This window comes from Myotis myotis, unplaced genomic scaffold (genome assembly GCF_014108235.1).
Source record: "Myotis myotis isolate mMyoMyo1 unplaced genomic scaffold, mMyoMyo1.p scaffold_m19_p_8, whole genome shotgun sequence".
Lineage (NCBI taxonomy): Eukaryota > Metazoa > Chordata > Mammalia > Chiroptera > Vespertilionidae > Myotis > Myotis myotis.
This window is the reverse complement of record NW_023416390.1, coordinates 42,776,250-42,843,390: the sequence shown is the minus strand read 5'-3', so window position 1 is coordinate 42,843,390 and position 67,141 is coordinate 42,776,250. Positions and strand designations below refer to the sequence as shown.

The following is a 67,141-nucleotide window of genomic DNA, read 5'->3' as shown; positions in this document are numbered from 1 at the left end:
CCGAGGCGGGAGCCCAGGCCTTGCCTGGGTCCCTAGGCTAGAAATAGGGACGAAGTGGCCACCAGGAGAGTGAGGCCTTGGGGCGAGCAGATGGGGAGGTCCTCAGGGCCGAGGCAAGCAAGGAGGCAAGAGCTGCTGAGAGACACCCCCCAAATCAACAGACTTGGGGAGAGGGTGGTGCAGAGACTGTGTAGGCCCAAGGACAGAAAGGAGACCAGGGGAGATATGGCAGATAAGTAGGCCTTGATGGGGTCCCCACACAGGGACTGGGCTGTATGTGAGGCTGGCTGGTCCCAGTCCAGGCCAGAAAGCAGAGAGGGTGGGAAGGGCCGAGGCCGGGTGGCTTGTCTCTGGTTAGGGGAGAACTAAAGGCTGGGCTCCCTGAGAGAAGAACTCCAGGTCCTTTTGTTCATCAGACCCCCCAGCTTCCAGAGGGGCCATCAGGGTGTCCTCCTTGCTTTAGCGCCGGGAGAGAAAAAGGCAGAGGCGACAGGGATCCGGGCAGAGGCTGTGACACACAGCGAGGGGAAAGGAGGAGAGAATATCAGGAGACAGAGCAGAGAAAAGGAGACAGAAACGTAGGAGAAAAGAAGAAACAAGAGAGGGGAATAGACAATTAGGACAGGAGAGAAAGAAATGGGAAGGCTGCAAGAGAGACGAAAGAAGAGACGGGAACAGAGAGAGGAGAAGAGAGGGCGACAGGACCGAGTGGGCACCGAGGCCCTAGCCTGGGTGAGCGCCTGGTAGGGTTTTGGAGTGGGTTTTTCCGAGGCTGGCACTGGCGCTCCCAAGGTCAGGAGTGATGAGAGCCAAGTTACTCTGCAGCGAAAGCGCTTGGCAGAGAAATATGTAAATCAGACTCCTTGCGCCCCCGAGAGCTGCGCAATCACGCCCCTTGAAGGAGATGCAACAAGCTCCTTGCTGGCACGCTGCAGGGGTGGTGGCGTCGCTGGGGGAGGGATCGGCTGCTGGAAGGGGTGTGGAGAGTGGGAACCTCACACCCTCACACCTAGTCCCCAGTGCCCCGGCCCGGGGCTCCCCCCTCTGCTCTCCGCTTCTTTCCCTTCCCCCTTCCTCCCCCTTCCTCCTCCTCCCTCCTCCTCCCCGTCAGCCTCGGTCCGCGTACTTAAGCGGCGCGGGCGGGCGGCCCAGCCGGGCGGTGGCAGATGCACCCAGCAGTGGCAGCCACCGGCGGCGCACAGGTGACCAGTCTGCGGAGCAGCCTAGTCGGGGGCGCCCAAGGAGATCTGGCTGGAGAGGGAGGTCGATCCGCCCCCAACGCGCGTGTCTCGGCGCCAGGAGCCGTCCCGGGGCGTGTTGGCGAGCGCTGATATAGATATAAGGACATTTCTCTCCATGGCGTCACGTGACATAATTACCACCAGAATCAATCAAGATGAATTGCACGTCAGCGCCCGGTGGGGATTTTTGCTTAGTTGATCCTGGCCCAAGCCTCTTGTGCAATCAATGGCTCAGGTTGGCGGCGCGGGGAGCGGCCCAGGGCTCGCCGGCGCGCACGCCGCGGAGCCATGAACGACTTTGACGAGTGCGGCCCGAGCGCAGCTAGTATGTACCTGCCCGGCTGCGCCTACTATGTGGCCCCGTCGGACTTCGCCAGCAAGCCGTCGTTCCTGTCGCAACCATCGTCCTGCCAGATGACTTTTCCTTACTCTTCCAACCTGGCGCCGCACGTCCAGCCGGTGCGCGAGGTGGCCTTCCGCGACTACGGCCTAGAGCGCGCCAAGTGGCCGTACCGTGGCGGCGGCGGCAGTGGCGCGGGGGCCGGCGGCGGGGGTGGCCCCGGCGGGGGCGGCAGCAGCAGCGCAGGGGGCTACGCTCCCTACTACGCGGCCGCGGCGGCGGCGGCGGCGGCAGCGGCGGCGGCCGAGGAGGCGGCCATGCAACGCGAGCTGCTGCCGCCCGCGGGCCGCCGACCGGACGTGCTCTTCAAGGCGCCGGAGCCGGTGTGCGCCGCGCCGGGGCCGCCACACGGCCCTGCGGGCGCCGCTTCCAACTTCTACAGCGCCGTGGGCCGCAACGGCATCCTGCCGCAGGGCTTCGACCAGTTCTACGAGGCCGCGCCCGGGCCCCCGTTCTCCGGGCCGCAGCCCCCGCCGCCTCCCGCGCCCCCGCAGCCCGAGGGCGCTGCCGATAAGAGCGACCCCAAGACGGGGACCGGTGGCGGTGGGGGCAGTCCCTGCGCCAAGGCCACCCCCGCTTCGGAGCCGAAGGGGGCGGCAGAAGGCAGCGGGGGCGACGGCGAGGGACCCCCGGGGGAGGCGGGGGCTGAGAAGAGCGGCGGCACAGGTAGGCACCGGGGCGCAGGGTGGGCGGCTGGGCCCCAGGGGCCGCGGGCGCGGGGGGTGGGGGGGGCGGGGGCCTCCCTCTGCTTGCGCCGTTTTATGTGCTACTTTATAAGCGTTCGAAGAGGTTTATACATCCTATAAGATTTCCCGGGCCGTTGTAAAGCGTGTTTACGATAGGAAACCAATTTAGGTGGGCTTAAGGTAGACTTGGAGGAGGACCTTAATCGCTGCAGAGAGCGTTTCCCCAGTTTGGGGTGTGTATGTGCTAGAGACCATGGAGGGAGGCGTGAAGGAGGGGAGATTTCAAGCCCATTTGTGAGTGTGGACACTCGCGCCTCCTGCATGAAGGTGGTGGTGGTGGTGGGTGGGGGTGTTGATCCTGGACCTGGACCCTATCCAAGCCCCTGGCTGAAGCGCGCTGCTGGCTGGAGTCAGGCAGATGCCCGGTGCGCTCGCGCTTCTCTCCCTTCGGGCTCCAGCTCAGAGCCGGCCTGCAGCCCTGCTCCCCCACCTCGGTGCCAGGCTGTACGTGTGTCAGGGTGTGAACACCCGTCCTCGCCCGCACTCTCCTGTGCCCGCCCATATGTCATCCCCCGCGACGAAGGCAGGGCCTTTCAGCAGCGGCAGGCAGGGGACGTCCCCAAAGGGCCGAGGCCTGGCCCTCGCGAAGGCCTGGGCGGGAGGGTGGGCGGAGGTTGGCGGGCAGCGGCCTCTCTCACCCCTTGGTCTCTTTGCCTTGCAGTAGCCCCCCAGCGGTCCCGGAAAAAGCGCTGTCCCTACACCAAGTACCAGATCCGCGAACTGGAACGCGAGTTTTTCTTTAACGTGTACATAAACAAAGAGAAAAGACTCCAGCTCTCTCGGATGCTCAACCTCACTGACCGGCAAGTCAAAATCTGGTTCCAGAATCGCAGGATGAAGGAAAAGAAACTGAACAGAGACCGTCTGCAGTATTTCACTGGAAATCCCTTGTTTTGAGAGCTCCAGCAAGCACCCCTGTCCCCCAAGCCCCACTCACTCACCCTCCTCCCCACCAGCCTGCTTTCGGTAGGCCCAATGTCCTTGGGTTTAATGACGCCTCTTCTCTGTGGAACTCCACCATTCCTTCCCACGGTCAACTCGGGACCTCCCAGCGACCACTGCTGCCTGCGGACGAGGCCGGGGACTTGGCCGAATGGATCCTAATATGGGGAAAATGGTAAATGCAAACGTCCCTTTACAATTTTACCGCCAGTGTGCTGTTGTTTACCCTCTCTCTCTCTCCAGGTCCCGGTGCGGACGCTGTGGGATCTGTAGAGAGTTAGGCCTGGGCTGCAAGGCACTTGTTTTTGTTCTGAGTTTAAGGGACCCTGTCCTCCCCCCTTGGTGAATGCAGATTATTTAAACTCTGGGAAATGTACCTTTGGTTTGTCCGATCGAGGCACGAGTCACTGTCTTTTGTGTGAATAAATGGTTTCTAGTAAAATGGAGGTTACAGCTTCAATACACTGTATGGATTTTCCTCTTTGAATAATTTTAGTGTCTGGTTAGGATATTTTAGTGGCCAAAATTTTCTCCCCCATGCAACTGAAATTCAAGTGAAATGCTTTTTAATTCCGTCAAAATAAGAGTTGTCCTCCCCTCTCATTCCCCCCCCCCCCCCCACTGGTATGCGGCATTGGTTTTTAAAATCATTTTAGGGATGGCTTTCTGAATTGAGGATGTGACCCTGGTGCTGATGTCTCCAGAGGATGAGCTGGGGCAGCAGGAACGGAAGTAGCAACACTCCCTTCGCCTTAGTCTAGTGAACTTGGAATTTGGGGGGGGGGGGCCAGGGGAGGGACACAAACAAACAAAACAAAACAAAAAATTTAAAAAAACTGGTTAGAAAATCCAAAGTCACTCGTAACAAAGTGTCAAAGATACAAGGTCCCTTAAAAGAAGAAACCAATATTAGAACACTTTATAGGGGAAAAAAGTTTGCAGAAAGGAAAGTATAAGTAGGCAGAGAGGTCTCAAGGCGCTTGCTGGTGTCACAGCGGGTTTGGAACAAGGAAGATAAGTCATCTTCCTAAAATAGGGCCCAGGGCTGCAGACCCAGTTTTCTCCACATTTATCGCTTCAAGTTAAAGAATGTGTGTGTGTTGGGGTGTGTGTGTGGGGGGGGTGGTACTGCACTTTATGTTGCAGGACCAGGCCAAGCTGTTTACAAAACCTTGAACTGTCTAGACAACACCATAAAAGCCAAAGTTCTAAACAGCTTAATTGGGTTATATTATACACCTTCTGGTGGGCCCAAAAGAGATTTCCGCAATGTGCAATAAACTGGAGGAGTGAGAAAAGCTTCTCTTTCTCTGAAAAGAGTAAAGTGAATCTTGTGACTTTTAACCTCTCATAAGCCCAAAGTAAAAAAAAAAAAAAATCCATAAGATATACAGCACCACATGCCTCTTCTGAGGAAGCATGCATTTCTAAATGCAAAATTTTTTTTTAATTGCCAAAGCTTTAGGGGGCAAGGAAAAACATAAGTGCATAAGTGTACGCCTTTGAACTTCCAAAATGTCAAGGTCATCACCTTTAACCTTTCTGAATAATTAGTCACCTTAAGGTTCTTCTGTGATATTCATCCGCCACCCACTCTCACACACATGCTCACACATCCAGATCCCCACACACATTTATGACCACACAGAATCAAATGGAGGCTCACCATAAATCTAAGCAAATTCCTAATTTCAGAATCAATAATCTTAATTTCCCTTCAAGCATTTGTGTAATTCAATAGCAACTGACTTTAAAAAAAACCACACACTAGTTAGATTAAAATGTCTATCAGCATGCTTTTAATACAGCTACAAAATGGTGGGGGGTTTGAGGGGAGTCATAGATAGTTGTCCCCTTTGCTGTAATAATGAACCTCAGTTTTAAAAGCAGGCATTTGAAAAAGGAAGTTCTAGTTAGACTTACACCTTCGTTAATATTTTTTAAAAATTGTCACCTTGTCAAATAAATTATTGCACTTTCTATAACATGGAACAAAAGAAAATATATTGTTTCAAAAGCATCCTACAACCTTTGGTGAAAGATGCAATAGAAACAAAGTCTACAGTTGAGTAATTTCGTTTGGAAAGGGATTCCTTTGTTTGGAATTATGGGCATACGTTAAAATGTCAGTGCCCTAGTAGTATTAGTATGATCGTTCCAGGAGCTTAAAACTGGTTTATTTCTTTCTCTCTCCATCTATCTTTTCTTTCCTTTTTTTTTTTTTTTTTTTTTTTTTTTTTTTATTGCGGCTAAATGTAGCAAGCTTGTATGTCCACACCTTAGGCAAGAAATAGCGTTTTCCATTTGTATGGCCTTGGAGAGCCACACGGGGGCGTGCTCACGTTCCAGAAGCCGTGGTTGGCGGAGAGGCCGCGGTACCGTATCTGTCCGTTACTGGATGCTAATAGGCAATCTCAGCCCCATTAGAAACAGGCGGCCACTAAGGCATTCGTTTGCTGTTTGTCCGAAGCAGCTATGAGATGCTGGAAGTTGTATAAAGACAGAGAAAAGGGAACTGCCCCTATTTCTGAAAATAGCGATCACCTAATCGTTGTCTCTTTAAAGATAAAGATGTCGCAAGGAGTACCTTGTTATAACCTGGAGGAGTCTAGGAGAGATTTTGAAAAGACTAATATGTGCATTTCAAAATAGGCCATGCCACTGCGAGTCAATTAAATCAGGGAAATCAATATTCCTGTTAGTTTGCGTGCAGAGAGCAATATGAGGACAGGACCACCCCTTTCCCAAAACCGTTTCCGTCTTGAGCGCTCTCAGACCCCCTGAGATGATTAAAAGGCTTTTGTTTAAGGCAGATGGGGCGCTAGCAAAGTAGCTGAGTGTGGTCCCAGAAAAGATGGGACCCGTCGGAACTAAGGAGGGAGGTCGTTCTGGGCGAGGAAGTCCCCCTGCCCCCCAGGTCGAGCCTAGCTTCAGGGGCTGTGGGGCAACAACCGGGAGGCACAACCAGGACTATGAGTTGGGGCGCCGGGGGCGGGCAAAGCGGAGCTGATGCGGCTGCGGGAAGCGGCCGCCTGTCCTGGGTAACATTTATACTCCTGGGTGGCGCGGAGTGGGCAACGCTAGGAAGCAAACGGGGTTTGCGTTTGACAGACTTCTGGTCACCCTTCCTAGCCGCCTGCGGGCCTTGAGCACAGAATTTGATTTTCGTGCCTCCTGCCGTTCTCTACCACCCATCCCGCCCCCTTTGTGAATTCCCTGACGTTGGGAGGGTCTGTGTTACCAGCCTTGGGCCTACAGGGAGTTCACTAAGACGTGGGTTTCTAAGGATGGGTAACTGTCCCTTCGTCGAAGTTCATTGTGAAGCTCATGAAATCCCGGAACTAGTGCCGGCTCCGCTGTCTCTGTCTCCTCCCTCCAGACCCTGGACCAAGGGCCCTGGGTCCACCCCTGGGAGCTGGCATGGGTGGCTCCAGGGTGGCTGGGCCACCATGAGCACCCCCTGAGGCGCCAGCCAGAGGCATGGGTGTTCCCTGCGGACACCCCGGCTCCAGCCTGCCAGACTGTGGGTCCAGCTTAGATATTTTGAAGAGACATTTTGCAGGGCCTAGCCCGGGGCCTCAGTTCACTTGGGGGTGAAAACTCCCCTCCCCAAATGTCGTTGTGTTCTTCTTTAAGTGGCTGGGGGGCGGGGGTTGTGCGTGTGGCTTTGTGGAGGGGTGGCCTGGGCCGGCAGCCTTCCCTAAGATCCCGGGTGCTCATCGGTTTGCAGTTCTTTCCCTCCTGGAGGCTCCCAAGATGGACTTGAAAAAGGCCAGGAGATTGGATCAGGACTTCCCAGGGCTGCGGACCTGACCCTTCCTGATCGGTCAGGGTTATGGGGCTCCTGGAGGGTGGTCATGTGTCTTGAGTCTCTGGGGTCTCAGATCTTGAAGTGGAGGGAAAATGCGCTAAATAAGGAATCTTTGTGTCTGCAAGGGAAAGAGGCTCCCTGGCCCAGTGCCCTTTTACCTGTTTTCACAGATCCCTCATCCAGGTGGTGATGGCTTCCCCAGCCTCCCCATTTGCTCCCTTGATTTCTTTTCACATTGGTTGGGAGGTGCACAGTACAACGACGAGGGGTGCCTTAAGGAAGCAGCCTTTTAAATTTGTCTCCATCTACTCTGCACCCAAAGGTGCAGGCCATGCAGGGCCCAAACTTCAAGGCAAACCTAGGGGCCCCCAAATTCACTCAGGCCCAGGGCCCCTGCTCTTCTCCCCAGTGACAAGAAAGCACAGACGCAAACCATTTCTTGATTACAAATGCTAATTTCCTGACAAAGCGACCCTTTTAATTTTTCTCGGGGAAAGAGCTGTGCCAGGGAGAAGGATGTTTTGGTAGAAGCGTGGATATTCATCTCCTTGATGGTGCAATATTGATTTATTATTAATGGTAACTGCTCCCACTGATCTAAAGATGATCGAGAACAGTGGCAATGCAGCTATATTAAATACTCGTAAGCAAAATAAAGGCTGGCCTTGAAAGCCACTGTCTTTTCACTCCATTTGCTTCATCTCAGCCTTAGGGTCTTAGACAAACTTTGCATCCTCCTCTGCCCAGATGATTCTTTGTATTAAAACTATTTTGCTTGATTTTTATGATAAAATCTCTTTGAAATATTGGCAATCTCTGGCCTCCAGGAGCTGGTCTGAAGGCAGAAATTTGAAAAATAATAAAATTGAATTTTGTGGTAATTCAAAATTATATCTGATATACTTTTTATTTCGGTGAGTGAAGAAGATTTATTTAAAACCAAATCCACTGTGGGGGTGACTTTGAACTCCAAGCCACCGGGAGCTGAAACAGAAAGGCTCTCAAATCGGAAGGCAGATTCCGCCTGCTCTGGTAGACTGCGCTCCATGAGGAATCGTTGTTCTTTAGCTTGGCTGTTTTCTCGTGTAAACAAATATTATGAAAGGGCATTTGATTCCCAGTTAGACTGAACAGTCTTGCCTTCTGCGTGGGATAGGGAGAATTGGACAACCAAGTTCCTGGCTGAGATGGAAAGGGACAGTGTTGGAGCGCCAGGCTGGCGTCAGGGCGCCTGCCGAGAGTGCGTGTAGCGGGCATTTTGTCCAGCCCTGGGCACGTTTTGCAGTGGCTGGGATGATCATCTCCGCCTTTGAAGAAAGCAATTTTCAAGGTGCTGATCAGTGGTGGTTAGCTTGGAATAGGACCTTAGCAGACTAGACTAAAAAGTTGGTGTTTTTTTTTCTGCCTTCTTCATCCTCTCCCTCCCCCCCCCCCCTCCACCCTCTGCTTAAAATCAGACAACCCTGTGAAAAGGTAATGTAATGTTTAACCCTCCGGCTTCCCTGGCAGGGCATCCTGCAGTCTGAGCAGTGAGAGGCTCTAGGCTTTTAACCTGACAATGATGTTGTATTTGAACAGCTGCTTAAAGGTTTAAAAGGTCTGTCTCATTGCCACCGCAGTTTTTTAAAAGGGGTTATTGTTTGGGCGAGGGCAATTCGAGGGGACAGGCGCAGCCGTCCCAAGGCTGAAAATAATGTCCAACCCCTGCTTTTCCACCAGGCCAGGGGACAGTCCTTTTGGGGAGGGGCTGACAAAGGGTTTGTTGGAAAAGGTTTCTGTGATGGAGCAAGTGGGTCCCCCAGAATGGTGATGTGCTTTCTTTAGCATCAGGCGCCAAAGAACTGTTCTGCTGAGATGGAAACCCAAATTGCCCACAAGTTCAGTCTCTGGGCCTGAAATCCAAGGCCAGCCCATAACAAGGCAAAGTGGGGAGAAGAAAACACGGATGCCTTCCTTCGGGACAGAGCACTGGTTCACCATCAGAGCCAGGGGCCCTTTTCTTCTCTCGGATGCAGTGAAGGGGACCCGGAAGCCAGAGGACAGCTCCAGCGACCTGGCCTGGCCAGGGCAAGCCTTTGGGAAGGAATCAAGGTTAAAGCTCTCTGCTTCTGCCCGGAGGCCGGAGCTTCCATAGAGTGGCTCAGCCGCCTGCAACTAGAGAAGGAGAGAGGAAGTTGTTGGAGAAGTTTCTCATAAAACTCCGAGTTTCCATGGCGGTGATGGTGGTGTTCTTTAATGAGTTCAACCACAAGCCCAGACCAAATCCTCTTTATAGAACTTTCCCTCACAAAGGAAACAGAGGATGAAGGTTCTTACCCCACCTCCCTTTCCTCTCCCTCCTCTTACCCAAGCAAAACCGTGTCAAATAATTTGAGGAATTGTCCAAAACTATAAAACTCTACTTTTGACAAAAGTATAGCTTTTAATATTTGACAACTTGTGTTAAAACAAAAATTGACCTTCTTGGTTAGTACCGAAGGGGAAAAATCAATAGTATAATTTTCAATAATTCATAAAGCGAACGCCATTATGCTAAATCCTAACTATTAATCTTATCCTTTACTAAGTCTCGATTGATTTGTTAATAAAATATCTTCCCGTGTGTGGCAACAGCGGGTATAACTCTTTAAAAACCTTCAGAAGCAAGAAAATTACCAAGTAGCCCAAGAATGTAGATGAGAATTTTATTGATCGCCCTGATTCTTCTTAATATGTATTAATAAATTCCACAACCTTTTGTACCTTGCACTTGTCAGAAACCAATGCTTTTACAAAATCCATAAAAGGAAAACATTTTTCTTTGCAGAAGAACCAAATGACACCTTTGCATCTCTCTCTCTCTCTCTTGTTTGGCCCAGTCAGTTTTCTAAAACTTCTAGAGTCTGAGGGCGAGAGTTTTCCTCCGTCTTTGAAAAAATTATTTTCTTTCTTCCTCGTTGCCCTCTGTGATCAGGGTGTGTGGGGAGGGAAACATCGGTTTAGTTCTCCCGATGGGAACGCTTTCGCGGATAACGAACTGCGGCGAGGGATTGCCTTCGGTTTGAAAGCTCCCAGCACCAGCCCTAAAGGTCGGGTGTGGTTCTTCGGCAGGCACGCGGCTCCGCGGAGGAACCTGGAGCCCGGGCGGCCAGGCGGAAGGAGAGGGCAGCGCTGGGGCCGAGCGGTCCTCAGCCTCAGCCTCAGGGGCCGGCCAGCTGCGTGGCTTATCGCCTCTGCTCCACAGGATACCTTGGCCGCGTCTTTGCGCGTGAGATCTTCCCTGTGGACTCCTAGGGTGGAAGGTCTCAGGCCCCAGGGACTCGACTCACCTTCCCAGGCTGCCCGGGACAAAATTAACCAGCCTGGGCCCCCACCCCCCGCCCGCGCCCCGGCCCCGGCCCTCACGGGCGCGTTCTGCCTGGGTGTGTGCGTGGAATGCTTCTATGTGCTGGCGCCACAACGCTCCGGCTTCCCTCCCCGCGCGTGTCCTCCCGAGGCCCCTCCGGCGGAGCCTTTCCTTCCGCCTTCGTGGCCCAGAGGCCGGAGTGGGGGACGCAAATGGGGCGGGCGGGCCGAGCCGAGGCCGGGAGGCTGGCGGGCGGCGGAGAGCGCTGGGCCGGTGGTCTCCAGCGCGCACTATCTCCGGCGCATAGTAGATGTCGCTGTTGTCCGTGCTTAAGCGGCCGGCCGGCCTGGCTCTGGAACACGTGACCTGCGAGGAGGCTGCGGCTCAAGGCCATTTTCAAATCTCATTGGCTTGGTTGTCATGTGGTCGGCAGAGGCATCCACAATTACACGGGGAATGTTTTCCTAGAGATGTCAGCCTACAAAGGACACAATCTCTCTTCTTCAAATTCCTCCCCAAAATGTCCTTTCCCAACAGCTCTCCTGCTGCTAATACTTTTTTAGTAGATTCCTTGATCAGTGCCTGCAGGAGTGACAGTTTTTATTCGAGCAGCGCCAGCATGTACATGCCACCACCTAGCGCAGACATGGGGACCTATGGAATGCAAACCTGTGGACTGCTCCCGTCTCTGGCCAAAAGAGAAGTGAACCACCAAAATATGGGTATGAATGTGCATCCTTATATACCTCAAGTAGACAGTTGGACAGACCCGAACAGATCTTGTCGAATAGAGCAACCTGTTACACAGCAAGTCCCCACTTGCTCCTTCACCACCAACATTAAGGAAGAATCCAATTGCTGCATGTATTCTGATAAGCGCAACAAACTCATTTCTGCCGAGGTCCCTTCGTACCAGAGGCTGGTCCCCGAGTCCTGTCCCGTTGAGAACCCCGAGGTTCCTGTCCCTGGATATTTTAGACTGAGTCAGACCTACGCCACCGGGAAAACCCAAGAGTACAATAACAGCCCCGAAGGCAGCTCCACAGTCATGCTCCAGCTCAACCCTCGCGGCGCGGCCAAGCCACAGCTTTCGGCCGCCCAGCTGCAGATGGAAAAGAAGATGAACGAGCCTGCAAGCGGCCAGGACCCCACCAAAGTCTCCCAGGTGGAGAGCCCTGAGGCCAAGGGTGGCCTTCCGGAAGAAAGGAGCTGCTTGGCTGAGGTCTCCGTGTCCAGTCCCGAAGTGCAGGAGAAGGAGAGCAAAGGTCGGTATGAGCAGGGTTGCCACCCCAGCGGGGCGCGCAGCCCGGGAACCCGGCAAAGAGGGAGCACCTGGGTGCCCGGCGCAGAGCCCTGGCAGCTCAGGCGGGGCGATGGCCGGTGCTGCTCCTCCCAGCTTTTAGAGGGGCATCCTCAGTCCCCAGCTCATCCCCGCTTCTCCCCCGCTGCCCTGGCCCTCCTGGCTAGTCCTGGCTCCACGCTGATGGCGTCTCGCCAGAGGAAGGGCTTGCTGGGTTTATTTTTCCTGAGCTAGATCTGAAATGCAACAAAAGAGCGCAAATGACCTGCAGCTCATAAACACAGCCCCAGAACCTCCTTTCTCTTGCTCAGATTTGCAGCCCCAACTTTGACCCAGTTATGATTTTAAGGTGGTCCAAGACACCGTGTTCGTGTTTAAGTGTATGCACCCCGCATCCTGCGAGCTTGGGGGCGGCCAGGGGAACGAGATGGCTTGGTTGTTTGGCGCTTGAGCGGGGGAAACAAGGGCTCTTTGCCTCTGCGGGGCTAGGTAACCTTGGCTTTGTCTGGGGAAAGTGCCTCGAGCTTTGCAATTCATTTGCAGAGGGGGCAAAGGCGGAAGGGGGGAGAATAGAATCTGCTTGGCCCACCGGCAGAGGCAGCCTTAGGGCTGGGCTAGGGCAGAGAGCCAGGGGCTCTGGGGTTTGTTTGTTTTTTGGAGAAGGAACCCAGCTCCTGTGCCTCTCTTCCAGTGCCTAAAGGTGGGCCACATTAAGGAGCTACATTTCTGGGCAATGCTTTTGTGTGGGGGCGAGAAGGCATGAAAATTCAGGAAATTCTGAATGCCCGGGCAGGGTGGAGAAGGTGTACTCAGCTATGTTTTAAAGGAAAATGGGCACCTATCGGCCTGGCTGTGTGGCTCCCCACCTGCCTAGGGAAAGTGGGGAAGAAGTGGCAGACTTGGAGACCTGAGGCAGCAGTGGGATTGGCAGGCTTGTCCAGGCTGTGGCTTGCTTCTTCCACTCCAGCCCTGTTAGGAGCTGACCACTTGGAATGTTGCTGGGGAGACCCTGAAAGTTTACTATTGTACTAATGTTTGATGCAGGTCAGAAAGCTGAGGGAGAACCCTGACACAGAAGGCCAGGTCCCTGCCCCATCCTATCATTTGGGGCATTTAAACTAATCTGGTATCACTGACTAATCCTTTCCAAGGCCCACCTCATGTGGGTAATGTTTAATACTAGTATTTCCCACAGCAGCCTGGCTGCCTGCAGGGTCATGGCCAAGGGTACATTTGAACAGACTGAGAGACCAAAAAAAAAAAAAAAAAAAAAATTCTTGATTTTTTTCTTCTTCTTCTCCCTTTAATTTTGTTAGAGGAAATCAAGTCTGATACTCCAACCAGCAATTGGCTCACTGCAAAGAGTGGCAGAAAGAAGAGGTGCCCTTACACTAAGCACCAAACGCTGGAATTAGAAAAAGAGTTCTTGTTCAATATGTACCTCACCCGCGAGCGCCGCCTAGAGATCAGTAAGAGCGTTAACCTCACCGACAGGCAGGTCAAGATTTGGTTTCAAAACCGCCGCATGAAACTCAAGAAGATGAGCCGAGAGAACCGGATCCGAGAACTGACCGCCAACCTCACCTTCTCTTAGGTCCGAAGCCCGTGGGAGGCCAGGATCAGAGAGGGGGCACCGAATTCCAGGGCCCAGTGCTGGAAGACTGGGAAGGCGGAAACAAAACCTTCTTTGCTCTTTGTTTTTTTGTTTTGTTTTCCTGCTAGAATGTGACTTTGGGGTTATTCTGTTTGTGCTGCAAGTGATCTGTAATCCCGATGAGTATATATATACATATATATATTAAAAACTAGCACGTGTAATTTATTATTTTGTTCATCGTAATGCAGGGTAACTATTACTGCGCGTTTTCATTTGGGTCTTAACTTATTGGAACTGTAGAGCATTTATCAATCAATTCATCTATCCAGCAATGTGACTTTTTTCATGTTTTTCCTAACACAAAAGGTCTGTGTGTGGTTAGTCCATGAGCCCATGGCGTTTTGAATACATCAGTACTTAAAGTACTTAAATTACATATATATTTAAAAAAGATTAAGAAAATTCACAAGCTTTGGGGGGAGGGGGACTAAAAAGCACATTACAATGTATCTTTTCACAAATGAATCTAGCAATTGTCCTTGGTGAGATGGAATATTGATGACTTATGCCTTGTAGCCTTTCCCTTGTGGTGCATCTGTGGTTTGGTAGAGTATAACAGCAACCTGTCCATTCTGTGCATGTTCTGGTCGCATGTATAATGCAATAAATTCTGGAAACAAGTTCGCTCCCTCTGCTTTCTAAAATGAAAATTTGTTACAGTGGAAATGAAAGCCTTTGGTGAGATTATCTTCCTGTTAATCTGCTTGTTTGGGAAGTATGGGGGGATAGAGAGAAGGAAAAGGATGTGAGAGAGAAGCTGGAGGAGGCCTAGGGTCTTGAAATTTGGCAGTGTGTGTGTGTGTGTGGGGGGGTGCTATTTCCATAGTTGGGAAGAAGGGAAGTCTTTTCTCCCTAGCCCCTCAATAATTGAATTGAATTATCAGTTTCCCTCTAGCTCGAGCCTGGTAAGTAAGTAAGCTTGTGCCCAAGCTGCTTTTTCCTCAAAGCTCCCCACTTATGTGTCTTTCTCTTTGGTTTTGGTTGTGTTATTTTTAATGCTTTCAGTGGGTCTTGGCAATTTCTGGCTGGCGTGCCATCATCATCAGGGGCTGGGTTGAAACCAGTCTTGCCCACCTGGAAGCCAAGGGGCCTCCATTGCAAGGACAAGCAGCAGCTTAGCATTGCATCGGATCCAATTCTGCCCCCCATTCCCTCATTCTCACCCATCCCAAGCACAAGACAGCCAGGCCACAGCGAAGCAGAGGATGGGTGAGTTTTTCCATCCACTTTGTCCTAGTTTCCTTGTGGAAGGATTTTATGCTCAGTCATTACCTTTTAGTGGTCCACATGAAATTTTTTTAAGGGAAGAGAATATCCCCCCCACCAATTCTCCCTCTATTTAATTACAAAATGCTAGTTAGAGCCACTGTATCTGGGGGGCAAGAAAATGTACAAAGGGTGACTAAAAGAGAATTTGCAAATGAACATGATTTCCCATGAAGTCCACTGTTCCAGCTGCCGCCATGGTTTGAAAAACCCCAGCTTTCACCAGTATATATACTGGAGGATCCGTAGCCCAAGAGAGCCCGGACTTAATCTACTTCTGCCAGGGAGAAGGAAAGGGAGGCCTTGGGAAGAATTGCTGACAGAGAATCCGTTACCTCAGGTTGTGCTGCAGTTTCAAAGGGTCGCCAACAGCTTCAAGCAGCTCCACAAAACATGTTCTTTTCATCCCTGCCCTTTTTCCCCCTAAAAACAATTTTTTTAGGGTCTCTAAGAGTTGGAGACCTCACCCAGGGAGTCTGGCAGACTCTGTATTTACTCAGAGTTTTAAACTTCCTTCTCAAAATCAAGAACCTTCCCCAGTTCTAAGACAGAACCCTTTTAGGGGAGCTATTTCCTAGGGGTGGGAGAGAGTGGGTTTGAATGAATGCCAGTTTGGAACACTGGAATCAATTTGCCCCAGACCTTCATTGGTTGGGCAGGAGGAGGGCAATTTTAACTTTTCCGTTTCCCCCACGATGTGGGGAGCACCATTAGTTGTTGACAGGGGGCCATGTCTGGGAGGAAAACCGTGCTACAGGCAAAGGCAGCAGCACCTCTGGAACAAAATCAGAAAGCCATTGGCAAAGACAATCAGGCCATAAGCCATTGACCCCCTTCCTTTCCGGGGCTCAAGGTGGGCTGGGAGCCTTCCCAGGGTGCGCTGGGCAACTTATAGAGCAAGGAACACATCCCCCACCGCCTGCACCCAGCTGCTTTTGTCTCGGCTCCCAGCCAGGCTTCCGAGGCTTTGTACCATGGATTTGGGAGTGACAATGGGCATTTCCCTCAGATTCAAGGCTGCCCAGCCTTACCTCTGGAGGGAAAGAAAAAAAAAATCGGATGAGAGTGGCCCCAGGACCAGGCCATTTTAAAGACACCCCCGGCATCCACTTGGAGGCCTCTAAGTGGGAACCACGCAAAGACGCCCTGCCTTGGGAGGTGCGGCTCCCCTGGCCTCGAGGTCGGGTGGCGGGCGGGCGCGGGTCTCGCGCTGGGATTTGGGGTCTGCCCCGTGGCGTGTTCTCTTGCAGGGCATTTGCGGGAGTCCTGGAGAAGACAGGCACCCGGCCGCAACTGTCCGCGCGGGTCCGACTCGCCTCCTGCCAGCCCTTCTGCGGGCAGACAGAAGCCTGGGCCGCGGTGGCCATGGTCGCGCCCAGCCCGGGGGCCACCCCAGCTCACCCGTCGGGCCGCGGCGTGTGCTCAGCCTCCCGTTGGGTGTGCATGTGGCCGCATGGGCGTGTGTGAGTGTGGTGGGGGGAGGGGGCCCTCCGAGCTGCTCCATCCGTCCGTTTTATTAGGGACACATTAATCTATAATCAAATACACCTCATAAAATTTTTATTGAAAGGCATAATATCATTACAAAGGTCTTCCACCTGTTTTAAACAACACGACAAGCTGTGAGAGCGTGTGTGTGGGTCTGTGCGGGGAGGGGGGTTTGGGCAGGGAGAGAGGCACAGGGAGAAGGGCTCCCTCCGGCGCCAGGGGCCGCCTCGGAAGGCCGCCCTGCCGGGGGCCAGCACCGGCCCCGCGCGCCCTGGCCGGTCCCGGCTCTGGCCAAGCGCTCGGGGAGCCCCGGGCGCGTGGCTAGCCGCGTGGAGCTCAGGAGCTGGGGAGGCAGCGGCGGGACGCACGGAAAGACGAGGGCGGCCAGAGGCGGCGAACAAATAGTCCCAGCGCCTCCTCCGGCCGCAGCCAGGCGTGTGGTCCCCGCAGTCCGAGGGCTGGCCGGGCTCGGTGGGGCCCAGTCCGGCGCACGGGCCGGGACCCGCAGGCTCTAATTGCGGCGCTTGTGTTGATGATGATTTTTTTTTTAATCACAGCAGCCCCCGGTTTAGCGGACTGATTTACTCCCGGTATTGGTAAATATGATCACGTGGGCCGCGCGACCAATGGTGGAGGCTGCAGCCTGCGAACTAGTCGGCGGCGAGGGCGCCGGCGGGGAGCGGCGCCGCGGCGGGCAGTGTAACCTTGGGTGGGAGCGCACGGCGCCGCAAAATGTCCTCCAGTGGCACCCTCAGCAACTACTACGTGGACTCGCTCATAGGCCATGAGGGCGACGAGGTGTTCGCCGCACGCTTCGGACCGCCCGGGCCCGGCGCGCAGGGCAGGCCCGCAGGTGTGGCCGACAGCCCGGCCGCCGCCGCCGAGTTTGCCTCGTGTAGTTTTGCCCCTAAATCGACCGTGTTCTCTGCCTCGTGGTCCGCGGTGCCCGCCCAGCCCCCGACGGCGGCGGCGATGAGCGGCCTCTACCACCCGTACGTGCCCCCGCCGCCCCTGGCCGCCGCCGCCTCCGAGCCCGGCCGCTACATGCGCTCCTGGATGGAACCGCTGCCCGGCTTCCCGGGCGGCGCGGGCGGCGGCGGCGGCGGAGGAGGCGGCGGCGGCCCGGGCCCCGGTCCCAACCCCGGCCCCAGCGGCCCACCCAACAGGCGCCACTACGGGATTAAGCCTGAAACCGGAGCGGCCCCGACCCCAGCGGCCGCCGCCACCTCCTCCTCCACTTCCTCGTCTTCCTCCTCCAAACAGACTGAGTGCTCTGCGGCCCGGGAGTCCCAGGGGAGCGGCGACCCCGAGTTCTCGTGCAACTCGTTCCTGCGGGACAAGGCGGCGGCGGCGGCGGCGGCTGGGGGAACGCGGCCGGGGGCAGGGATCGGGCCCGGGGCAGGCGGCTCGTCGGAGCCCTCGGCTTGCAGCGACCATCCGAGCCCGGGCTGCCCGCTGAAGGAGGAGGAGAAGCAGCATCCGCAGCCGCCACCGCAGCAACTTGACCCAAGTAAGTGCAAAAGAAATTGCCCCCTGATTTATTGCTGAAACCTGTAAGGCTCGAATGTGCAAAACTGATAGTTTTACTAACCTATAAAAACGTCTAGCCGCCTACCCTAGCCGCGGCGAGCAACACGCATCCATAAAAAAGCTTCCCATAACAACCTACCCTGGGTGCGCGGTTCCTACGGCAAACAGAGCGCCGGCATTAAGGCTTTTTATGATAATTCCCCCAAGTTGTGAAAAGCGACCATCCTTGGTGAAATTAATTTAACGACCTCTCCCCCCCCACCCTGTCATCTCTCCCTACCTCCCCTTCTCTCTCCATCCCCCTCTTCACAGACAACCCCGCCGCAAACTGGATCCACGCTCGCTCCACCCGGAAAAAGCGCTGTCCCTACACCAAATACCAGACGCTGGAGCTGGAGAAGGAATTCCTCTTCAACATGTACCTCACCCGGGACCGGCGCTATGAGGTGGCAAGGATTCTAAACCTCACAGAGAGACAAGTCAAAATCTGGTTCCAGAACCGTAGGATGAAAATGAAAAAGATGAGCAAGGAGAAATGCCCCAAAGGAGACTGACCCGGCCGGCGCGGTGCCGGCAGGACCGCTCTGCTTGGCACAGGCCGTGGGGTTTTTTCTTTGTGGGTGCTTGATTTCCAGAAACTCTCCAGTGATTCGGACATTTTACCCCGTTTTTAGGTAGAAGTGACTGTGTGGTCGGTCTCTGTGAGGTATTTGGGGGACTCTGTATTTGCTCGCTTATGTGTTGGAGAAACCAAGAGGCTTGGGGGTTTTGCCCTGCCCCGCACCCTCCGTTTCCTGCCCCGTTGGTTCCTTGGAAAATGCTGTGTTTTGTGAGTGCACGCTGGCTTAACAGCTCTGTCCTTTGTAAATGCCCTCCATGTTTCTGAAAAGTGCTGTAGTGTAGCCCCTAGCGCTGCTCGAGCCGGAGCCACACGCGCCTCACTTGGGAGAATGAAGGCAGAGGACCACAGTGCGGAGGCCCGAAGAGGCCCGGCCGGGTAGCCCAACGGTTATGAAAGCCCCCTTTCCTCGGGGAGCCTGTGACTGAGACCTGGAAGGAAGCCGAAGGAGGAGCCCAGGGCCTCCAGGGGCGCGGAGGGGGGTATTGTCAGTGCACTGGAGGAGCCGCTGTCACGGGAGGGCTCGGCTCGCGTGGCGGCTGCGGGCGTTGTCCCTCCCGGTTCCTGCCTGAGGACCAGTTGTAAATGTTACCGCTTCCTACCAATAAATGCTGACCTGATTAAACAGAGCCCAGAGACTGCCCCTGAACGTTGTGTGTGACTGCTTCTCTGTGTCTCTGCAAAATGTCACCCTCACTGGACGCCTCCCCCATCCCTGGGAGGGAGACGCTGTTAAAAATCTGGGGACCCTCCACCTCAGGGGTCTCTCTCATGTGCTCCCCAATCTCCCTTTGTGTGAGCGGACCCGGCCTAGAACACAGCACCTGGGTGGCCCTTGGCAGCTCATCCCTCCCCCGGTTTGCTTCCAGCACCTCTCGGAACTCTGTGCCCTGGACCCAGCGACAGTCTCACCTCCGTGCCCAGAGGAGCGGAAGAGCCCCAGAAGCCAGGCCCTCACTCGCTGGGGCTTTGGCACACCATACCCCATGAATCCCTCTGCTCATGGGGTCCCAGCCATTGATCCCCCCCCCCTTACAAACAAGGGAAAGGCCAACTCTGCACTTGCACTGGGGAGCAACTCCTCCAGCTCCAGCGGGCTGGTGGCTCCGGGAGGCCTGCAGCGGTAGGGCTGTCTGTAAGCTTCCACCCCTCCCCACTGGAGCCCCAAAGTGACCTTAGCAGATCAAAATGGTCAAGGCTCTCTTCCGCAGAGGACCTCCCCCCTCCCCCAACCCAGTTTCTGTGTGCATTTAGCTCCCAGCTAGGCCCTCTGAGGGCCGCATTCAGGGGCTAAAATGAAGGTCATTGTAAGTGAGGGTTCGGGCCCTCAGCTTTTGCAGGCCCAAGAGGTTGAGGCGCCGGGGCGGCCTGGGCTGGGCGGAAGGCAGGGGCAATGGCAAAGTTGGGGGGGGGGGCGTGGGGCTGGTCCTGATGAAAGAGGGGACTTGAAGGAAAAGCAGAGGGGGGCTGGGAGGGAAAGCCAAGGCCCAGATCCGGCCGAAGGTGCTGCGTACCCCCGCCCCTGCGGCCAACCCGATACCTAAGGGCTCTTTGAAAACAGGAAGAGCCAAGGTGTCATAAAGCCATCCAGCCGGCGAGACGTCTGGAGGTAATGGGTTTACGATAGGCCCGGCGCTTCGCTTTGAAACCGTCTCATTTTGATGTTTGTGTTTGTGGGAGAAAAGGAAAAATGCAGACAAAAACTGGGTCTTAAAATCTGGACAATAAAATATAAACAAGACTGCGTTGGACCAACAAGGCAGGGCCTTGGGAGCGCCCGGTTAGGCTGTGAGCACCTAGGAAATAAAAATGGGGGTGTGTGGATAGGAAGGAGGAGATGATGTATTTCTGATTTTTTAAATGGTCTAGGTATTAGAATTAGCCTACGGTGGGTGACTCTTTATAATATTTGACTATGGTCGAGGTCTAGCTTGTTCTTTTTGTTTGTTTTAAAAGCGGCCTTTTATTCGGAGGTGGGAGAATTAGTGATCTTGGGTCATTTACTCAGGCTGAGGGCCCCCCAGCCAAATGGTGCTTGAGGAAAAATGGAGTTACTTAAATGCCTTTTTACAAAAATATCTGGCCCTCCACTCCAAGTTTCACAGTGAAAATATTGTTGGAAATTATATCTATTTGCTTATAGAAAATAATAGTTACTGCTGAGTTGGAGGAAAGGATTTTTGAAAAAAGATGAATCTTGCAGGGAACACCTAAGCTGATTAAATTCTTAACTTCTTTAAAATTTTCAAGTGGAATGCTTAGTCAATTGATTTCATTCTGTGACTTTTGGTACACATTTAAAATCTCATTTATTGTCTATACACGTTCCCGTGAACACGGGCCCAATAAGGCTTTTCCAGACAACCACTGAGAGATCTAGCAAAAAGTTTTTAATTTGGTTTCTCCACCCCATTGCCCAGCGAAATGGACCTGAAGTATTAAAATTATAAAATTAAAGCAGCAAATACTCATGATTTAATGCTAAGAGAAATCACTTTAAAAGAAAAGATGACTAAATTAACTTGTACATTTTTAGTTTTTGAAGTTCCTGGCTTCTCTGAAAAAAAAAAAAAAAAGCCTGTTGCAGTTGATAGTTAGAACTTTGCAATTTTTTGTTAAATCTAGTCCATCCTATAATTGTTAGTGATTACATAATGAGAACCTACTGTGTCTGGCAAAGAAGGCTTGAAAACTTTTGAAAGACACTACTGGAAGCTCCTGGGAGCACAGAAATACTTGGCATTTAGGAGCCGCTGTTTGCTGCGCTTGATTTGTTGACAATCCAAGGGATGAAGCATTATCAGCCTCAGCGATCCAAGTCCCAAACTGAAGAACTAGATTGAAATTGGTTTGAGTCTAATAAAGAGAAGTTAAGCTCGGTTCGAGGTGGTATTTGGCCACTAGAGAGCGCCCTCGCTCCACTTTGTGATCTCGTAAAGCTGGAGTGGTGGTGAAGGAAGGTTTTGATTAAAAATATTTACAATATTATTTTAAGTTCCAAATTAGGGTAAATTTATTTTTTAAAAGAAACAATATGCACTATTAAATCCTGCAGTCGTGTTGTTAGGGATGAAATTTTGGCTCAGTCAGGATTTCAGAAAAATTTGGACTATGCCACTGCTAAAACTATAAACGTTAAGTTAATGCATTCTATCAAAACAGAAGTGTGTAAAGGCATACATCTTTATTTATGAAGTTAATTGTGCTCTTTTTCCGTTCAGATTATAAACAAAATGCTTGGAAGAAAAACAAATTGTTTTGTCCTAGGAGAAAATGTTGTATTGCAATGTTTTCTTCATTAGGCCAGAATGTGTAGAAATTATTTTTGTAGTATTTGTATTTCTTTCTTCACACCTAGGAACCACAGAGTTCTAGAAGATGCCTTGCATTACTGAGATCTGGGCTCGCCCTTCCTTTCCCCCCATTCCGTTCCAAATCCACTCTTTTACACAGTGTTTAAACATGCAAACACATGCACTCCAAACAGTGAAATTAAAAAGACACAATTACAACATTAGTTCCAAGGCTTTGTTGAAAATAATACTCTATTAATTGGGTATTTGCAAGGTTGAAATACAAATTAACTGTCACTATCCGTTCGTCGTTCCTTCGCCTTAGGATTTATAGTAGATTTTACCTGGTGATAACCGACAGAAAACAAACACAAACAAACCCCTACCCTTCAACATCCCACAACAAAAGTCTCCTGCAGTTTGCTAATTTAAAAACTAAAGGATGCCTTTATCATCTGGAGATTTATTAGCAATTCGTTTACCTTAACTATTTCCAGCCAATCCCTGTAAAAACAATTGAGAGTCTTAGACATCATCTTGTTATGCCTTTCCTCGACCTTTTTTTCTCTCTCCATTTGCAAAATATGATATTCAGTCCACCCGGACTGACCTCGGGATTGCGCTCACAGGTTGGGGCAACCCACAAGGAGCGGGGTAGTCGAAGTCACTGGCCTGCTGCGCCTTTGTGGGTTACCTGGGGTTTTTAGAGCTTTGCATTTGGCGCGAAAAGTCGGCGTGGTGTGTTTCAGTATTAGCGGGAGCATCCTCGATAGACTCAGGGCTTTCGAGGTTGGTCCCACGGCAGGTGGGCCGGGCGCCCTCACAGCAATGGGTTATCCGCAAGGGAAAGGGGCTGGGTCACCCAAAGAACCCACAAAAAAAGCCGAATTGGCGAGGGAAACTCACTCAACAGAGACCTATCACATTTATTGGGGGGGGGGGGGAGAAGGTGGGGGAAAGAAGGTGGTTGGTGGCGTAACTCCAAGCAGCTTTAGAGCCACCTTCATATTTGCGATTCACATTCGACTTGCCCACACGAGTCGGGACGTTTGTGTTCCTCGTCGCTTAAAAGTTAGGCTGAGCCTTCTCTTTCTTTTCTTTTGGAAAAATTCGTAACTTTCAAAGCTGAGCAGGGCGCCCGCTCTCGGCAGTCACGGCACAGGCTTGGCGGATGTACTAGAATCGCTAGCAGGAGACCAGCGCTGCCCGCAGCTGCCTGGGACCAGCACAAACCCAAGGCCAGCTCCCAGTCACACTGGGGGTTGGGCAGGGGAGAGACTCACGGGAGCCCCTCCCCCCGGACGTCCCCCCCATCCGCCCCGGGCCACAGTCCGCCCTGGTCCGCTCTGCACCCGGCAGAGACCGGGGAGCCGCCCGTCCTGCCCGAGGAAATACCACGCACCCCAGCACGAATCCTCCTTCCCGCCTCGGAACATTTCTGCCCGCTTTTCTATTTACTCCCTCAGCAATGCTAATGCCTCCCTCCCCACATTCTTCAGCCTCCCCCCTGCGCCTGGTGCTGACGTCTATCAAGGGTGAAATGATGGAAACTATATTCATGGGCATGATTTCCATTAAATATCAATTAAACTGGGAGCCTCAGCCAGGCGTGCAGTGCGTCAAGGGTAAATGTACATCTCATTTCCACAAGGCCTGTTCGTCTGGAAAAGAAGGACTTAGATTCGCTTTGATAATACCAGGTTTCGGGGTCACCCTTGTGGCCTTTCATCAAGCTACTTGGATAGGACTTAACCCCCAAAGTACGGTCCGGTCCGTCTACAGAGCCTACCCATGTTCCCTGGGCTGCGCCCACGTGTCCAAAGGTGCCAAAGCCGCGGCCAACTTCTGCGGGGTTGCTCCAGGGGCCGGGGGAGAGAGTCCTTGGCTCTGCAGCCTCCTGGGAGTGGCCTCCCGACTTCCCCCCAAGTGTAAGGTTCTGCTGCGCCCCCGCCCCGTTGGCCGCAGTCCACATGCCCTCGGCCCCCAGGGGCACCGCGAGCCCTTGGCAGTGCGGCTTTATGGGCCCCCTTTAAGGCCGGCGGAGGCATCTCCCGGGCAGCGTGAAGAGTCCCGTGAGAGCGGCGGTATCGCCTCCGCGCGGATCCCTCCGCGGGGTTATCTCGCCTCCATCTCGCTCCCTCTCCGCGCAGTGGCGTGGTGCGAAAATGCCTCGCCGGGGCGCACCGGGGCGGCAGCCTCGGCGGCGAGAGCGGTGGGAGGGGGCCGCGGGGGGGGCGAGGTGAGAGGTGGCGACGGGCAGAGGGTGGTTTTTTTTCTTTTCCCTCCAGAGCGGGGGTTTGTAAATCGAAGCCAAAGAGTGTCCCGTGGGCCGGGCGCACTTTTTTTCTGGTCCCGGTGTGCAGAGGGCCGCCTGGTGCAGAGAGGAAACAGTGGAGGCAGCGGGGCAGGTCACCCGGGGCGTCGGCGATTATATTGCGGCCGAGCCGGCGCGCGCAGGGAGAGGCCGGGTGGGCGGTGAGCGCGGGGACTGGGGGAGGCCCCGCGACCCACAGGGGAGGCGGCGCGAGGCCGAGGCGGCGGGGGCCGCAGCCGGGCATGAGCTCCCAGTAGCCGAGCTCCCGGGCGGCCGAGGCTCAGAGGCGACGCGCGGGCGGGCAGCGGCGGCGGCAGCAGCAGCAGCGGCGTAGCTCGGCGGCTCGGCGACGCGAGCAGCGGCCCCAAGAGGTCCCCGCGGCAGTGCGCCTGGGCCGAGGCGCGCTCCTCCTGCTCCGCGCCGCCCGCCCGCCCGCCCAGGGCCGCCCTCGTTCGGCCCCGGATCGCCGCCGCCGCGCCGATGAGCTCGTACTTCGTGAACCCGTCGCCGTACGCCAAGTACAAGGCGGCGGGCGAGGCCATCAATCCCACTTACTACGACTGTCACTTCGCGCCTGAGGTCGGCGGCCGCCACGCCGCCGCCCTGCAACTCTATGGCAACAGCGCCGCCGGCTTCCCGCACGCGCCCCCGCAGGCGCACGCGCACCCGCACCCGCCGCCGCGGCCCGCCGGGCCGGGTTGCGGTGGTGGGGGCGGCCCGGGCCTCGGCCAGGACTACTACCACCCCGGCGGGGGCAGCCCGGCCGCAGCCTACCAGGCCGGCCCCCCTCCTCCTCCGCACCCGCCGCCGCCGCCTCCCCCCTGCGGCGGGATGGCTTGTCACGGGGAGCCCGCGAAGTTTTACGGATACGATAACTTACAGAGACAGCCGATTTTTACGACCCAGCAAGAAGCCGAGCTGGTACAATATCCTGACTGTAAATCGTCCCGTGGTAATATTGGCGAGGACCCAGACCACTTAAATCAGAGCTCGTCTCCTTCTCAAATGTTTGCCTGGATGAGACCACAAGGTTGGGATGCATTTTTTTTTTTTTTTTTTAAAGCGGGGAGAGGGGGAGAAATCTGCTTTCCTCTCACGTTCTAGTTTTAAAACCCCTCTCCCTCTCCCTCTCCTTTTCCTTCTTTTGTTGCGACAGTGGCTCTTATTCATAAAGTAATACTGACTTTTCCCCCTTAAAGTAGAAACCACGAAACGATGATGGGGACAGAATAATTGTGAAGACCTCTCTCTCTCTTGCCTGCACATCATATATATATTAGAGCTAAAGAGAGTTGTGTATATTTCATCCCTTAAACCCACTCCAGAAACCTCCAGCAACCTGCAGAGACACCATTACATTTTTAAAAAACGTTTATTTTCCTCTTTTTTTTTTTTTTTTAATCAGCAGCTCCTGGTCGACGAAGAGGAAGACAAACCTATAGTCGTTTCCAAACCCTAGAATTGGAAAAGGAATTCCTTTTTAATCCTTATCTGACCAGAAAGAGAAGAATCGAGGTTTCCCACGCCCTAGCCCTCACGGAAAGACAGGTAAAAATCTGGTTCCAGAACCGGAGAATGAAATGGAAAAAGGAGAACAACAAGGAAACATTGCAAGAGGTGAAGGATGGGAAAACTAAAAAGGAAGCCCAAGAGCTGGAGGAAGACAGAACTGAAGGCCCCACGAATTAACTTCTACCTTTAAAATTTTACCACAGACTATTAAAGCTAATGATCAACATATGCTGGGGGACACCACCTATTTTCTTGGTCGGAAGGACTTTACCTGTATTTCAAGCTACCTTCATGTCACTGCTCTTGAGGTTTCTGGTTTTTGAGAGGGACTTGGGTGTTTTAAAACGTTTCTTGTATCACATAGAAACAGCTCTTGAGCTGTCCTATGTAAGGGTAATTTGATACTAACTATAGCAAAATTTTTATAATGGTAGTTTTTAATGTCTGAGCTGGTGATTTGCCTCAACAACGTAAACTTCCTAATAACTAGCACTAAATAATTGAATATAAAATGCTTTATTAATCAAACAAGTGCACTTGAACATTTTAAATCTTTTCTTTATGGTGAGTAAGTTAAAAGAAATCTATTATAATTTTTTAAAAAAATTATGCCTGCAGAATATTTACTTTATTTTATTTGATTAAAATGTATTATTTATGTATTTTTCTTTCTGCTTTTATAATAGTGAGTTCAGGTGCCTTTTGTTTACTCCTAAGAGGACTCTTTATTTTGTAAACGTAATATCTCTGGGAGGAGTGTGGGCCAAATATTTCAAAAGCACATGTTAATTGAAGAGTGTAATGTGTAGTCCCGGCTCTGCAGCTTCCTAAACTTGGGGGAAATGTTGGGCCAGTGACAAAAGTTTCAGGGCAATGTCAATGTTGACATTTAATAATTTTTCTATAGTCTATACAAATATGGCAGTTTAATCTAGAGTGAATGAATACTTGAAAAGCCAATTATAACATTTTCATTCATTAATTTTTCACTCTAGCAAGTCACTTTGTGGAATGCCTCTTCTTCCAAAACTTGCTTTTGTTTTGAACTGCATTTGGTATTGACTGAAATTTAGGTCTCGGTGCTGTAGCCACCTCTGTGATTCGTTTTTTTGGTGTTTTTGGTGTTTTTTTTTTTTTTGAGTAGGTGCCATATTTATTTGTATTCTCTTCTCTCTGTTTGTGTGCCCATTTTGAGCCAACTTACCATGTGCATCTCAGATGTCAGTTGGTACGTCCTCTGTTGTTCTCCAGGATGGCCTCACCTATTTGAAACAAACCCTGGGAGCAAATGCAGAAAAATCCAAGTGTAAACAACCGCTCCAGAACATAGCTAGCTCCTTAATAAAGAAATGAATCTTTTTCTAGAGCTAATGTCTTTGAGCGCCGCAAATAACGCCTTTCCTTTACTCACATGAAGGCAAAAGCTATTTGATTAAAAAAAAAAAGAGGTGGGGGTTACATGCTATAAAAATAAATAAATGCAGGCGGGGGCAGTCTCTTTAATTCCAGAGGGCCGACTAGGCTACAGTAGCTTCATCTTGCTCTAAATAACCTTGCTAAGATAGTGTGAAAGCTTTGAACTTCACAAAGGATTCAAGTTGTAGGCCCAGGGGGGGACGACCCAGAGTCCAGGTTACACCACAGCTTATTCTGCTGAGCCCGAACTGATGCTGGGGTTTGGGCTCTGTTATTAACAAGATATCCATTTTCCATTTGAGGCCGCGTCTGCAGCTGCCATTTTATGAGAGAAGAGGAGGGGGGAAAGAGGTGGGAGAGAAGAGAAGAAATTCAAGTAAACTAACATTTCTCCCCCCAAAAGGGAAAGCAACTTTGCTTTTCCTAGATGGCTTATTAAAGAGGTACATTTAATTTCCAAAGTGGCATTTATTGCACAGGTAAGGAAATAGAATCCTAGAGTTTTGGGCCTGGATCACCCCCTCAGGCATTGGTGGGCTATTTGCCTGCCACTTCAAGGTCCAGGGAAATGTCACTGATTGGGCTAGAGGCAAAGCACCGCCTGACTTTCTATCTAGGGAAGAGACCGTGGCTGTGGCATTCGCTGACCTGAGCCAGGAAAGACAATTTTAAGTCATGGCTTGGGGCTTAAGAAACATTTGCAGGAGAGGAGACAGCTGCAAACGTGCATGCTGGATTTGGAAACATTTTGCTCTGTGTGCTGCCTGAGACTGCTATTGGCTGACAAAGAGCAAGGATGCCAAGCGCCTGAAAACCCATGTGTGCGGTGGGGGTGGTGGTAAGCTTGCCAGAGACTGGTACTGGCTAAACTCCAGCTGCCCTCTAGTTAAGGGACTCCTCTATTAGCAAAATTTGCTTTCTTCCACTCAAGAATACTCCCTAGATAGCACTTTCAGAGACTAATTCGGGCAAGATTCTATTAGGTAGGGAACCTGGTGTGTGGATGGATGTGGAAAAAAGGGGAGTAAAAACATCCTTATTTCCTCTGCATTCTGTGCTGCTCTGGAAGTGCTGTACCTTCTGGTCCCATCTTGCCCCTAACCACATGGTAAAATCGTAGCTCATGTACAGAAAAAGACTTGCAATTACTGGTGTATTTGAGAGTATTGTACATATACAGATTTGATAATTTTTGGTAAATATTTGGTGGATTTGTACATATACATAGATTACACATGTGCAGAAAGTGTTGGTAATAAATAAATGTCAGTATGTATGTTTCCTTTTGTAGCTAAGAAAACCATAGATTTGTCTCCAAATAAAGAGCTTGGGAATTACACATCACACACACTCACCACCTTCTTTTTTATAGTAGCTAGAAACCGCCCATCATGGTATTTTATGAGACTTGCAGTGACGAGTGCAGAAGATGCTCTTCTAATTGGCTAAAATCTGTTAACATCCGAGGATTGCGGCAACTGAACAAACAGTTTTGCTGCAGAAATTTGCATAAACCTTCAGAAAACACTTTGCAAACCCAGGCGACTGCTTCTCTTCACTGTACTGCTTAGGGAATCTGCTTAGAGAGGTCTGTAAACCGTTTAGAGAAAAATACGACACTTTAATGTTAACATTAAAGGAAAGAACCAAGTCTTCCTAGTGATTGAGGTTCTTTGTTTGTGAGGACCAGAAACAAACAAAAGAGGGTGTAGGTCTCAGTGGTTCCTAGAGAAAAGTCAGTTCAGGGATTGCCATTTTGTGATGTTTCACAAAACCCAGGACAACCCTTATCTCTGCACTAGGGGAAAATTTGCAAATATGGCTGCCTTTTCAGTGTAGAGTCTTTTTCCAGCCCTTCTTCCCCAAGGTGAAAAGGAGGGTCATAAAGCTCAGTTTTTATTTGACTAGAGGGGGAGAGGAAAATTGTCAATTGAGATTATTTATCAGAAATTTTTATGATTGAACAATGTTAGGTTCCACATGAATAGAATGGTCTAAAGCAGTGGTTCTCAACCTTCTGGCCCTTTAAATACAGTTCCTCATGTTGTGACGCAACCATAAAATTATTTTCGTTGCTACTTCATAACTGTAATGTTGCTATTGTTATGAATCGTAATGTAAATATCTGATATGCAGGATGGTCTTAGGCGACCCTTGTGAAAGGGTCATTCGACTGCCAAAGGGGTCTCAACCCACAGGTTGAGAACCGCTGAAAAGTGTTGTTGCTTGGGAGGGCCCAACAAGTTGCCCCATTTTCTTGTATCATTAAAAGCATTGTTTTATTATTCTTCAGTGGAGAGCGTGTTGCTATTTCACATCCAAGCTTGTGTCCTGTGCTTCTCCAGTGTTTGCTGAATCCTTGGGCATCAGGGGATGGTCAGGGGAAGAGAAGAGAACATTTGAAAGGAGTCTGGCTGCTGTTACAGTTCCCTCCAAAAAAGTTAAAACCCACTGACTTTTTCTAGAAAGAATAGGACTTTTGCTGACAGATGGCAACATAAGACCTTTAATCAGAAACATCCAAGGTCACTGAAACTTTTTCAAGAAATGCAAATGGCCTGCTCCAGAGGGTGCTGTGCTCTCCTACTTAGGAGCACATCCACTTAGGTACTTACTGTGTGTGGAGATGTTAATAGCAGAGAACTTACACCGCGATCCAATGCAAATATTTACAAGCACATTACTAGAAGTCCAAAGACAGTGTCCTTGAAAGGATGAGAGGAAGGAGGCACCTCTTTCAGGCAGGTCCTGAAGCCGGGCAGCCATGCCCATGCATTCATGATGAGGGGAATGCTAGGGCTGGCCAAGGACATTCACTTTCAGCTGAGGTTCACTGGAGCAGCTCCTATCAGAAGTGCAAAAGGAATGTGATTCCTGCCTTTGAATAAAAATGACTCCCCCCCCCCAAGGCTGAAACTGGGAGTCGCTCTTTTCCTGAATAAATGGGGCCTCTCTCCTCCTTGATAGTATATTGAGCAGGCTTTTCAATGGACAAACATTGGGGGGCAGGCGGGGAGGCAAAGGAAGAGGAGAGGAACTATAATTAAATTCCATAGAAATTAGAACTGCACTTAGGGGAGACTTCGAGGAAGAGGTTTCTGAGGGGATCCAGAAAGATTGCTTCTGTAAGCCAGAACTGACCAGGAGGATGTTTCTATTGAGATAAAGGTCAGGCACCGGGAGCTCAAACTATTATTTTGGAGTTGACAGGTATCTAAAAGCACTTCCCATCTTTGAGCTGGTTGGTGACTTTCCTACCCCAGAATCCCCAAGGAATAGGATAGACCCCAATTTATGATGGAAGCGGGTGAGGGAGGAGAATGCGATTTCTTGGCCTTCAGGTTTTCTGCGCAAGATCACCGGCTCTGGCTTGCCAGGAGATGAGAGGGGCAAACCCCGAAAGTGCTGGGCTGCCCTCGGGAGTGGGCCTTTTGTGAGGGGAGGGGAAGAGAAGCTGAGGGTAAGAGGAGAGTTGGAGGGAGGTGACTGCCAGGATTACCAAGCGCCTGGGCTGCACACCGCACTCCTTCCCCCTCTACCACAGCGCCAAACTGAGCAGATATTTAGAGGCAAACCAAAACGGAAAAAAAATGATTCCTAGAAAAGGCGAGAGAGTCAGGAACCATGGAGGCAAAAGAAGCAGAGAGAGCAGAGGAAATGGACAGAGAGGAAGAAGTACGAGGAAGGGAGGAAGGGAGACAAGGAAGAGAGAAGGGAGGCCAGGAAGGACGGGATGAGGGAGAGGGGGTGCGAGAAGGTGGGGGAGGAAGAGAGAGTCGAGGGGAGGGAGAGAGAAAGTGAAGGGGAGGAAGCGAGAGGACGAAGAGAGAAGAGAGAAAGAGAGGGAAAAACATGGCGCTTGCGAGCTGTACGTGCAAAATCCGCAAGGAATTGCAGTAAATTCCTTTTTGTTTGAAGAAAATTTACAACTTGGTAATAGACCTTTTTATGACCTATTTGCGGTCGTCATTGGCTGCGGCTGGTCATGTGCAGGCGCCGCTCGCCTTCACGGCCCTTTTCCTGATTTCCCAGGCGAATTTCCCCCCCGCATTCTGCCTTCCTGAGCCTCACCCCCTCTTTCCGTAACCTTTGTCTCCGCAGAGGTGGGCTCCAGTCGCGGCTGCGGGAGTGCGGGCTCCGCGGGCCTCGGCTCCCACCCGGTGCCCGACTTGGCCCCGCCGCGGCCTCCGGAGCCGGCGGGGAGCCGGCGTGCTCGCGGGGAGCCCGGCGGGAGGAAGAGCCCGGAAGGAGCCCCAGGCGCCGGAACGCCCGCCGCCGGCGCCGACAGCGCCCGCCTGGAGCCCCCGGCCGGCTCCCGGGGGCCGCCGCGCCGCCCGGGCTCCTTCGCAGGCCGGCAGGTCCATGACGCCCGGAGCGCGCGGAGCCCGGCCGCGCCTCATGGATTACAGCAGCCTCCCCGGCCGACCCCCGCCTCCAGCTCGCAGCCTCCGGGTAAGAGCCACCGCTCCCCGCGCCCGAGCACAGCCCCGAGAGGGAAGTTTGAGGCGCCCGTCGCCTGGGGGGGCAGCTTGGTGAGCCGGGTCCGACCCCCTACACCGGCCCAGGACCTGGGGATGGCGGTCTGCGCCCCCTGCTCCCCAGTCACTGGTCTCTGAGCCGGCCGGTGGGGTCCTGCTGAGCTCAGAAGTGGAGGGGAAGCCCCATTTCCTCTGCAGGGGTGGAGAGTGGCAGAGCGGGTCCCACCGCCTGGATCCAGAGCTCCCCCACCCCCACCCTGGGGAGGGTGTGCAGCCGGTTCCCCGAGGTCTCAGCGCTGCGGGGCCCTGGAGCACACGCTGCAGGAGAGTGTTCTGCGGTTTGTCTGGGGTCAGAGGTACCTGGGAGGCAAACAGGTGTTTTTTGAGGTTTGGGGCTTGGGGTGGGGCGCGGGTTGCATTCTGTGTATCTAAGATGTGCTTGGTTTGCTGTTCATCTAGGTTTTTGGTAGGTGATGCTGACGAATTTCTGGGGTTTATGGTTTATTGGGCCTTGTGTATGAGATGGAATTTTAAATATTTTAAACCGTTTGTAGTTCTTAGTGAACGCTTGTAACAACTGAAGAAAGGTTCTTCCCACAGCTAATGCTTTGAAAGGTGAATTTGGATTATTTTATGTCACAAAATGGATGCATCTGGGGGGAGGTTGTAGTATCAGGAAATCTGGTGCAGGGCTTGGGTAGAAAACCAATCAGACATTTCAGAAATGCGAAGCATGTGTATGTTCAAACATCGCGTGTGTTTCTTATTTGCCAGGGTAGAAAAGGGTACATATTTTACTCTCTAGATGTACTGTCGTGTTGTGATGTTTTGGGGTGGGGGTGGGGGTTTCTACAAATCAATATTCTATAGCAACATTTCCCCTCTTCAAAATTATTGAACTGAAACATTATGAGTCAAAAGAAAAATCTTTGCAGAAAAAAAAGAACGTTATTTTCTCCCACCAATTTTGAATGGTACATACTTGCGAATGTAGTTCTCAAATCCTATTGCCTGTTTACCCACGGCCACCTTGTGAAATACTAAAACCTTTGGACAATCTGCCGCATTGCGCATGGCGTGGACCTGCGCATGGCGGAGTGCGATCTTCAAAGCACTCAGAGGCAAAATCTGACTTAATGTTTCCCCAAATATTCCAGTGTAACCGCGTTGGCCCTACAAGCATTTCTAAAAATAAATGCCATCTTTGTAGAAAGGTATTTTTAGTAATTAACAATGGAATCACACTAGTTTCAAAATGGAGGGCCACGGTTTGTGGCCAGTTGACGTCTGCGGAATTGTCACGGATCAATAACGATGAACACTCACAAATAAGAAACTCCGAGTGATTTTAAAATGTGGAATATCCGTATTTTGTAACTACTGTATTTCTCTACTATGGTACAATGGCTGTTGAGAGTAACCTTTCATATTGGTAAAACACATTACATATTGAAAATCAGGGCCCTGCTGGGGGACTCGTAGGCCCTCCCCTGGCAGCTCCGGAGCCTAAGGAGCCCCTACGTTGGCTTTGCAAAGGCATCGGCGGCGACAGCGGTGGGGTGGGGAGGAGCTGAGTCCCTGATGACCAAGTCCTGGTGTTCAGAGCTGCAGTCGCTTTTCTTTGGGTTCGGTGGCTGAGCGAGCCCAAGTGACTAGGAACCTGGGCGGGCTGCAGGTCCAATCATGCGGCAGAGGGTGATGTCATGGGCAGTTAGATATGGAGGACTGAAGGGCTCTTTGTAAGCCCAGGTGGCAGCATTAAGAACTTATTGGAACTACATGGCTGATTGCATCTAAGGGAATAAATAATCACAAATCACATTTAAACTCAGGCCACTTAGTCCAAGAGGAGACTAGTTAACGCTTTGGCCAGTGCCGGAAATCCCTCCATTGTCCCTGTTAACCCAATAAAATAAAAAAAATTAAAGGAAAGAAAAAGCACTTGGACTCTCAGAGCTCACAAGCTGGGGGAGTGTAACTCCCAGGGTCCTTGGCCCGAACCTCTACCTCTATCCCTTTACACATGATGGAGCCCATGGCACGTCTGGGCCTTGGCCAGGCTGCGAGCTGGGCTTGCGCTCTCCTGGAGGCCCAGGAAAAACAGCAAAGCTCGCTGTTAGGCTATTATAAATGCGGCCAGGCACCAGGGCTGAAAACCAACCGTGTTTTCCTGTCAGACTCTCTTCCAAATAAATATATTTCGCCAGAATTTTGTTTTCTGAGCTCGAGAAGCAGGGGAAATCGGAACAAAGACAGTATTTCACTCTGGGCTGGCAGGCAGCTGTTAGAGGTATTTACGGCCTTGCCGCAGTGCGGCCGGCCGCGGGGCAGGGCACTGGGGCACCGGAAGCTGGGGAGAAGCCACCAAGAACTCGGAATTCCGATTTAAGTCCAATTTAGGGCCACTTTTCCGGAATTGGTGTGAATAGATACCCTCTTTCTAGGAACTTTCTGGCCCCTTAGACTTGATCGTTGTGCACAAGGAAGGAGAAGTTGTGCTCTCTGAACGGAGGGTGCCCCCCCCCCCCCCCGCCTTGGTGAACACTCAGGAGATACCCCTGCACTAGATGTGAAATTGCTGATCCTAATGACACAACCTTGAGAGTGTTCATTGGCAACATGGCGATTGTGCTGGGTGGGCAGAACAGGACTTGCAAATCAGGAAGGACGGCTGGCACTTTTAATACAGGTTTTCCTGAAAAAGAAACGTATGTTTGCTGCCTGATGTAGGGAGTCTAAGCGCCCCAGCAGTCAGGCGCTGAAGCAGTGCGCGGTGCCGCACACCCCCGCACAGCGCCCGCACAGCCCCGAGGAGCCTGCCACGCACGCTCGACCAGCGCCTGGCGCATGTGCACTGAAATAGCCCAGCCCGGGAATCCAACCAGCAAAGCACAGATGGGGGGAGGGGGGAGTGGACTCAGAACAGGAAAATATAACCGGATCTCTCCACTCCTCCCTCCCTCAGGATTCGCTACTCGTCTTAGCTTTATTCCAGCCTTCAATCTAAATATAGCTGAACATCTTGCCCTTGACTACGTTATTTTCAAACATCTCAACTCACCACCCACCCCAATTTAAACCTGTACTTAGGAACAGTCTGCAAATAAGAGCTAGTGGCCAAACGGAAACCAAATCTTTCAAGGTGTTAACACACACACACACACACACACACACACACACACACCCCTTAAAAGAGGATTTTATGTATATGATCCTCAGAGACGTGTACAGATTTTTTTCAACCTGATGCTTCTGCTTTGGGAAAAAGCCCTTCCTTTTGGCGCCTGTTCAAACCACCAAACTTCAGGCCAATCCCTCAGCCAGACCGTTCCCCGGATCTTGTTACGCCAGCGCAACACATTCGAGGGCTCTGCGGAGGCCAGCGGCTCAGCAGAAAGCGGTCCAATAAGTAAATAAACTGAAAAACTGGAGGATGTTCGGCCTGGGCTTGCCTAATTAATGGGGATGCACGCTCCTGGGCCACGAGTGTGTTGTCAGTGCTGGAGAGGGTGCGGTAGGAGGCAGTCTCAAAGACTGGAACTCCTTTGGCTGCCGCGGGAGATGCCGCGGAACAAGCTCACAGCGCGGGGAGACCTCCGCGCACGCGAAGAAGCCGCGGCTGGAGTCTCCGGGCCGTGCAGCGGCCCTGCTCAGTCGTCTGGCGCCTTGTCCAGGAGGAGGCGCTGTAGGACAAGCGTCTCGCGGCTGCAGCCGCGCCGGAGTGGCCCGGGCGGGAGCGGGCCGGGGAAGGTGGGGGAGGGGGAGACACGTGATCCCGCGCCTCCCGGTACCGGCTGTCCACCTCGGCTCTCCAAGTGCGTTCTACCTCCGAGGCGGGTCGGGGACGCTGCACCCACTCCCAGGGAGAGGCTCCTCGGAACCGGCAAGCTGAGATTGCCTCTAGGCTCTGGAGCCTGAAGGCCGGTTCCGGGGTGGCAGGCAGGTTACCTCACTTTCTTGGCCTTCCTGGAGGGGGCGTGATTTTCACGCGCTTGGCTCTTGAGAGCAGGAAAGAAATTTGGGTCCTGTGGCAGGGCAAGCTGCGCCCAATCCATGGGGTCCCAAGGAGCTCCCTCTTGCTGGCTGGGCTCCTGTGCTTTACACTTCACCCTTCCACGACCCCAGGTACCCAGAATGGGCAGCCTTGAAAAGCACAGCGCGGTGCCGCCTCCTGCAGGCTGAGGAGCTTTGCCCTGGTTCACCTAGTCCTACCTAGAGCAAGGCCTGTGTCCTGGGGTTCCCCGGGTCTCCCTTTGAGAGCCAGGGCAAAATTTACTGACTTCTTGGCTTAAGAATTATGCAGATGCCTATCTCTACCCTTTTCTACACCACCCACAGGCCCTTCTCTCACCATTGCTCCCATCTCAGGCCTTTGGTGGGCTCCACAAGGTATTTCTTGCACGAGGGGTGGCTCCCAACTTTAAAAATGGGCTCTAATCCAACTTCATTGTCTCCTGGCGATGCAGTTTCACCCTCTTTTTCCCATTTTAGGGCAGTGTTGTTCATGAAGGCCTGCATTCAAATCTTGTTTATAATACAAGTCCCTGGGTCTCACACCAGATTTCTTATTAAATCATATTATCTGGGGCCTGCATTTTGTAAACACTCTTTCCCCAGGGCAATTAAGATGCACTTATGTCTGAGAGCCACTTGATCAAGGGCTCTCCTGCTTCTTTTATGGTTATTATGTCTCCAGGGGTCAAATTCCCTCTACCACTCAGGTATCCCCATAGTTCTTGGTGCTCACTCCCTAATTGGGTTTTCTAATGTCACTATCCCATAAGTTGAATAATTGCTCACATTAGTGAAAGGGACATTGACCCTTTGCTAACTTGGAGATTTCAAAGAAGTGAGTTGGTTCAGACTGCCATGGTTCAAATCTTTACCGCTTACCTGCTGTTGTGGCCTTAGGAAAGTGGGACGTATTTCCTCATTTGAAAAGTAGGGATAATGACAGAACCTTCAAGTGTTACAAGGACTTTTACTTACATGTCACTACTATGTGTTAAAGACTATTCCAACTACTTTATATACATTAACTCACTGGTTAAATACTTAAAACAGTGTTTTAGCACATAACAAGCATTCACTATGTGTTCCTTATCATCGCTTTCTCTTTTCTGCTAAGCAATCCAGGCCGAGACTTTTAGAGCTGAAAGAGACTTGATTCACTCACCAATCCTTGAATTCTACAGAGGAGAAGACAGGCCTAGGCTTGGTCACAGGAAGTGGTAGACCCAGGAACACATAGTTCTGGGACTCTTACTAGTGTTGCAGTCGGCCTCACAGGCCCTGCTCTCTTGGGCCTCCGTGTGTCTACAGGTTTACTTCAGGGCCACACCCAGGAAGAAAGTACCCCTAGTTCCTCGGTGGGCAGATGGCAGGTAGGGGAAGCCTCAAAACCACATAGACACATCTTCGACTCAGACAAAGGGCTTCAGGCCTTTCCAGAGAGCAGGTCCCACTCTCCAGCTCCTGAAGGCGCCCTTTTCTACCACCACCTATCAGTCACACCTTTCAGGGCAAGAACCCTCTTTTACAGCCTCAGGAAAATACTCTCTTTTCAGTCTCTTGAAATCTTGGGTAGGGTGGAAAAGCAAAAGGCCAGTGGGCAACAGCAGGGGAGGCTGGAGTGTCCCACTCCTCCTTAATCTGCTTGTGTTCCAAGATCTGGGCTCCAGGACTATAGCTGAGCCATAGCTCCCAACTTGGGCCATAGTGGTATCAAGGTAAGTCTTTGAGAGGCCTTATCCTCAAAAATCTCCTCCAGCTCTTCCAAATTTTTGAGATTCCTTCTATCTTTTAAAAACAGTTATATAAATACTTCCTCGGGTGACAACACACACACACACACACACACACACACACACACACACACACACACACACACACGGCATTCAGGTTCCTAGCCCTGGCTTCCATGACTTCTGCCTATAGACTTTTCCTGTGAGGGCCTCCCCAACCGTTGGCTACGATGCTTCTCTTGGTTTAACCAGGAGTCCACCTGCGTCATATTTTTTCCCAAAACACACATAATCTCTTCTGCTATCAACCGTGTCAGGTGGAGTTTCGTCCATGGCATAGGGCAGCACTTTAGCCCTCCAGCCATCCCAACTTCTGTGCCATATAACCTCCATTTTTGGTTCTCAAAGGACTTAGATGGCCAACCCAGGCCCTGCCCTTCTTGGTCCCTTTTTCAGCCTCTGACCCCACTGTCAGATATCCTGCCCCAGGGCCCATTCTTTTGGCTTTCATCTCTCACTATTGAAGTTTTCTTCTGCAGTTACCTTTCTTCCCAGAGAACACCAAGGCAAAGCTCCAATGCATGAATTCCATTGTAGGGGGTAAGAGTAGTGTGGCAAGAGTATGTTCCTCTTTCAGTGGTACAGCTCAGTGCCAAGAATATGGGATCATGTTTCCCTCCTGCGTGGGATTCCCTGATCAGCCCTTCTTTGGCTCCACCCCCAGCCCTTCTTTGGCTCCACCCCTTAAGGGCCAGGCCTTTCTCCTTCTGTCCCTGGCCCAGAGAGTTCATCCAAAGTCTCAACCATACCTATTCTGCTTGTGCAGATGCTTCGTTTAAGGGGAGAGCTTAATATGACCTCTGGGCAAGAAACCTCTTAAAAGTCAAGATCAGAATACTCTTTCCTGGGGCCACATAGGAGGGGCTCTTAGGGTGGGCAGAAGACAGACCTCATTACATTTGGAGTATAGCTGGTGCATCCTCCTTCCTGGGAGCTGTTCTGGCTTCTAGGTTGGGAAGAGCCCTACAGGGACTCTACCTTATGGGAGTTCTCTGGGAGGAATTCAGAACTGGATCTTTCTAGCCAAATGGGGAAGGACAGTGTCTACAGCCTCACTTTACCCAGAAACAAATTCCTTACAGGTCTTTACAAAAACTTCAACTTTTCCTCCCCTACCTTCTCTTTCATTATCACTATCACCACCATTGAAAGTCCTTGGGCAAACCTCAACAAATTAGCCCAAGATAGTCTGCTGTCCCCTCCTGGTGCTCAAAGTTCTTACTAGACAGAGTTTGCTCTTCCTCCTCCCCACTCTCTCATTCATCTAGAGAAGCCCAGGACATTGGGGGTCGTGGGAGGGGAGGGCAAAGGAATATTGTAGGAAGGTGGACACTTTCTCTTTAATCATGTTTTCTGGCTCTTCTAAGATTAGAAAAGTAATCGAAGGTGTCGGCTTCACTGTCTTCCTCTCTTCCCTTCCTCTATGCATAGCTAGTTACTGTTATCTGAATATACAGAGCAGGCTGTTTAATTTTATTCATCTTCTGTATGCCACAGTGAAGATTACAAGCAAGTCCCAATTACCATCTTTCATCATCATACATTAAAAAAAAAAAAAATCTACTAAACTGCAACTAGCCAGGCATTGTTTCAAACACCACCTCCCACCCCTATAGAAAGTTCATCACAATTGCCTAGAAAGTCAGACATCCTTTGTTTAATTCTGTTTTATTAACTTAAGGAAAAATAAAAAAGCTTTCCTACGCTTCCAACTTTGATTATTTTTATAGAGTGGTTTAACAGGGACTATATTTGAAGCTGGTCACTTAGTACTAACAGAATCAGAAGCCATTTTTTAAGAGGTTGATCTTTACGCATTTTAAAAACAGATACTACCAATTGTAAAAGAAAAGATCCTCCTAAGTAGTTAATGGTGGGGGGAGGAGAAGTGGGTGCTATACAGTCTAGGCTAACAGCCCCACCCCCTGCTTTCTAGCCAGTGAAAGTCAAATCAGGAAATGGGTTTTGAAATGCATGTAGAATGGGTGGAAATTAGAATGCAAAGTGATCTTTGTAGAGAGGGATCTCTTTTATGCACTTGATGGGACTTGCTGATGAGAACTTTTGCAACTGAATTTGACTTAGAAATTATATATGTATATGTGCTCTACAAATCTACACAGAACATCCATTCTTTTCATCAGAATTGTAAAAATCACACATGTTTCCACACTGGGGGCACTCTGGAAGGCTATGGAAGGATGCTGGGGATCAGTTCTTTGTATTTACTTCTGTTGCTGGGAGCTGGGGGCCTCTTTCCCACCCTACCTCCCCCAAGCATAGAATGTCACACTCTCCAGTAGAGCAGCCCTCAGGCCCAACTCCTTTTCTTGGCTTTCTCAGCAGGAGAGCATACTCTCCCCAGCTCTCTTAGGCTCTCTCCCTCTCTGGTGGGAGTGGCAGTTCAGGAGTTGGGGGGAGATGACCCATCCAGGTTTGGGCCCCGGACTGAGCCCTGTGATTGGGGCACTGGGGGAGTGGGGACATCTGACTTCCTGGGCTTGAGTTCCTTGAGAGCCTCATTTGCTTCCTCACACCCTCTCCCCTTCACACCAGGGCTGTTTTATTGTTTTATAACCTTCTTTAGAGCTTTAGTTGCCAAAGATTCCGATGGAGCTATTCTCTACTTTCGCACTTTACCAAACCCCAAGTCTTGCTGTTTTAAGCAGTTTGGTCACTTGCAAAGGCTTTCCTTTCAGATCTAAGCAAATTATAGAAACTTCTAGGCATGTGACTACCTTAGACTTTGCTGAGCCCATCCACAACAATACAGAGCCAAGTGTTAACTCCAGCTGCCACCCACCCCCAAGCCCACCCAACTTCTCCAAAACACCCTTTTTACTATTGAAGCTTGAACAAAGTCTCAAATAATTTCTGGTATAAGCAAGTTAAAAAGTGGCCTTTGACTTTTCTCTTTATTTATTTACCACATCTAGAGCTACAAAATGATTGAAATAAAGGAGTTGAAGGTACTCACAGCGAATGCAGCCAAAGAATCATAAGACATGCCCACCAACCAGCCTTTTCCAAATAGTACTATCTCCCAACTTAAACGGACTTCTCTGAAAAGATGCTATTTGAAAAGCCTGGGGTATTGATATGAATCTGACCCCTGTGCATTCTGGATATTTGGAACTATTTAAATGTGAGGGAACAGTTGCAGTGAACCTTTATTTAGTGAATAAAAGTTTAAAGCCAAAGGTTATTTATGGTTCTGCAGAGATGGGACCTGAATGGCTATTTACGAGCACGTGATTCCAATAAACTTTGTTTTATGGCTTGAGAGTTGACAAGCCAAAATATAATTCCCACCATAAATTAGGTTAAGAGCATACAAGTGCAGATGCTTGGTTCCTGGAGCAGCGATAGGAAAGTGAGAGGCTCCAGCTAGCGCCGGGCTCAGAAGGAGGCCGTTCTACTCTCAGCTCCCCTGCCCACTAGGAGAGAGAACCAGTAAGTTATTTACTACTTTTTCCAGAACAGTTCCATGGGTGGGGGATTTCTCTGCCTCTCTTTTCCACCTGGGGTGGGAAGAAGTCCCATTAAAGTAATTTCTGATTTTAGCCTAAACCTAAAATAACAAATAGAAGGGTAATCCCTGTTTTCTCCCCTCCCTCTGGACACAGAAAGTTGGGAATTGAGAGTTCCCACTTCACAAGAGGGTCTCACTGTCTCTCTCTTCTCTATGTAGAGCATCTGTTTTAGAAGTGGAATAAGACAGTGGTAGTGTAGGTGGAAAGGATGGGCATGGAGATGGCTTTGATGCTCAGGTTTCTCAGAGGAGATTGCCAGCCTAGAATAGGACTTGAGGAGACTGAAAACTTAAAAAGCTGGACACCAGGCTCTGTGAGGACCACTGCTTTGTAAGGTTGCTTTGTGGGTTCTCCAGCAGCAATGCTGACAAAATGATGCCACATCCATAGAGCTGGCTAGCAATCTAAAACATTGCCATTTACTTTGAAACCCATTGATTTTCCTCCTCCTGGCTTATCATTTGGGTCTTCATCTCCCTTGGAAATTGTTCTTTGTTTTGAATTGGAGCATAAGTGGGAAGGCAAGTCCCAGTATTGCCTGGTCCTTCTTTGGGAAGGAGAAGACAGGTTTGGGGGATACTAGTTTGGGGGGGTACTAGTTTGGGAGTTTGAGAACCAGTCTGAAACTGGAAAAGGGAGCTGAATTGCTCTCAGCACCAGACAGACTGGAAGCGGGGGACAGATGCAGCGACTGCCCCCTCCCCAGTGGACCTGCGCCCACCCAGCCTATTCTGCATAAGGAAACACACAAAGGCCCATTTTCTCCTCGCTTCCCGTGTTCCCACTGGGGAAACCCTGTTACAAGCAGCCCGAGTCAGGCCAAACAACCAGTCAGGTTTTGCCCAAGGGTGCATGGAAGGGGGAGGTGATGTGGGCCATACTCTCCTACTCCGTGGATCTGCCCTTGGGGACTGCGGTCTGCGCTCCGCGGAGAACTTGGCGCAGTTCCTGGGGGCGGGCAGCCGAAGCGGGGAGGTCTGGGTATTGGTGGGGTGTCTGGGCCTTGTCATTTTCCTGTGTGTCATCGATGTCTGCCTTATTGTCCTGTGGAATTTAAGTGACCCCCGTTTTCACTGCAACAGGTTCGGGACCAGGAGAGACCGCCGCTGTGAGTACCTTCCCGTTTTTTCCGAATCGCAGTGGCGGTGTTGCTGGCTGGGGAGGTGGCGGGTCAGGGCCGCGCCCGGGGAGTGGGCGGGTGGAAGGACGGCCCTGCCCCTGGCCTGCCGAGGGGAGGGGAGCTCGCTTTGGAGGTGGAGGCCCTAAGTTGAGCTCCTGGAAAGATTTTTGGGGGGCCTAGCTCACAGTTACCTAACTAAGGGAACGTGCCACGCGGGCTTTCACCCACATCTTCTTGGGCCTCCCTGGACCTCCCGGCCTTCCCGGGGCTTCCCGGCTCGCACAGGTGCAGCTCCGGCGGGAGTACGCTTCTGCTCAGAGCTGGCAGCTAATGAGCAGCCCGCCCTATTAAGTTGCGGCTAGCATCGCCTTCTGCTAGAACCAACCTGCCAAATACCCAGGCAACGCGATCTGCCTCAGCAGCCCAGCCCAACTTAACCTGGTCCCGCCGGGACCAACCTCCTCTCGTTTTTTATAAAAAGAAGAAAGAAAAAGAGATGAAACAAACAAAAACCCACCCTTCGGCTGTGTTGAGTGGGCAAGCTTCCGGGAAGGGCTGCGGATTCAGAGCTTTAGATGGAAGTCCCTCCTCAGCCCTCCCTCGGCCCTAGTCTCAGCAGTTTGGGGTCTGGTTTGGGGACCTGGGCTGAGTAAGGAGGGAGGAATATGCCCTTCTGGTCCACCTCCGATTTTCTGTAGCTGCAATTGGAAAAATTTTGCACCAAAGCCGCTGGTGTTGCAGGAAAATGAGGGGGGGTGGCTGGGAGAGGTGAGGTGGGGGGCATAGATTTTGGGGGTCCTGGGCTCAGAAGTTGGATCTTTCTGAGTTGCATATGCCACAGAAGAAAGGTATATATCTGAGGAGGCCCCTGAAGTTTCAGGAAGACTGCCATATTAAGATCAAGGTAGTGGTTCAAGGATCAAGGTAGTGGTTCAAGAGTCAAGGGGGAAAAAAGTGGTCCCCTCCCTCACTGCAAAATGGAGATGGTTTTATTTTAATGAGAGATGGAATGTGCCAGGGCTGTAGGAACCAGGCACCCTCCCTCTCTGGTGAGTCACCCTCTCTCCAGGGTCTGAGAAGCCGGGACTTGACTCTGGGCCAGGTTTCTTTGCCCTACAGGCTGGGGAGCCTAGTCAGCTCCCTCCCTGGGGATTACGCTAACTGGAGAAGTGGAGATTTCACCCAGTACATAGTTTCCCTGTACAACCACGCTGGCTCGAGTGAAATGGCTCTGGCTCCAGGCTGGAAAGTCTGGCATCCTCAGGACCCTCTTGTCTTGCCCCCTTCTTGCCGTTGCCCTGGCTCTTGGGGTGCTTATCTCTGCTGATGCTCCTCGCTTGAAAACCCACATTTGGCACCCTCTAGCTAAACACAGCACAAAAAAACGGAGATCAAAGCATTTGTATGAGCAGTGGTGCGGGGGGGGGGGGGGGGTGAATATTTAACGCTTTTGTTCATCAATAACTCATTGGCTTTGACCTGTCTGAACAAGTCGAGCAATAAGGTGAAATGCAGGTCACAGCGTCTAACAAATATGAAAATGTGTACCCTCACTGTTTCCCCACCGGACCCAGCAGGCTCCCCCAATTTGCCTGGATAAAGCCTAGACCCAGTGTCCCCCAGATGGGGAGTGTGGGGGAGCATTTGGCAATAGGGATAGTTGGGGTGAATCTCCCTGGGACAAGGGACGTAGGCTTGGGGCAGCCTCAGAGCTCTTGTTAGAATTGGCACCAGGAAATCCCTACAAAATCGCTAAAGCACTGGAACCAACGGATTGGGGTGGGGGGAGTGTGCAAAGTGCATTGTGGAAGCAGGCAGCCAATTCTGCCAGGCTGGGGGGCAGAGGGGAGTCTCCCTGCTCCGCCCCACCAGGCCAAAACAAATTTTTGAAACATGAGTGGAAAAACAAAACAATCAAAAAACATTTTAAAGCCTCTGCCATACAGTCAGGGATCCCAAAGCCCCACTCAATCCTGAGCATCTCTCTGCCCCTGAAATTCATCCGGGCCTTGGGCGCGTCTGTTCTCTTGGTGCCCTGAATGGAGGGGTGAGCCCCAGACAGCGCTGAAGCGCTGGGGCAGGCACGCAATTCGTGAACTTTTGTACTCTTGTGTGCTGCTGTCCGCAAAGCAAAAATAATGAAACTTTGTGATATGTTTGTAAATGATTTTGAATGACCCCTCACCCTGCCCTTCACCATTAGTGCATTGGCCCCAGCCCAGGGCAGCTTGGTGCCTGCAAACAGCGCCTGCCTCGGGGTCTGCAGCAGCAGCAGCAGGACGGAGAGGCCAGCTGGGCTCAGGGCTCAGGAAGGTAAATGCGCGACTTCTTGAAGAACTAGCTTTGTCAGCCAACCTGGCTCGCCCCGGCAGTAGAAAAAAAATAGTGGATGGAGAATATCCCCCTCTTGCCTTTCTTCTGTCACTGAGGGCATTTGCTCCTTTCTGGAAAATACCACTTGATAAGGGGGGAGGGATATTGGATTTGGAGAAAGAGGAATAATAAAACCGCCATTTCTGGGATGAATATTTTTTCTTCCCTAAGAAGACTGTTCTGGCTCCCTGGCTGCTTGGTAACCCCACCCTAGTAAAAGGGTGGGGTACTAGCTCATTGCTGCAAATTGCCACCAAGCCCTTCAGGCTACCTGAACCATCTTTGGAAATGCCAGGGGCGGTGTCGGGCTGGTGGTGGCTCCGAGGAAGAGGCCAAGGCTAGCAGCGGTCTGGGTGCCCAATTTGGGTGGAACTTGAACGTAGTAACGTTGTCTATATATACCCTGTAGAACCGAATTTGTGTGGTATCCACATAGTCACAGATTCGATTCTAGGGGAATATATGGTCGATGCAAAAACTTCACTTTTCTTCAAAATAGCCTGAGTCAGAAGGAGAGGCCAGAAACAGCGGGGCGGGTCAACCACCTCTTTCTCTTTTATTACGTTGGACTCCAGGATGATCAGCGGATCGACTGAGCCTGGTGACACAAAGCACCCTTTTCTTCAAGAAGCACCTCACCTTTATACAGAGGCTCCTGTGTAAACACCTAATTGGTTGCAGGAATGTGGAGCCAAAGGGCTAGGTTTTGGAGGACTGGGGAGTGCGGTGGGAGGCCAGGTAGCCCCAGCTCGGCCCTCAAGGAGCATGAGGTTGGAGGGTGCCTCATGAGCGGCTCACTGGCCTTTGAGTGCCCTGTAAGAAGGAGGCGAGCTGGAAAGAAGGAGTGCAGAGTCCTTGTGGGGTCCATTTGGGTGGGGTGGGGTACCCTCGCCATCTTCCTGGCACACCTCTCAGCTTCCCGGGCTGAGGCAGGGGGAACCTCTTGCCATACCTGCAAGGCCTGGCTTTGGCTAGAATTACCCCAGCTCGGGCACTCACAGAAAGCTGGGCGGTTACTCATTGCCTAAATGGATTCAGGCCAGCCAGATTGTAGTAACTTTTGGGTGACCCTGAGGAAGACAAAGCCGGGACTGAGCCTTTGTATGGCAGTCCCCGTTCCCGCGGCCGGGCTGGCGGGAGCTCTTCCTGCTGGGGTATTCTGCCCAACTCTGAGCTGCCTCACCCACCTGCCTTTTGGTGCCTACACTCCAACGGATATTCGGATTCAGTCCACTTTGAGCTGTGCCCACTTTGGGGGGCTGTTTTCTGGCGGGTTGGTGAGTGGAGAGGGCACTGGAGATTAGCAAAGTCAGTGGCAGACAAAAGCTGGAATTACTTTCAGGGGGATGAGGGTGCTGAGGGTTAGAAGTATATTAACATCTCGTGAGGGCCCTCGAATGTGCCACAGCGAGTCACTTGATTACACGTATGTTATTTAGTTAAATTTGTGAAAATTATGAGATGCTCACCAACCCGGTGATAAACTCGCTCCCTCGCTATTGGCTGGCCTGGTCACATGGCCGCCAACTTTATTCAGTTGACAGCAAGTAGGAGGGCCCTATGGAAGGAGAAAAAAAGACAACACGAGAAAAATTAGTATTTTCTACCTTCTGAAATTAATGGCCATGAGTTCGTATATGGTGAACTCCAAGTATGTGGACCCCAAGTTCCCTCCCTGCGAGGAATATTTGCAGGGCGGCTACCTAGGCGAGCAGGGAGCCGACTACTACGGCGGCGGCGCACAGGGTGCTGACTTCCAGCCCCCAGGGCTCTATCCGCGGCCCGACTTCGGTGAGCAGACCTTCGGAGGCGGCGGCCCGGGCCCGGGCTCGGCGCTGCCCACGAGGGGTCACGCGCAAGACCCAGCAGGCCACTACGGCGCCCCCGGAGAGCCGTGCCCGGCGCCCCCTGCGCCCCCGCCCGCGCCCCTGCCAGGCGCCCGGGCCTGCAGCCAGCCGGGCGGCCCCAAGCAGCCGCCCCCAGGGACGGCACTCAAGCAGCCGGCTGTGGTCTACCCCTGGATGAAGAAGGTGCACGTGAACTCCGGTAAGGCGCGGGCCCAGCGACCTCTCAGCCCTCACCCAGCCCAGCGGCCTGCGCCCCGGGGCGGGGGGGGGGGTGCGTATGGGTGTGGGCGCGTGGGGCTTCAGTGGGCACCTCAGTTACTCTCTCCATAAATTTTTATAGCTGAGGGAGCAGGCCGGGACCATGTGGCTGGCTGCATGTCTGTGGGCAAAAAGGGGGGTGGACATGGAGGGGGGAGGAGGATTCCATTTTCAGAACGAACAGAGGCTCCACGGTGGAGAGAAATGGGGGCTTTCCAAAATGCTTGGAAATTCCGGAGCTTTCGGTGGGCCAGGGAGATGGGAGCACACTTGGGGATCCCCGCCTGCCAGCGTGGGGGAGTGGGTTGGTGTGATGAGGTGGTAGGAGCAAGCGTGTGTGCTGGGGGAGAGGGCGGGAGGGAGGGAGAGCGGCTGGGAGCGCTGGGAGGGCCTGGGGCGCGCCAGGAAGTGAGCGCGTTGGCCAGGGGCCTAACTAGTGGCCGGCTAGGCGCTGACCTGACCGTGCGGTCTGTTTTGTCTCTCAGTGAACCCCAACTACACCGGCGGGGAGCCCAAGCGGTCCCGGACAGCCTACACCCGGCAGCAAGTCCTAGAACTGGAAAAGGAATTTCATTTTAACAGGTATCTGACGCGGCGCCGTCGGATTGAAATTGCTCACACCTTGTGTCTGTCTGAGCGCCAGATCAAGATCTGGTTCCAGAACCGGAGGATGAAGTGGAAAAAAGACCACAAGCTGCCCAACACCAAAGGCAGGTCCTCGTCCTCCTCGTCCTCCTGCTCCTCCTCGGCCGCCCCCGGCCAGCATTTGCAGCCGTTGGCCAAGGACCACCACACGGACCTGACGACCTTATAGAAGTGGGGACCCTGGGCCCATCCCTCCCTGCGCTCCCGGCTGAGCCGAAGCCGCAGGGGCAGGCCCGGCCTGCTGTCACCTCGCTGGGCTCTAAGGTACTGTAGGGTGGACCTGGGACGTGCAGGCCGTCCTTGGACTAGGTTAGCATCCTGCCTGAGGGCAGCCCCCTACCTGGAGCGGGTATGGGGGTGGGAGGGGGATGGGACTCTCTCTCTAAGTATATGATCATATGGCAGGAGCTACTGAGAACATAAAACCTTGGCGAGTCATTAAACTCATGAAAATCTCCGCTGTTGGATTTTGAATTTACAAGTGAAGGTTGAATGCTTTACCCTAGTGTGAATTTGAACATCCTTCCCCACCCCACGCCTCCAGGGATGCTGTGGTTTAATAATGTGGGGGAGTCAGGCAGCAGGTTAGCCACCCCTGTGCTAGGTGCTTTCAATGGAAGCAGGAGAGCTGTGCCAGGATTTCTGAACTTTCTGGGTTGTCTGTATAACTTCCAGTGTGAAATTATATATATTGTTCCCACTGGCCCATGCCCAAAGAAATGAGTCTAAGAAGGAAGTGGAAACGGGTCGTTTTATGTTTAGATTATATTTGCTTAAATATTTATTTGGTGGGGAATGGGGTACAGAAATAACTGACATCTTAATGCCAAAAACCTTAAGATGGTGAAAGGGTCCAAATTTCAGGAAACAGAATCAGAGATGTGTGGACTTATTCAGGCTGTAACTGGCATTTTGAACCCCACCCCCTCCCCATTCCCTGGAAATGTGTGTAGGGCCCTTAACCCTTCTAGAGGGAAGCAAAGAGTCCAATCTGAGTTGCATTCTTGAAAATGTATTTCCACATGTGCTTTTTTCAGCACTGTGCTACAACCAGTATTAAAGGTTGTTAAAGGAAAGGAAAAAAAGAAAGAAACAAATGGTCCAACATTTTCCTTCTGGGGAAAGAAAACAAAACCTCTGTTCTGGGTCATTTGATAATGACCAAATTTTCTGTTCCAACTGGATTCCAAATGCCCAAATAGCCCATCTAGCAATATTTTATAAGAACTGGTGTATGGCCTATTTGGGAGAAGGGGGTGTGCAGTGGGAAGAAAGTGGGAAGTAGAGGAAGTCTTACTTTAAAAAGGAAAAAAAACAAAACCTAATTGAATCTAGAAGTCCACGAAAGTTGGTCTTAGGGTTTTTCCCTGAAGGTTTTATTTTTTAAAACAAACCTTAAGGAAGTTTTTCTCAATCCATTAGTTAGAAGCAGAAATTTTAAAAGTACAAAAGTTTTCAGGCCCTCTTTCTTGCCTTGAGAATAGTGGTTTAAAACAATCGCTCTCAAACAACAGAAGAGATATTTTTTAATCATTTTTCTTATGCCTTGCCTGGGAAGGCTCCAAAGCTCATTTTTCTAAAATGCTGACCTGTAGGGTTAAGGGGAAAGAGTCAAAGGTAATGACCAGGGTTTATATACTCAAAGGAAACGGGACTTCGAAAGTTTAAACCCCAAAGCCTGGGGCTCCAAAAAGAAACCCCAGGTTGTAGCTATCAAAAAGTGACAAAAGCAGGGAGGGATAAAGGGTGAGCTTAAAAGAGAGACTCAGAATTGGGGTTATTTTTTTTTTTCAGTGCTCCTGAACACTTTAGTAGGTTTCAGTGGTAATTAAAAATACATTGAGGTGTAGGGGAAAGAAAAGATTTTCTCTGCAGCCATGTTCTTTGGTTCAGTGTCTCCTGAGAGTTGAGGGCAGGTATTCACTGGAGTCCCTAGGCTGAAATTCCACTTCTCTAAAGTATCTTCCAAGCCTTGGTCTTTTGTATTAGACCCTGGGGACAGCTCTTTGTTCCTCTTTGGGGTGAGCCTGGCTCTCAGACTTGCACATGGCAATACTTGAATATCGGCACGTCGGGATATTAAAGATGGATATTCCTGCATTATTCACATCATTGTTTCTATGACAAAAAGCACAGAGTTCATACATAGTCAAGATGTCTTTTTTCTGACACCCTCACGTTGAGAAGCTGAAAAGGTATTTTACTGAAGTTCGGGGCTAAATTACAGAATCAGGTTCATCCAGAGGACAAATTTTCTGTTCGATTAGCTGTATTTCAGCCGGGAGGACTGACCTCTAAACCCTTAACCTTTTGGACTCTAACTACCCTTCTCTTCTTTTTTTTCCCCCCTCTGACATGGAGAGTGGTCTTTGGATGTAACAGTTGAAAAGAGCAGTTATCCTTGGACAAGTTGGAAAGTTGCTAAGATTCTTTCTTAAAGCCCAGATCTGTGAATACATTTAACGTCTCCTTGGGAGGGGGTAAAAGTATGTTTTCACAACAACCAACTACTATACAGGGGTGGGCAAAAGTAGGTTTACAGTGTAATACAAATAAGTGATACAATAATTAATCAATAATAATACAAGAATAAATTCTATTCCTCACACTTACACCTGTAAACCTACTTTTGCCTACCCCTATATACTGTAGAGATTATTTATAGATTCCCCCTTTCCCAAAAGTTCAGGTTACTTAACCCAGCTTTAGGCCAAATGCCAAAACTACTTAAACACCTTCACCCCTGTCCCAATATAAAGCCAAGAGGAAAGTTTTGATGAAGAAAATCCAAGCTCATTCTCAAACATAGCCCCGTTACTTAGGAAAGTAACTTAATCAGAGAAACAACTTCTTTGTTTATAAGTCCTCAGCTCTCCTTCTCAGCTTCCAGGAATTGCCTTTTGAAATGTTAATTTAGCTTGGATGGCCCAGAGGGCAGCCCACGACCCTGAGGTCCTAACTGGACCTCAGCACCCTTTTGGGCCCACAAGAGTGGGGCAGGGAAGAAGCAGGACCCCCCCCCCCCCCAACCACCTAGGGCAGGGAAGGAAATGAGTTTCCATCTGGGAACGTGCTCTAGAGAAAGCTAGATGTAGAAAGGCTCAGTGCCCATTTGCTTTTATTTGTTTCCACTTTGTTCCCCCAAATATGAGCCAGAAGTGTTTGTGTTGGTGGTGGTGTTTTTTAAAGCTGTGTTGGGGTTGTGACTAGGGGGAATGAAGTATTTGCTGAGGACATTGCTCCTCGAACTCCCATCTCACTTTGTCCATTGCAGCCTTTTGTTGGGAGATGACATTGTCAGTCAGCCCATGGTGTTTGTTCACACAAGATGCTTTTTAAATAGAATTGACCAATGTTCTGCTGCCATTGATTAAAGTATTATTTATACTAATTGTTGCCTGTAGTTTTGATGTAATTCATTGATCTATATTTGAAATAAAAGGTATAGCGAAATCTCCCTCCTGTTTGGTGCCTCCACAGAAGCATTCTTCATTAAATCTTCTGACAGCTAACATTCAATATAACTATTTTTTTTTTTATTTTCTGAAATGTGCTTGGCATATGAAGGTTAAACTGTGTAAGACTTAGCAATTCTATCATTACACCCTCCCCCATACATACATACTGCCAATTTGGCCACCATATTTTGTGAACATTGGGAAGTCTGGGGTTGAATTCAGGCTGCTGGGTGGTGGACATCATTTTTGAAAGGAAAATAAGTTACTGGCCTAAAAGAATGCTCCAGATTGGCTTTCTTCGTGGCCCCAATCAGCCCCAGACCTCTTCAGCCTCTGTTTGTGACACGGTGGGTGAGAGATCCCCCCACCCCACTCCACCCCCAACTCTAAGAGAGGGTGTATGGTGTTGGGTTCTGGGCCGAGCTGGGACTGACCCCTCGGGCCCCCAGTCTTGGGCTCCTTCTACTTTTCTGGTGGGACTCAACCCTGGTGGGGCCTCTAGCACTTGCCCCTCCTTACCCCCAGCCCCCCCTCCGCCTTCCAGACGACAATAAACACTCCCCACTATCCAAGTGGTCTGCGCTATTTTTATCAGGAGGGCTTTTTTACGTTTTTGCCTCTCCTAGAAAAGGGGCGAAGACAGCAGTTGCAAAGTAGATGGGGGTGGGGGGACTTGCTTGAGACAGGAAATGAGCAGAATGCGTAAAATCAGACATGTGTCCTTAATATATGGAAGCGCTCGCCCCAGACGCGTGGACATGTGTATTTATAAGTGCGCAGACAGAAGTTTAAATATTCAGGCACATTCTATGATTGTCCTTTGCCTGTCTTCTGGCTAATGGCTCCTCCTGTGCCCACCAATACATCAATAGGGCTGTGTGTTGAGTCGCGGGCTGGGACGAGGAGGAAGCGAGTCCACAGCCGAGCCCGCTGGAGTACAGTACAGTCACTCGGCCCCTCGGCAGGCAGCCGGCGCCTCCCGCCGCCCGCCATGTTGGGGAGCCCTCCCTGCCCCCCACGCCGGGCTGGCGGCCCCGGCTCGCTGGCAGCTGGGGGAGGGCCTTTCATAACCCGGAGAATTTTCAAAGTGCGAGGAAGATGATAAGAATAGATTTCTACAAGTCCCGACCACGTGATTGGCGAAATAATTAATTCAGCGCGTCCCTTAAGAAACACGGAGTCGTCATTAATCTGCCACGCAAAGGGCTCTCTCCGACTTGGAAAGTGCAGGGATCCCAAGAATATCACCCGCCCAGGGGCCCCCCGCGCGGCGCCCCGGCCTCCACCCGGGCCCAGTGGAGGGCGCGGGAGCGCAGCCGGCAGGTAAATATTTTGGCGACTTTTATTTCTTCAGATTTAAATCCTTAATGAATTTAGCTGTCAGGGCCGCTGACAAATAGTTCCCTTTGCTTCTTGATGTGGAACTGCGTGCTGGCGAGTTGTTAGTGGCTTGGATGGTGACCTTTGGTTCAGCAAAGGTTTGCACTTATGAAAAATGACCGAGAGAGAGAGAGAGAGAGAGAGAGAGAGAGAGAGAGAGAGAGAGAGAGAGAGAGAGAGAGAAGGAACTCGGGGCGAGGGTGCTGGGGCTGCAGGGAGACAACAGGGGCTGTAAAGCCCGCCGGGCTGGGGGATGCGCCGGGCGTGCGCGGCCGAAGTTGCCGGGTCGCCTGTGTCTACCGGGAACAATAGTCGCTGTCACGGCATCTGCCGCCTATTCTTAAACCGGTGAGAAAAGGCCCCAGCCCTCTTTTCAAGCGAGGGTCGTAAATTTTTCTTCGCGTCATAATAGGAGGCTATAAAATCGAGTTGAAATTTTACCCCAGGCAGGTTTTAACCAACAGATAATGATTTCCGAGTTGATTCTCCCACTGCCTTCCCTCCCCAGTGAGGCTCTGCTGCTTCTGTCATCCCAGCAAGGAGTTTTGCCTTCTTCCCCTTTATTTTTGTATTTATAAGTTTTGGGGAAGATATAAAAGAAAGGCGGGGGGGGGGGGAAGGAGTCCTTGCCTCAGACGCGGGAGACCCTGGGTGAGTGGAAATCCGGGGAAGGGGTGCGCAGGACAGGCCAGGGCAGATGCAAAGGCTGCACCTCCTGCGTGCTCTCATTTCAGCCTTTTCCTTCCACACACCAAGGAGGTTCCCAGACCCACTCCGTTCCCATCCCACCCCCAGCTTGCAGGATATTCGGGCTGTGGGCAGCACACTTTTCTCTTCTAGCTCGAAAATCCCCAAATCCTGCCAGGATGCCCGGGAGGACAGCCTCTTTATTTACCTCCTCCCTTCCCTCTCCGTGGCTTTGAAGGTAATTTCCGTGTGGAGAGGCTGGCTGCGTTTGGTGGTTGTTTGGGGATTGGGTGTGTTTTGATTTCTTTTTTGGTGTATGTATATTTCCCCATCAGACAGAGACAAAGTTTCCTCCCTTATGAATTATACATTCAAACAATAACACATTAATTCAATTATTCAAAGATGACAAATGTTTATGTGCTTTGCAAGCGACTCCAGTGCAGATTCCGGGTGCTTTCTCTGAGTTGCTCACTTTTTTATCAATGAGAATTGGCTACCCTCCCACCCCAACCCCACCCACTCTAACCCACCTCCACAACTCCTGGTAGGCCGGGAGAGGAACTCCCCCCGCCCCCCCCCAACACACACAAAAAACCTCCCTAGTCCCGCTGGCAGCCTGGCAGCCAACAGCCTCCCAAGGCCCCGGCTTGGCGGGCACCGGCCCGGGCTATTTTATCAGTGTGACAATTGCCCGGGTTGGTGTGATAAATCATCGTAAGTAATTCCTGAAAGGGTGCGAGGCTGTTGGGGGCCGGGCGAGGACTGTAAATCTTTCCGGTTTATTGCTCTATGAACATATGCTCCGATTGAAGAAGGCTTAGATCCTTTCCTGGAGACAAATTCCCCGCAAAGGGGCCCCCTTCTTTGGCTGGAGATTAACACTTGCTTCAGCCGGCTGCGCGCCCCGGTGGAAGGCTAGGGGGCGGGGTCCTCTGGGCGGGGGTGGAATGGGGCACCCACGGTCTGGCTCCAAAAGGGGTCCGGAGTGGGCCTCCAGCCAGGCCCCGCCAGGTGAACAAAAGGAGGGGCCCGCTGGCATGCCTGGGGGCTGGAGCCTCGACCTGCCCTGTGGAACTTTCCCAGGCCTCTGGAATGGGGGTGTGGAGGACCTTACCCCCTTTATTCCTGGCTCTTCGGAGACCTTGCAAACGGCGGCGGCGCCGGTGTCCATTGCCGCCGAGAAGCAGAGTTGGCCGGAAAGCGAGACTTCAAGAAATGGCTGGAGACGCCGTATGGGGTGGGATTCCGTGGTGTGGGCCAGGCTGGGGACGGCGAGGGGGCTCGCGAGGAGGCAGGAGCTAGAAGCCAGCCGCAGGCTCCTGGCCAGCGGGGAGCTTAACTCGTCTGACCACAGGCAGAATTGTTACCATACATTTAACCCGACTACCAGAAGAGAGCCGAGAACCTGTCCTGATTTCATATTCCTAAAACCTAAGTGCCCTCCTCTCCCATCTGGCCCGCGCCTTCTCGGAGGCGCCGCAGGAAGCGGGAAGACACGGCCTGACAGTCGCCATTCCTGCGGAATCCGCTGGCCCAGCCCGGATCCGGAGGCGCACAGGTCACGGTAATCGGCAGCTCGGCGCCGTGGCCTGCTTTGGCCGCGCAGGACCTGGGTGGAGAGAGCAAGGTGTAAAGGGAGGCTGCGCCGGATCCCGGCCGGCTGAGTATGCGCCTGTTCTGGCTCAGAAGTGGCAGCTCGTCTGCCGCGTCTGCGAGCAGAGCCAAGGCCCCAACCAGTGGTGATCTGGTGGTTGTGGTGAGGTGACGGGCTGGTCTGTGAGCTACAGGCTCCTTCCTACCTTAAGGCCTCACCCTGCGCTGTGCCACCACGTAATCGCCTCGCCCAGGAAAGGGGAGAGCGGTGGGAGAGTGAGAATGCGGGCAACTGGCGCAGACCATACGGGGAGCCAAGGGAACCCTGAGCATCTAATGCACCACAGCCGCCCTCAGAGAGGTCTCTAAGACAGGCCCTAAATTTCCATCCCTTCTTGTGGAAGGCCAGCCCAGGGTCAGAGGTCGTGGGAGGAGAGACTCCCAGCGCCCCCAATCCACTGTCATCAGCCAAGCTGGGACTAGGTCTCTCCTGAGCAGCGAGATGGGTGGGAGCTTTCCTTCAAACTCTAACCCACCCGTGTCTGCCCCAGGGAAGGGGCCCGGATCCCACGCCTCCTGCCCCTCCTCTCAGACCCCAGGCCTGGCTGCGCTCTGGGGCTGGATGGTGTGAAAGTTTCAGCCTCAATCAGTACAATCTTCTCTCCGGGTCACGTGAACAAATATGCTCGCATTTGAAGGCAGCGTCTGTATTTGTGGACTATGAGGGGGTTTCCGGGGCTCTCTCCAAATACAGAAAGGACCATATTCTGAAAGCAAAACAAACCCCCAGCTCTGGGGGGCCTGGGAGGGCTGGGCAGGAACCCAGGAGTGGGTGGAGGCGCGGGTAGCCACTGCTCTGGGCCTGGGAGCAGACAAGCTGGCGGGAGGACCGATGGGTGCGCAGTGCAAGCGAAGCCAGCTCAGGGACTAAGAACTCGTTCCTCCTGCGTTTATTGGTAGTTGAACCTCAGCCTGGTTCCGTTCTACCGGGAATTCCGTGTGCCTGGGTATATGGCCGCGTCAGCGAGCACGCAAGACCAGGGTTGGGACAGTGTTGTCTGCAGACAAAGGGGGAAGGCTAGCTCTGCCCCCCACTGGCGCCTGCTCTGAGGCCGAGGACACCGGGTTTATGATAAATTGGGATCCAGGTAAGCAATTGCATGACAAAATGAAAATCTTTGGGCACCGGGCTGCTTGCTGCCCTGAACGGGATACTAAATATGATTTATTTTGTGTAATCTGTGATCTTGATTATTGCCAATTGGTGAGGCAGCCCGCGTAGACCTAGATACACTTCTACATATACATCGAGGACGGGTGATTAATCGTAACAAGGCGCGCTTTGTGGGAATGCTCCCCGCCTACCCAAAGGTTAGGAGGACACACTACCTTGACAGACTTGGAGGGTGGTGGTGGTGGCGTGGGGTGGGGGAAAGGAAAGTGGCAGTTTGAAGAGAGGGTCAGTGAGGGGGTTGGGGTTGAAGGAAGTATTTTGGGGGTAAAAGTGCAGTTATGAGAATGGGCTGAAAATGAATAAAAAGAAACTTTTTTTACACTGTCACTGCCAAAGTAAGATGGAGCATCATATTAATTCCGTGTCTTGGGCTGCCCGGTTGGGCGCAGGCAGGTTGATTTATATGTATTTAAAATAAACTCCGTGGCCAGCCAGCTCCCTGCATTGTTCTGGGAGCTAGCTCCACATACAGACGCCTTTATCTCTTGCTCTTGGCTTATTATTTTTCTTGGAAGGTGAAAGTGTCACTCAAGATTATCTCCCCAAATTCAAGAGAACCCCCAAACTTACCCAGAAGAGTTTGGGAGGCTCCTCCACATTCCCCTCACTAATCTAAGGTTTTGACTGCAAGAGTGGCAAAGAAAAGGTTTAGGGCTTCTGGGTCCTTCTCCCCAAAGAACCAGGAATGAAAGCTAAATTGTATTTTGACTCCAGCATCCCATCCATCCTTTTGTTTACTATGTCGTGTGGCTGCTGGCTGGGGGAGGACAGGACAATCCATCCAGGGTCTTTCCCAGGGGCCAGAGCCTGAGTAAGCAGTGATCTGAGTCCGAGTGAAGGGCTCCATGCTCCTGGGAAGCCACGGGGCCAGGTCCCAGACGGGGCTTCTGTAGAAAGGGACCCAGAAAGCAAGCACTCCCTTCATCCAGGTTGTGACTGGACACCAGCAGGAGGGGGACCAACTTGCAGAGGCATTGCCTTGAGAGGAGAGGAGTAAAGTTGTTTTGTCAATTGCCTGTGGTTGGCTCCATCAGAACTTAAAGTCACTGGACATTTTTCTTCGCTTGCTGCCTTGGAGCTGCGCGCCTGCCAACTTAGTCAGCTGAATCCAATTACGACAAGCAGCATTTCATTTGGCCCCATGGAGCACTCACTTATAACTTCCCGAAAATTTCAATAATCCGCACCCTATTGTAAAGGCTCCCAATCCTAAAGACTTTTCCGTGGTACTGGTGAGGGATGGGGTATAGGGCCGGGCCTGCCTGGGACTAGCTCCTCAATGACAGCTCTCAGATGGAGTTCCCTCCCCCGCTCCCTCAGTTTCTGGCTGTGGAAAGGGTACTTGAGCTGGTGGCCCAGAGCCAGCCTTGTTAAGCCTGCAATTCTGGACAAGCAGGGTCTGAAGTCCGCTGGTGCTGAATGGTGGGTGGTTTGGGGAGGGAGCGCAGGAGAAGGCGGTGGGGGCTCTGGGCTGCCCACCTTTGGCTGCCTTAGGGTCCTCTGTACTTTCCTCAAGCCTCTTGCACCCAGAGAGCAAAGCGCACCCCTGAACGCCCAGGAGCAAACTTACCCTGTTCCTCCGTGGCTGGGAAACAAAATCTAGCTACCTGCATCTGAAGATCGTGGCTGGGGTGGCCTCCCAATTTAGCCCTCCTACTTTTAAAGAACCCTTTTTAAAAGACAATAAAAAACAAAAAAACAATCAAGCAGCAAAAGTTGACGTCTGCCCACGTGAATGTATCCTATAAAGCAGCTTTGGGATTCTCTGGTCCGGTCGGGTCGGTGGGCCCGAGTGCATTGTGCCTCCATCGCGTAGCCCTCTGGCTGGCCCAGCGGAGAGGACCCCCTGGATCCCAGCCGGCTGGGAAGCTGAAGTCCAGGCGTGATGTTAGGATCTCTACCAGGCCGGGATTTCTTCGAGGCGCTTCCGTTGGGTGTTCATTAAGGGTGAGTTATTACCGCGTGAGCCAAAGGTCACTTCAAAGGCTTATGGCTTTGCGATCTAGTCTTTAGAAGGGCCCGAAATGCTTTGTGTGGGGCTTTCCCAGTGCGGTTTAGTGTTTGCAAACTAGTGAGTCGACAAATTGCACAGGGCAGATGCAAGAGGGGGGATTGTCTCTACTTTCACCTGACGGGGGCAGGTACTTGCTGAATGCCTGGCAGTGGTGTTCAGCACCGTCTGTTTTGGGGTGAGGGTGGAAGGGGTGTTTGTTTCTTAGTCGGTTTGCAGCCCAGACCAGAAGGGTGGTTGGTACTTACTGGAATAAAATAAACTCGGGGAAAGCATCAATGTATAAACGGAGAAACAGTGTCCAGTACCCTCTTCACTGGAGCTGCTGTGGCAGCTGTTGACTGGGACTCACCCAGGCCCATCTACATATTCACCGTCCTTTTCTGGTGCTGTGTCTGTTGTAGTAGCCTCCCTTCCACTCCAGTTCTGTACAGTCCCCCTCTCTTGCTCTTAGAAGGCGGGCTTGGCCGGGGGGGACTGGGAAACCTGGAGCATTTAAAGCTTGGTTGGAGCAGAAGGAGAGGGACTGGTTTCCCTGCACCTCTGACCCACTTGGTACACCCCCTGCCCAAGGGTGTGGTCCTTCCCTCAGGCCCAAATCCCCCTTCTCCCATCCAGCCAAAGATTTCAGTGTTAAAGGCTACTCTCTCGCCAGGAGCCAAGCGAGTTTCTTTTCTGCCTGATAGAAGGCACCTGGAATGGCTGCAGGCACCTTTTACAATAGTCACATTGATTATGACACCCTTAAGGGGGGTAAAGCCTCTGGACATGTAGGTGTTTGTAAGAACCAACGGCCACTGAGAGTTTTCCATTTTGTTCCAGATCCACCTGAACAGACTATCAAAAGAAACCCGAAGAGCCTACAGAAAGAGTTAGAGACAAAATTTGAGAACACACACATACACACACACACACTCATATACACACTTGTGGTGAGTGGCATGACTTAAAAAAATAATTTCCACTACATTTCCATCTGTCCAGCAACTCAAAGTAGCCATCTCAGGGTTCATACATCAAGACAAAACAAAAGGGCGGCTTTGAAGCGGATCACCTCAGTGTGAACTGCAGCCCGTTACATGATAACCGATCATCGGCCTTCATATTTATGGCGCTTTAATGGGGTGAGCCCAGTGCCTTAAATGCAGGGTGTATTACATACCAAGTTATCTGGGCTAAATAAGAGTGATTTAGAAGGTCCATCCAGGGCTCCCCATAGGTCAGAAGAGGCTCAGGCTGAGAGATCAGGAGAACTTGGGCAGAAAGCTTTGTGGTAAATATATCTCCTCCCCAGCAAACCTGAAAAGGAGTAGCTACAAAATCCCGAAGTAGCAAGGCCCACAGGAAGGAAGAATCATCGCTCAGTTCCAGTGAATTACGGGGATACCCAGCAAGAGTCCTGTCTGCCAGAACGAGATCTGTGGGCTCCCAAGGCCCTGGTTTAGGCAAAACAGGGAGAGGAGACGCAACTCGAACCTAGAAAAAATTGAGACTAACAAAAGCAACCAGCACACCATCACCTCCCCCTTCTCTTTCAACTTCACGGACCCACTCTACCCATCCGTGATTTACGACCACTGAGCGCTAGCCGCAGCCCAGAGATGGCCGCCCCCTCCCTTCCCAAGCCCCTCGGCCTTTCCTGGGCCGCCGTGGACCCGCCAGCGCCCGGCCGGCCTCCGCGCGGTCCGGTCCGCGAGGCTCCTGGCGTCCCGGGCCGCGGCGGGCAGCAGGTCTTCGGCCCCGGAGAGGCTGCGCGCTTCCCCGCCCGCGTCTGGCCGCCCGGCAGAGCTGCTCCGAGAGGCGGCACCGGCCACTTTATATAATCGCCCTGCTCCGGGGCGCGGGCCCGGGAAAAGTGCGGAGTAGGGCATTCTTTTGCTGCGCTTCCTCCTACGCGGAGACTGTTTTCCACTTCTGAAAAGTGCCGGGCCTGGGGTAGTGTTTTTCTTTTCTTCCCTTACTGAAGCGTTTACTGCCGCCGCGCTCGCAGTCATAAATTTTGTTACAAACCACAATGACAGGTGCATTGATATGCACCGTGAGAGCTCCAGCTGCTTAATAACCCCGTCCCCTGGCCGCTGTGAGCGCCTTTTATTTATTCGGTATCATATTAGGTATTGATCTCGGGCAGAATTAAGTGCAGTGAGCAAGTATCTGGATTCAGCCGTTTCGGAGGCGCGGTGGGTGCGGCGGGACAAAGCAGCCCGGCCTGGGGGAGCGGTGGTGGGCGCTCGGAGGCTGCTGTCCTTCCCGCTGGGGACCCGGGAGCCCCGCCTATGGTTGGGCCTCTGGACTAAGTTGGGCAATTCCCTGGGACCTCGAGAAAGGACAAGCCAGACCCCCATTTGGCGCTCCTTTCCCCGGAGGGGCCGAGGATGGCGCAGGCAGGGTTCTGGGGAGGCTGCCCGGCCTGGTTCCCTGGTCCTGGGGCTGAAGGGGAGGAGGAGTGAGAGGAAAGGGCAGCTGAGGACTTGGAAGACTGCCCCTCCCCCTACAGGGCTTGTCTTCACCCCAAGGCATTTGGGTCCCGGAGCCCAAATGAGCAGAGATACCAAAGGGCGAGAAAAGAAAGCCTTAAAGAAAAAAAAAGGGGGGGGGCAGTGATCGAAAAGATGAGCCACTGAACAGTTGACCATTGTCCAAGTGATTTATGACCCATTCCTGCTTTTTAGGTTCAAGCAGAGTTCACAAGGAGCAGGGATTTCTGGAAAGAAATAAGCTTTTTTTTTCTTTTCTTTTTTTTTAAACAGTTTTGTAACAATATTCTCAGGTTCTGTTTTAGGAGGGCACTGCATACTTTTTGGTGGTGGTGGTGGGAGGGGTAAGTCCTTCCCATTTATGAGAAGCCTACTGCCCTAGCTTCTGGGGGAAATGGACCTTAGGGTGGCCAATCATCACTGTGTGGGCCTGGAAAGTCCTTAATATAATGAAAACAGAGAACAGACTCTGTGGTTACTCATGAAGCTGCCCAGTGTTTGCACTTCTGACGTCTGTACACAGTGTTTTCTAGGAATATGCCATAGGAGCAAATATATCTATGCAAAGCCATCTGTTTCAAAGACCTGGTCAGTCTTAAAGAAGCGGTTTAGTATAACTGGTCCACCTAGCAAGATAAACTTGGTCAACGTAGGAGGCAAGAGGGGGATGTTTTGCTTCCACAGTTGTAAGTGGAAGGACAGAAGCAGCAGTGATTCTGGTGGTCTCAGTGTCAGATGTGACCATTTTGACATCCAGAGGGCCCAAAGTTTAAGACTGGAAGCAGGATCCCTGGAAAGTACCAAAACTTAAGGAAACCCAGAGTACCTGGCACTTTTGCCTGGGCGTATACACATGTAAATACTAGTCACAGGATGAGGAGGCAGCTGTCTACTTGGTATTCAGTAACTTTAAGAGTCAGAGGATGATATAGAAAATAAACTGAAAGAAAGATTAAGACCATCTTTGTTGGATAGATATCCTAATTACATACATTTAATAACAATAGAAACAATTCCTAAGACATAACATCCTAGTATTCTATTATCCCATTGAGAAGGGCCTGTCTTTTATCAAGATGAATGGTATATTCACTTATATTTTAAAACAAAAATGGGCAATAATACTACCAAATGAAGGGTATGAATATTTTTTAAAAAATCAGGCTAGCTTTTTGGTGAAAGTGGAGGGGAGATGAATGACCAGAGGAGCAATTTTGGTACTAGTAAGTAGGCCACATAAGTTGTCTAGATAATATGATCCATCATGGTGACCATGATGTAAGCCAGGGAGTTGTGGGGTAGGAAAGTTGCCTGAAAGAAGAGATCAAGAAGTAAGACTAGGGAGCTGACCTATGAGTTTCCTTTATGGAGCAGACAAAAGTGGTTGAATGGTATTAGTTATACTTTAACTCCTTAGGAGCCTTTCAGGAGAAGGGGTGGATGGGTGAGAAGGGAAACCCCCATCAAGAGTCAGAAGACACAAAAGGGGTAGAATTTTTCTTAGTTTTTCCCCCCCTTCTAATTCTGGGTCCATTCATCATGCCAAAAGAGGCTCTCTCACTGGTTGTGAGTTGGGTGGTGGTGGTAGAATGGATGATCCAGAGCAGAGGTCTATAATAATATCTATACAATAGATGCACGATAAAAATGATAGTAATAATATAAAGCATGTACTATTCACCTGTGCTCCATGCATTTCAAATTCTAAATCTCTTCACCCATTTTCAGTGGTATCCATTTAAAAGTAGCAGAAAGCCAAGTTAAGAGTCTAAAAAAATGTAGATGAAAAAAAAAAAAAGAAACATTTTCTAGCCTAAAAATAAGTCTGGGAGTCTTTAAGTCCTCTTCTTGGTTTTTATTTCCTAGTGGATTTCACAGGGCTGACCGCAGAGCTAACTGGGCTGATTTTCATCCTGTCACCAGAAAGTGGACTATCTGGGTCTTCATGAAGGATGCTGTGATTTTGAAACCAGGTGGGAGAGATACTTTTTTTGAGAGCTCTGTCTGTTATATGGCTTTCTTTTGCCCATCAAAGCCCTGAGATGGCTCTGTGGTTGATTGATTCATTCAGTCAGTCATTCAACAAGCATTTATTGCACTTACTACATGTGGGGCACTGGGCTAGATGATATATATATATATATATATATATATATATATATATATATATATATATGAATAAGATACAGTCCCTGCCTACAAGAAGCTCAAAGTCAAGTGGGAGAATCAGCTATTAAAATGTATGAGGCCACAAGTGCTTTTCCATGCAGTTTCAAATGCTAAATTGATACTCTTTAGAGGAGGAAAGTTGTATCTGAAAAAAAGAAAAAGAAAAAGAATGAAAAGCCCCTTCCCTTAGACGTAGCTAGAGAGAAGGAATCATTTCATATGTTTATGAGAAATTCCTTCTCTAACTTTTCCAAGGGCTCATATAAGTTGAGCTTCATAAAATTCCAAATCCCCCACTTTTAAGTGGGTGAGAAGCAGAGAGCCTAAACTAGTACCTCTATATTGATTGGTCTTGCCAATGACAGAGCTGCTGGGCCTCTCACTTTTCTTCTCTGCAGGTCACCTGGAACCTGGGGCTGCCCCAGCTCTCTCAGGACTTGGCAGACATCGGAGGTGGCAGTGAAGGAGACAGTGGTGGTCAATGTTATTTGAGCAGGGTCAGCAGGCCCTGGAGCTTCCTGAGTGCACGATGCAGAAGGCTGCTTACTATGAAAACCCAGGACTCTTTGGAGGCTATGGCTACAGCAAAGCCACCGACACATATGGCTACAGTGCCCCCCATCAGCCTTTTCCACCCCCTACTGCTGCCAACTCTCTGGACACTGAATACCCAGGTTCTGCCTGCTCCATCCAGAGCTCTGCACCTCTGCGAGCGCCAGCCCACAAGGCGGCTGAACTCAATGGCAGCTGCATGCGGCCTGGCACTGGGAACAGCCAGGGTGGCGGTAGCAGCCAGCCTCCTGGTCTGAACTCAGAGCAGCAGCCACCACAGCCCCCTCCTCCACCTCCAACCCTGCCACCTTCCTCGCCCACCAATCCTGGAGGTGGAGTGCCTGCCAAGAAGGTCAAGGGTGGGCCCAATGCTTCTGGCTCTTCAGCCACCATCAGCAAGCAGATCTTCCCTTGGATGAAAGAGTCCCGACAGAACTCCAAGCAGAAGAACAGCTGTACCACTGCAGGTAGCTCTTCGAGGGAGCTTACCCCTGGGCTACATCCCCTCCACACTGACCCCAAGAAGCTAGCTCTCCTAGGAACCAAGAGACTCAGGGCTGGAGGTGCAACCTTGGAGGCCATATGTCTAACCTCCTACTGATACAGAAATGTCCCTTCTTTATAGTGTCCCTGATTGGGGGTTATACCCTTACAGTGACAGGGGCTCCCTTCCATTCCAGGCTGTTGGTGGCATGGCTGGGCAAGTCTCATAGTTATAAATAGACACTCTTTATACTGACTTAATATCTGCTTCCCTAGGCTGCTGGTCATAATTCAGCTCCGTTTTTCCATCCAATAGCCCTTCAAAACTTGGTTAAGGATGTTCTGTAGTCCCTATCACATGAATCCCAGTCTCTTAAATTAATAAGAACTAAAGTCTGTGGAGTGCTATGTTTAAGAACATGCTAAGTGCTTTACAAGCATTATCTTATTTAATTTTTCAAAGAACCCTCTGAGGCAGGTATATGATAATATTCCCATTTTATAGGTAAGGAAACTATTAGAGATGATAAGTGACTTGCCCAAGACCATAAAATAACAAAGTGGTGCACTTGAATCTAACCAGGGCCTCCAAGGCATAACCAAGGGATCTATTTGGCCCACCTCTGACCAATTCTCCCCATCCCAGCACATCTATAATATAGGGAGGAGCATATCCTAGGGCAGGGGTGGGGAACCCTTTTTCTGCTAAGCACCATTTGTATATTTATAACATCATTCTCAGGCCATACAAAATTATCAACTTAAAAATTAGCCTGCTATATTTGGTCAAACATTTAATTAACTCACCCCACATGCCTTGGCAGGGCCAGACCAAATGATTTCAATTTCGTGGGCCTTATACAGCTAGGCCCACAGGCCAGACCCCCCACCCCCCACCCCCAAGACGATATGCTCTGAAACAGGAGTAGCCTCCGGTTGGTTGTGTTCCTCTCCCTGGAAAGGGAGACCTTCAAGTAGAGAAGCTCTTCTGCAGGCCCATCAGGGTGTGTGGAAGAAGATGGGCAGGGACAGGAGTGCTGAGGCTTGCTTCCTCTCTCTTCTCAGCTGGTTTGGTTCCTGAAATTGTTTGGCCTTGTGTTCTCTGATGTGGCTTATCTTCAGGGTAGATGAACTTGCTTATCCATTCAGGGCCAGTGTGAAGCCGGGAATGCAGCGAGCTTGTTAGCACACCAGGTCTCTGGTTTGCCTGCTGCTCTCTGGGACTGCTGCTCCTGAGGGAAAAGTATCTTCCAGCCCTAAGCTCCTTCTCCCGCCCCTCCTTCCCAGCTGCCTGAGAAGGCCCTCCCTCCCAGGAGAAATCCATTTGTCTTCCCAGTGAGGGAGTGGACAAGCTGCTGAGAGGTGGCAAGGGTGGTGGAAAACAGTGTTGAGGCTGCTGGTCCTAGCACTGCAATACTAAAAATGCTCCCAGCCTGGTGTTGGGTCCCCTAAAACCTGGGGCAGTATTTTTATGGTTTATCACCTCCCTGCATTTGGGTGCGGCTGGGCTGGAGTGGGGTGCTAAGATCTCCACCCTCAGTTGATGCTTCCTGGGTGCTTTGCCCAAGAGCCAGTCCCTGAGCAAGGCAGGCTGGGGCTGTTCCCTCCCCCACACCCCTTAGCAGAGGGTAGTGTTCAAAGAAGTCTGGCCCCTCTTTGGCAGAGGGGAGGCCTTACCAGCTGCTACTAGTCTCCCATTAAACTCCTCCAAGGCCTTTGGGACCGGATGATGGACTAGGCTGGCGGGGAGGGGCTGGGCAGAGGGAATCAAACCTCAGACGGCAGATGGGTGTTTCAGGTGCGACTGATTGGTAGGCCAGGGGCAGGGAGTTCCTCCTTAGAGTCTCACCTCTCAAACGCCCCTCCCCAATCCAGCCAGGATTAAAGTGGGGGGAAGAGGAGGGAACCAGGGAAGCACTTCTTTGCAGCCCTGGGTGCCCCCACCTCTCCCTCTCAGCGTCCCCCCTCTCTCCTTCCCTGCCCAGGAGAGAGCTGCGAGGACAAGAGCCCGCCGGGCCCAGCGTCCAAGCGGGTGCGCACCGCGTACACGAGTGCACAGCTGGTGGAGTTGGAGAAGGAATTCCACTTCAACCGCTACTTGTGCCGGCCACGCCGCGTGGAGATGGCCAACCTGCTGAACCTCACCGAGCGCCAAATCAAGATCTGGTTCCAGAACCGGCGCATGAAGTACAAGAAGGACCAGAAGGCCAAGGGCATCCTGCACTCGCCAGCGGGCCAGTCCCCGGAGCGCAGCCCGCCGCTCGGGGGCTCGGCGGGCCACGTGGCCTACTCGGGCCAGCTGCCGCCGGTGCCCGGCCTGGCCTACGACGCGCCCTCGCCTCCCGCTTTCGCGAAATCTCAGCCCAACATGTACGGCCTGGCCGCCTACACGGCGCCGCTCAGCAGCTGCCTCCCGCAGCAGAAGCGGTACCCGGCGCCGGAGTTCGAGCCCCACCCCATGGCCAGCAACGGCGGCGGCTTCGCCAGCGCCAACCTGCAGGGAAGCCCCGTGTACGTGGGCGGTAACTTCGTCGACTCCATGGCACCCGCGTCCGGGCCGGTCTTCAACCTGGGCCACCTCTCGCATCCGTCTTCGGCCAGCGTGGACTACAGTTGCGCCGCGCAGATTCCCGGCAACCACCACCACGGACCGTGCGACCCTCATCCCACCTACACAGATCTCTCGGCCCACCACTCCTCTCAGGGACGCCTGCCCGAGGCCCCCAAACTGACGCATCTGTAGCGGCCGCCCACGGCCCGAACTCCTGGCGCAATTACCTCTTTGGCTTTGGTGGCGGGGGTGGCGGGCGGGGCCCGCGGGGCAGCTGGTGACCCTCCCTCGCCCTGTCCTGGTCGCCGCCTCCCCGGTTTCGGGCCAACAGCGGCCCGAAGTGCAGGCGACCGGGCCTCCCCTCCAGGCGCGTCCTCCTTTGGGTGATTCGCCATAAATCAACCGCGAGGATTCTCCTCTAAGCCTGACAGTGCCAAATACTGCGGACCCAGGGGCTCTAGTCTGGTAATGATGTCCCGAAGGTAAGTCTGAGATTCGCCGGCAGCGCGCTCGGCAGAAGGACCAGAGCCTGGAGAGCTCTGGGCCTGGCCCGTGGCTAGCCGAGTTGCGGAGACCTTAATTTATATGCTCCTTCCCGTCCTGTAAGGATTGAATCGGACTCAACAATCTGTATTTATTATTTGAAGCGAGTCATTTCGTTTCTCTGATTATTTATCCTCGTCTTAATGTATTTATGTGTATACTTGTAGAATTCTCCAGCCAGCTTAGGAACGCGCTCCCAGGCCGGGGGCCACATTTCATCTCTTTAGTCCCTTTGGTCTGAACTAGCTGAGAGAGTAGTTTTGAACAGTTGTAACCGTGGCTGGTGTTTGTAGTTGATGTAAAGGATTAAGACCGCAAATTGTCCTTCATGGGTAGAGTCAGACGACACCCGCTACTCATTTCTCAAACAGCCACAGTCCTCCAACTCGACACAGTTTATTGATTTCAAATTGTCTGGTACTATTTGAACAAATATTTAGAATAAAGAATTTCTCAGTTGGAAGAGTATCTGTGTTAATCACACACCCTTGCAAGTAGATCGCTGCCTTTATTTTCCCCCACAATCTCAATGGAAGACCCCCCAATAGGCGGAACCTTCGAAATACGTTTTTTCATGTATTTGGGATCGAGTGCACACATTGGTTCTGGGATGCTTGATTACAACCCAGGTACTGACATGAGGGGGAAGAATCTGAGGATGCAAACCTAGAAATGTTGCAGGCGGGTGATTTGCGTAGAGCTTTGTACCGTGCCTGCTTTGCGATTTCTACCCATCTTTCTAGACACAAATCCACTTTTCTTAGATTGCATTTACATTGGGGAGGCCAGACCTCACTTTTCTGTGTTAAGTAATAAAAAAGAACTTTGAAAGAAAACTGACAATCAAAAGAAAAGATACATGAGAAGTCCTAAGAAGAACTGAGCTGCGAAAAGGCTAAGGTGCGGAAAGAGAAATGATCGTTTGGAGACCAAGGCACCTAAGCCTTGTCTCTAGGAAGTGCTGTCAGGACTTTTTCCTTTATAGTGGTTGGCGGTTCATTTCTAAAGGAAACACGCATTCCCCATGATGTAAAGTAATAAAAGTTTCATTAACGGAACATAAGTATAAACACCTTGTTTTC

General features: G+C 51.5%; 6 protein-coding genes and 1 long non-coding RNA gene across 12 annotated transcripts in view; 6 read left to right on the top strand and 1 right to left on the bottom strand.

Moving 5' to 3' along the window:
- Nucleotides 1-13,213, top strand: part of HOXD11 (homeobox D11) — a 14,439-nt gene extending 1,226 nt beyond the window's left edge. Inside the window, exons 1-3 of one of the 3 annotated variants that reach the window (XR_004969231.1) lie at nt 1,141-2,307; nt 3,049-3,504; nt 13,082-13,213. Coding sequence is in view for 1 of the 3 variants with exons in the window: in XM_036319051.1 (XP_036174944.1) it covers nt 1,530-2,307; nt 3,049-3,284 (1,014 nt within the window). In the remaining 2 variants the exon portion in view is untranslated. Of the gene's footprint in view, nt 1-1,140; nt 2,308-3,048; nt 3,899-13,081 lie in introns of those variants that run through there. The other 2 variants (XM_036319051.1, XR_004969232.1) reach the window with 2 other exon arrangements.
- HOXD10 (homeobox D10) lies at nt 10,712-13,587 on the top strand. The gene is made up of 2 exons (XM_036319049.1): nt 10,712-11,730; nt 13,082-13,587. The coding sequence occupies exons 1-2, from the start codon at nt 10,776-10,778 to the stop codon at nt 13,357-13,359; spliced, it is 1,233 nt and encodes a 410-aa protein (XP_036174942.1). The 5' UTR covers nt 10,712-10,775; the 3' UTR covers nt 13,360-13,587.
- Nucleotides 13,588-16,360: 2,773 nt separating this feature from the next.
- On the top strand, nt 16,361-18,974 carry HOXD9 (homeobox D9). Its single transcript, XM_036319050.1, has 2 exons — nt 16,361-17,686; nt 18,019-18,974. The coding sequence occupies exons 1-2, from the start codon at nt 16,909-16,911 to the stop codon at nt 18,258-18,260; spliced, it is 1,020 nt and encodes a 339-aa protein (XP_036174943.1). The 5' UTR covers nt 16,361-16,908; the 3' UTR covers nt 18,261-18,974.
- A 4,707-nt stretch (nt 18,975-23,681) lies between these two features.
- On the top strand, nt 23,682-26,803 carry HOXD8 (homeobox D8). Of its 2 annotated transcripts, none has more exons than XM_036319054.1 (2): nt 23,682-24,962; nt 25,341-26,803. In XM_036319054.1, exons 1-2 carry the CDS (start codon nt 24,413-24,415, stop codon nt 25,619-25,621), a joined length of 831 nt encoding a protein of 276 aa, XP_036174947.1. In that variant the 5' UTR covers nt 23,682-24,412; the 3' UTR covers nt 25,622-26,803. The 2 variants fall into 2 exon arrangements, with proteins under 2 accessions (XP_036174947.1, XP_036174946.1); XM_036319053.1 differs by having other exon boundaries at nt 23,686-24,962; nt 25,338-26,803.
- Nucleotides 26,549-31,042, bottom strand: LOC118661254. Of its 2 annotated transcripts, XR_004969236.1 has the most exons (4): nt 30,932-31,042; nt 29,476-29,705; nt 28,216-28,450; nt 26,549-26,722 (listed from the first exon to the last, which is right to left on the bottom strand). It is a non-coding gene; the product is annotated as an uncharacterized LOC118661254 (long non-coding RNA). The 2 variants fall into 2 exon arrangements; XR_004969235.1 differs by lacking the exons at nt 29,476-29,705; nt 30,932-31,042 and having other exon boundaries at nt 28,216-28,943.
- A 160-nt stretch (nt 31,043-31,202) lies between these two features.
- On the top strand, nt 31,203-50,394 carry HOXD4 (homeobox D4). 2 transcript variants are annotated; one of them, XM_036319055.1, is made up of 5 exons: nt 31,203-31,312; nt 41,758-41,783; nt 43,999-44,108; nt 44,744-46,214; nt 46,759-50,394. In XM_036319055.1, the coding sequence occupies exons 4-5, from the start codon at nt 45,788-45,790 to the stop codon at nt 47,085-47,087; spliced, it is 756 nt and encodes a 251-aa protein (XP_036174948.1). In that variant the 5' UTR covers nt 31,203-31,312; nt 41,758-41,783; nt 43,999-44,108; nt 44,744-45,787; the 3' UTR covers nt 47,088-50,394. The 2 variants fall into 2 exon arrangements, with proteins under 2 accessions (XP_036174948.1, XP_036174949.1); XM_036319056.1 differs by lacking the exon at nt 31,203-31,312 and adding an exon at nt 35,203-40,595.
- Nucleotides 50,395-62,339: 11,945 nt separating this feature from the next.
- On the top strand, nt 62,340-66,301 carry HOXD3 (homeobox D3). Its single transcript, XM_036319048.1, has 2 exons — nt 62,340-62,949; nt 64,951-66,301. Exons 1-2 carry the CDS (start codon nt 62,412-62,414, stop codon nt 65,706-65,708), a joined length of 1,296 nt encoding a protein of 431 aa, XP_036174941.1. The 5' UTR covers nt 62,340-62,411; the 3' UTR covers nt 65,709-66,301.
- Nucleotides 66,302-67,141: the final 840 nt, after the last annotated feature.

Coding starts and splice junctions, on each gene's coding strand:
- HOXD10 (XM_036319049.1), top strand. CDS start 10,776: ATGTCGCTGTTGTCCGTGCTTAAGCGGCCGGCCGGCCTGGCTCTGGAA. Junction 11,731..13,081: donor GCAGGAGAAGGAGAGCAAAG/GTCGGTATGAGC, acceptor TAATTTTGTTAG/AGGAAATCAAGTCTGATACT.
- HOXD9 (XM_036319050.1), top strand. CDS start 16,909: ATGTCCTCCAGTGGCACCCTCAGCAACTACTACGTGGACTCGCTCATA. Junction 17,687..18,018: donor ACCGCAGCAACTTGACCCAA/GTAAGTGCAAAA, acceptor CCCTCTTCACAG/ACAACCCCGCCGCAAACTGG.
- HOXD8 (XM_036319053.1), top strand. CDS start 24,413: ATGAGCTCGTACTTCGTGAACCCGTCGCCGTACGCCAAGTACAAGGCG. Junction 24,963..25,337: donor TGCCTGGATGAGACCACAAG/GTTGGGATGCAT, acceptor TTTTTTAATCAG/CAGCTCCTGGTCGACGAAGA.
- HOXD4 (XM_036319055.1), top strand. CDS start 45,788: ATGGCCATGAGTTCGTATATGGTGAACTCCAAGTATGTGGACCCCAAG. Junction 46,215..46,758: donor GAAGGTGCACGTGAACTCCG/GTAAGGCGCGGG, acceptor TTTGTCTCTCAG/TGAACCCCAACTACACCGGC.
- HOXD3 (XM_036319048.1), top strand. CDS start 62,412: ATGTTATTTGAGCAGGGTCAGCAGGCCCTGGAGCTTCCTGAGTGCACG. Junction 62,950..64,950: donor GAACAGCTGTACCACTGCAG/GTAGCTCTTCGA, acceptor TTCCCTGCCCAG/GAGAGAGCTGCGAGGACAAG.